Below are 72,089 nucleotides of genomic sequence, written 5' to 3'. Positions count from 1 at the left end.
AGAATGAGTAAACTAAGATAATTGGTGCAGAAATCCACTTCTGGGGCCCACTTGGTGTGTGCTGGGGCTGAGACTTAAGCTTCTCACGTGCCTGGGCTGTTTTTGGAGTTGAACGCCAGGTTGTAACATGATTTTGGCGTTGAACTCCAACTTGTAACCTGTTTCTGGCGCTGGACGCCAGACTACAACATGAAACTGGCGTTGAACGCCAGTTTATGTCATCTATCTTCACGCAAAGTATGGACTATTATATATTGCTGGAAAGCCCTGGATGTCTACTTTCCAACCCAATTGAGAGCGCGCCAATTGGACTCCTGTAGCTCCAAAAAATCCATTCCGAGTGTAGGGAGGTCAGAATCCAACAACATCAGCAGTCCTTTTTCAGCCTAAATCAGATGTTTACTCAGCTTCCTCAATTTCAGCTAGAAAATACCTGAAATCACAGAAAAATACACAAACTCATAGTAAAGTCCAGAAATATGATTTTTGCTTAAAAACTAATAAAATTCTATTAAAAACTAATAAAACATGCTAAAATCTATATGAAATTACCCCCAAAAAGCGTATAAAATATCCGCTCATCACAACACCAAACTTAAACTGTTGCTTGTCCTCAAGCAACTAGATAAATAAAAGAGGATAAAAACAAATCAAGAAGCAATAATATCTCAAAGTTTTAAGTGACGCTCAGATTCTAATTAGATGAGCGGGGCTAGTAGCTTTTTGCTTCCAAACAGTTTTGGCATCTCACTTTATCCTTTGAAATTCAGAATGATTGGCATCCATAGGAACTCAGAATTCAGATAGTATTATTGATTCTCCTAGTTTAGTATGTTGATTCTTGAGCACAGCTACTTTATGAGTCTTGGCCGTGGCCCTAAGCACTTTGTTTTCCAGTATTACCACCGGATACATAAATGCCACAGACACATAACTGGGTGAACCTTTTCAGATTGTGACTTAGCTTTGCTCAAGTCCCCAATTAGAGGTGTCCAGAGTTCTTAAGCACACTCTTTTGCTTTGGATCACGACTTTAGCCACTCAGTCTCAAGCTTTTCACTTGGACCTGCATGGCACAAGCACATGGTTAGGGACAACTTGATTTAGCCGCTTAGGCCTGGATTTATTTCCTTGGGCCCTCCTATCCATTGATGCTCAAAGCCTTGGATCCTTTTCACCCTTGCCTTTTGGTTTAAAGGGCTATTGGCTTTTTCTACCTCTTTTGCTTTTTTTTTTCGAAAATTACTGACTTTTCATTTTTTTTTCACAAGCTTGTTTTTCACTGCTTTTTCTTGCTTCAAGAATCAATTTCATGATTTTTCAGATCATCAATAACATCTCTCTTGTTCATCATTCTTTCAGGAGTCAACAATTTTAACATTCATAAAATTCAATATAAAAAATATGCACTGTTCAGGCATTCATTCAGAAGATAAAAGGTATTGCCACCACATATAAATAATTAGAATTTTCCTTATTAAGAACTCGAAAAAATATTGCCTCTTTATTCTAAAAATCTACTATTTTATTCATGTTTGATGATGATGAGAAAAATAAATTATAACTTAATTGGAGATAAAATCAAAATAGAGATACTAATTACTACTACTAATATATAACTTCTAAGGTAAATTCATAATAAGAACAGTTATCACAGAGTTAAGGCAAAGATTAGGACTCAACAACCTTTATTTTGGAAAGTGGGTATTCCTCTAGTCTGTGGGATGCTTGATCCTTCAAGAGATAATTTCTGACGCTTCAGTTCCTTCAAGTCACATCCTTGCTCTTCCTGTTCCCTTAGGTGCCATGATTGATGCATGAAAACTTGTCTCTCAACAATTTTTCCTTCGGCAAGTATACCGAATTGTTGTCAAGTAAAACTCACAATAGAGTGAGGTCGAATCCCACAGGGATTGATTGGTCAAGCAACTTTAGTTAGAAGAATATGCTAGTTGAGCTAAACAGAATTGAGATTGAGATGCTTAAATTTAAATGACTAGAAAGTAAATAACAGACTTTAAAGTATAGAATTTTAAATGGGGAGTTGGGGTAATGAGCAGGAAATTAAATGGCAGAAAGTAAATAGAATGGGTAAGATCAGAAATGGGGAGATCATTGGGTTTAGGAGATGTTGCATTCTCCGGATCAAGTTCATTCTCATCTCTTCCTCAATCAATGCATTCATTAATCTCCTTGGCAATCTTAAGTGATTGGATCCCAATTTCTTGGCAATCCAATCTCTCTAAGCTTGAACAATTGCCCAATTCCTTGATTTAATTACTCATGGGAAGAGATGAAAGTGTGATCACTGATTATACCACATGCATTTCCAAATCAAAGTGTTGGGAGGATTAAATGTCACAATATCCATCCCAACCCCAATTTGGTCCAACATGAGAAAGCATTTCTAGCATGATTTCCTCATCCCTTTTCCAAGGTTCAAAGGAGATCCAATTATGGAGAGTTTCTTTTCCAAGACAACTAACCAATTGAATTAAGATCGAAAGCTTTCTAGTAAGATCAAGAGAAAAGAAAGAAGAAGAAGAATGAAAACTATAATTGATCCATCAAATTACAACAGAGCTCCCTAACCCAATGAAAGGGGTTTAGTTGTTCATAGCTCTAGGAATGGAAAATGGCAGAAAAGAAGAATCCATGCTAGAAGTACAGAAAAGTAAATATGCAGAGAGTAGTTCCCAAAAGTGCTAAGCTTCTCTCTAGTTCAAAACTACTCCTATATATACTATTCTTCATGCTCTTCTAGTGAGTTCTTCAAGTCTTGGATGTGGGCTCTGGACCTTGAGTTGAAGCAATTCTCATCTTTAGTGGGCCCAGCTTGCAGAGAAATATGAATTAGGCTTGGGCATTTAGTGAGATTAACTTTGAATACATTTCGGGTGCGAGAACGTTAGTGGCATTCACTTTTTCCACTAACGTTCCACCTTTATATACCTACGTTAATTCCAACGTTAATAATCTTAACGTGACTACTAACGCTTCTTACTCAATCCTTGGCCAACGTTAATGGGACTCACCTTTCCCATTAACGTTGGCTTGTGCCCCTTTTCGCAAACGTTAATGGGAATCACTTTTCCCATTAACGTTGCTTGCCTCTTGCCCCAACGTTAGATCTCATGTTAGCTTGGCTAACGTAGCTCTTAACGTGGGTATCTATCACCTTCGAGAGCGTTAGTGACACTCACCTTTGTCACTAACGCTCCAATTGCCTTAAGTCCCTATGCTAGAACTCACGTTAACTAAGTTAACGTGGCTCTTAACGTAGTAATGAAGCCATCTCCCAACGTTAGTGACAAAAGTGAGTGTCACTAACGTTGGTTCTTTGAATTCAACTCCACGTTAACTTTCACGTTAACAATCTTAACGTGAGAGTTAATGTAGGCAATGCTAATGATCCAACGTTAGTGACAAAAGTGAGTGTCACTAACGTTGGCGATGTTGATCCTCTTCCACGTTAGAGTTCACGTTAACTAAGTTAACGTGACTCTTAACGTGGGGCATTGCCTAGTTTCCCAACGTTAGTGGTGTTCACTTTTACCACTAACGTTGAGGAGAAACGTTATTGGAGTTCATGTTTCTCGTTAACGTGGAGTCCTCTTTTTCTTCTAGGTTAAGTACCACGTTAACTTAGTTAACGTGGCTCTTAACGTAAGCTATGAATGGCTTCGCAGGCGTTATTGGTGATCACTTTTCTCATTAATGTTGCAAGCTTTTTGCCATCCCACATTAGTAGTCACGTTAACTAAGTTAACGTGAATGCTAACGTGGTTCTTCCATGCTTCATTTGTCCTGAAATCAAGCAATTAAAGTGCATCAAAGCTCTAGCCAAAGTCATGAGATTATGTATCATCAAATTATCATGCAATTCTGGCAAAAATCTCATGAAATCATGCAAAATTCACAATAGTTGCTTAAATGAAGGTGTAAGTGTATTTTCACCCAAAACTTGCCTTATTCACTAGGAAAATGCATGAAACTACCCTAAAATAGTAAAGAAAAGGTCAGTGAAACTGGCCTAGATGCCCTGGCATCACAATACCAAACTTAACGCTTGCTTGTCCCTAAGCAAGTACTGAAGCATAAGAAAAATGAAATGAAAGAACAAGAAGATAAAATGGAAGTAGCATTCCTGGTTCATGGAGTTTCATGCATAGCAACTTAGGTTCTTTCCTTTTAGGTTTCAAGCCTTTATCAAATCCCTAGTCACTCTCTTGATTGCATCCCTTGAGGCTTCTTTCTTATTGATCCTTCTCTTTTTTTTCAAAGTTTATTTTTCTTTTTGCTAGGAAGTCCTTTGTCACTGGGCGTTTTTCTGAATGCCCAGGACGCTGCAAATCTGGCGTTGAACGCCCAGAAGGTGCTTCTTTCTGGCATTCAATGCCCAGAAGATGCTCCTTTCTGGCGTTTAATGCCCAGATGGCTATCCTTACTGGTGTTGAACGCCCAGTAGGTGCTTCTTTTGGGCGTTCAACACCCAAAACAGCTTTTACTGGCTTTTTCGCACCAGTGAGCTTCCTTTTTTGCTGTTTTATCCTCTGATTCCTTCTGTAACTCTGTGAACTTAAGCAGTTGCTATTTTACCTTGAAGATAATTGACATATACCTGTTAAAAATTAATTAATTAACAAATAAGCTTTGTAAATGGCTGGGTTGCCTCCCAGCAAGCGCTTCTTTATTGTCTTTAGCTGGATTATTACTGAGCTTTAGTTAAGTTTCAATTTTGAGCATTCTTGCTCAAAATTGCTTTCAAGATAATGTTTGAATCTCTGTCCATTAACAATGAACTTTTTATTAGAATCATTATCCTAGAGCTCTACGTATCCATATGGTGACACACTTGTAATCACATATGGTCCTCTCCACCGGGATTTTAATTTTCTGGGGAATAATCTGAGCCTAGAATTAAATAGCAGAACTTTCTGCCCTGGCTCAAAGACTCTGGATGACAATTTCTTATCATGCCATCTTTTTGCTTTCTCTTTGTAAATTTTTGCATTCTCAAAAGCATTGAGTCTAAATTCCTCTAGCTCATTTAACTGGAGCAATCATTTTTCTCCAGCTAACTTGGCATCAAGGTTCAGGAATCTGGTTGCCCAGTAGGCCTTATATTCCAGTTCCACTGGCAAGTGACATGCCTTTCCATACACAAGCTGGTATGGAGAGGTCCCTATAGGGGTCTTGAATGCTGTTCTGTATGCCCTCAGAGCATCATCTAAGCTTCTTGCCCAATCCCTTTCTATGGTTAATTACAGTCCGTTCCAGGATTCTTTTGAGTTCTCTATTTGAGACTTCAGCTTGCCCATTTGTCTGTGGGTGATATGGAGTGGCCACCCTGTGGCTAACTCCATAACGAATCAAAGCAGAGTAAAGCTATTTATTACAGAAATGAGTGCCCCCATCACTGATTAGTACTCTAGGGGTGCCAAATCTGCTGAAGATGTGTTTCTGGAGGAATTTTAACACTGTATTAGTGTCATTAGTGGGTGTAGCAATAGCTTCCACCCATTTGGATACATAATCCACTGCCACCAGAATATAAGTGTTTGAGTATGATGGTGGGAAAGGCCCCATGAAGTCAATACCCCATACATCAAATAACTCAATCTCCAAGATCCCTTGTTGAGGCATGGCATAACTGTGAGGCAGATTACCAGATCTTTGGCAACTGTCACAATTAAGTACAAACACTCAGGAATCTTTATAGAGAGTAGGCCAGTAGAAGCCACATTGGAGGACTCTTGTGGCTGTTCGCTCACTTACAAAATGTCCTCCATATTGTGATCCATGGCAATGCCATAGGATCTTCTGCGCTTCTTCTTTAGGCACACATCTACGGATTACTCCGTCTGCACATCTCTTGAACAGATATGGTTCATCCCAAAGATAGTACTTTGCATCCGTGATCAATTTCTTTGATTGCTGCCTACTGTACTCTTTGGGTATGAACCTCACTGCCTTGTAGTTTGCAATGTCTGCAAATCATGGCACTTCCTGGATGGCAAAGAGTTGCTCATCTGGAAAGGTTTCAGAGATCTCAGTAAGAGGGAGGGATGCCTCTTCTACTGGTTCTATTCGGGACAGGTGATCTGCTACTTGGTTCTTTGTCCCTTTTCTGTCTCTTATTTCTATATCAAACTCTTACAGAAGCAACACCCATCTGATGAGTCTGGGTTTTAAATCCTGCTTTGTGAGTAGATATTTAAGAGCAGCATGATCAGTGTACACAATCACTTTTGATCCTACTAATAGGATCTAAACTTGTCAATGGCGTAAACCACTGCAAGCAACTCTTTTTCTGTGGTTGTGTAATTCTTCTGTGCACCATTTAAAACACGACTAGCATAGTAAATGATGTGCAGAAGCTTGTCATGCCTTTGTCCCAACACTGCACCAATGGCATGGTCACTGGCATCACACATTAATTCAAACGGTAATGTCCAGTCTGGTGCAGAGATGACTGGTGCTGTGACCAGCTTCGCTTTCAGAGTCTCAAACGCCTGTAGACACTCCTTATCAAAGATAAATGGCGTGTCAATAGCTAGCAGATTACTTAGAGGTTTGGTGATTTTTGAAAAATCCTTTATAAACCTCCTATAGATCCTGCATGCCCCAGAAAGCTTCTGATTGCCTTAACATTGGCTGGTGGTGGTAATTTTTCAATTACCTCTACCTTAGCTTGATCCACCTCTATTCCCCTGTTCGAGATTTTGTGCCCAAGGACAATTCCTTCAGTCACCATAAAGTGACATTTTTCCCAATTTAAAACCAGGTTAGTCTCTTGGCACCTTTTTAGAACAAGTGCTAGATGGTCAAGACAGGAGCTGAATGAGTCTCCAAATACTAAAAAGTCATCCATGAAGACTTCCAAAAATTTCTCCACCATATCAGAGAAAATTGAGAGCATGCACCTTTGAAAGGTTGCAGGTACATTGCACAAGCCAAATGGCATCCTTCTGTATGCAAATACTCCAGATGGACATGTGAATGCTGTTTTCTCTTGATCCTGGGGATCTACTGCAATTTGATTATGACCTGAATATCCATCCAGGAAGCAATAGTATTCATGACCTGCTAGTATTTCCAGCATTTGGTCTATGAATGGTAAAGGAAAATGATCCTTTCTGGTGGCTGTATTGAGCCTTCTATAATCAATATACATACGCCACCCTGTAACTGTTCTTGTAGGAACCAGTTCATTTTTTTCATTAGGAACTACTGTCATGCCACCTTTCTTAGGGACAACTTGGACAGGGCTTACCCAGGGGCTATCAGAAATAGGATAAATGATCTCAGCTTCTAGTAATTTAGTGACCTCCTTCTGCACCACTTCCTTCATGGCTGGATTCAGCCGCCTTTGTGGTTGAACCACTGGCTTGGCGTCACCTTCCAATAGAATCTTGTGCATGCATCTGGCTGGGCTAATGCCCTTAAGATCACTGATGGACAACCCAAGAGCTGTCTTGTGTGTCCTTAGCACTTGAATTAGTGCTTCCTCTTCATGTGGCTCTAAGGTAGAGCTTATGATTACATGAAAGGTATCACCTTCTCCCAGAAATGCATATTTTAGGGACGGTGGTAATGGTTTGAGATCGGGTTTAGGAGGTTTCTCCTCTTCCTGAGGGATTTTCAGAGGTTCTATCATTCTCTCTGATTCCTCTAGATCAGGCTGAACATCTTTAAAGATATCCTCTAGCTCTGATTCGAGACTCTCAGTCATATTGACCTCTTTTACCACAGAGTCAATAATATCAACACTCATGCAGTCATTTGGGGTGTCTGGATGTTGCATAGCTTTGACAACATTCAACTTGAACTCCTCCTCATTGACTCTCCGGGTTACTTCCCCTTTTTGGACATCAATAAGGGTTCGGCCAGTTGCTAGGAAAGGTCTTCCTAGAATGAGAGTTGCACTCTTGTGCTCCTCCATTTCCAGCACCACAAAGTCAGTAGGAAAGGCAAATGGCCCAACCTTGATAATCATGTCTTCAATCACGCCTGATGGGTATTTAATGGAGCCATCAGCAAGTTGGAGACATATCCGGGTTGGTTTGACTTCTTCAGTCAAACCAAGCTTTGTGATAATAGATGCAGGTATTAGGTTGATACTTGCCCCAAGATCACATAGAGCTTGCTTGGTACAAGTACCCTCTAATGTGCATGGTATCATAAAGCTTCCGGGATCTTTAAGCTTCTCAGGTAAGCTTTTCAGAATGACTGTACTGCATTCTTCAGTGAGGTAAACTTTTTCAGTTTCCCTCCAATCCTTCTTATGACTTAAGATCTCTTTCATGAACTTAGCCTAAGAGGGTATTTGCTCAAGTGCCTCTGCAAGCAGAATCTTTATTTCAAGAGTCCTGAGATAGTCTGCAAAGCAGGCATATTGCTTATCCTGTTCCGCTTGGCGGAGTTTCTGAGGATAAGGCATTTTGGCTTTGTATTCCTCAACCTTAGTTGCTGCAGGTTTATTGCCTACAGATGTAGGTTGAGAAGCCTTTTTAGAAGGGTTATTATCAGCACTTGTATTTGTCTGATCCCCCACTGGCATTTGAATGCCAGGGGTGGAAGCTAGAGTGGCGTTAGACGCCAACTTCTCACCTGTTTCTGGCGTCTAAACACCAGAACTATTCTTCCTTTGGGCATTCAATGCCAATTCCTTGCTTGTTTCTGCCGTTGAATGCCAGGACTGAACATGGTTTGGGCGTTTAGCGCCAGCTTTCCACCCATTTTTTGGCGTTTGAACGCCAGAATTATTCCTCCCTGGGATTTTAATGTCCTCAGAGGGATTTTGGGTAGTTTGCTCATTTCTTGGCTTCCTGCTATCTTGAAGTGATGTTTTTAATGTTTTCCCACTTCTTAATTGAACTGCTTGGCATTTTTCTGTTATTTGTTTTGATAACTGCTGTTCTGTTTGCTTCAACTGTGCTTCCATATTCATATTAGCCATTCTTGTTTCTTGTAGTATCTCCTTGAATTCGGCTAATTGTTTTGTTAAAAAATCTAATTGCTGATTGAATTCAGCAGCTTGATCTGCAGGACTGAGTTCAGCAGTTACTGTTTTAGCCTCTTCATTGATGGAAGATTCACTGCTTAGGTACAGATGCTGATTTCTGGCAACTGTATCAATAAGCTCTTGAGCTTCTTCTATTGTCTTTCTCATGTGTATAGATCCACCAGCTGAGTGGTCTAGAGAAATCTGAGCTCTTTCTGTAAGCCTATAGTAGAAGATGTCTAACTGCACCCTCTCTAAAAACATTTCAGAGGGGCATTTTCTTAGCATCTCTCTGTATCTCTCCCAGGCATCATAAAGGGATTCATTATCTCCTTGTTTGAAGCCTTAGATGCTTAGCCTTAGCTGTGTCATCCGTTTTGGAGGAAAATAGTGATTCAGGAATTTTTCTGACAGCTGTTTCCATGTCTTTATGCTGTCCTTAGGTTGGTTATTTAACCACCTCTTAGCTTGGTCCTTTACAGCAAATGGATACAGTAATAATCTATAGACATCCTGATCTACTTCCTTATCATGTATTGTGTCAGCAATTTGTAAAAATTGTGCCAGAAACTCTGTAGGTTCTTTTTGTGGAAGACCGGAATATTGGCAACTTTGCTGCACTATGATGATGAGCTGAGGATTCAACTCAAAACTACTGACTCCAATGGAGGATATACAGATACTACTCCCATATGAAGCAGTAGTGGGGTTAGCATATGACCCCAGAGTCCTTCTGGACTGTTCATTTCCACTTAGTTCCATGATGGAGCAAGGGAGATGATATGGATGTTGATATTATTTATTTTATTAAATATAAAAATTTATTTTCAGAATAATAAAATAAAATAAGATAAAATAAAATGAAATAAAATAAAAAAATGAAATAAAAATAAAAATAAAAATAAAAATAAAAATAAAAATTGAAAATATTTTATGGAGATTTTCGAAAAAGATGAGGAGAGAGAAATTGGTTAGGATATTTTCAAAAATTTTGAGAAAAGATAAGATAGAAGATATGATTTGTAAAAGATAAATATGATAGGAAAAAGATGTAATTGAAAATTGAAAAGATATAAAAGATATTTGAAAAAGATAAATTTATTTTGAAAAAGATATTGTAAAGATTTGAAAAAGATATTTATGAGTTGAAAAGATTTTAAGAAGGAAAAGATATATATTTGTTTTGAAAAAGATAATTTTTTTTTAATCATAAAAGGATAAGATTTGAAAAATTTTGAAATTGAAATCTGAATTTTAAAAAAAAAAATTTCGAAAAAATAGCTTAAAAATAGTTAGAAAAGATATTTTTTTTGAATTTTGAATTTTATGATGAAAGAGAAAAACACATAAAATATACAAGATTCAAAATTTTTAAATCTAATGCTCCTTGTTTTCGAAAATTTTAGAGTGAAAACACCAAGGAACACCAAACTTAAAAATTTTAAGATCAAAACACAAGAAAGACTCAAGAACACTTTGAAGATCCACAAGAACACCAAGAACAAAAGAAAGAACACCAAACTTAAAATTTTTAGAAAGCTTCAATAAAATTTTCGAAAATTATAAAAAATTAACAACAAAACACCAAACTTAAAGTTTGGCACAAGATTCAATCAAAGAAAAATTATTTTTGAAAAAGATTTTAAAAAGAAGATACCCAATTGCCAAGAACATAAGCCAACGCTCTAGCCAACTGAGCTATAAATGTAACGTGTTTTAAAGATGTATTATTTTTATAGATAAGAATAAATTTTTTGAAAACTAATGTTTTGAAAAAGTACAAGAAAATCAAGAAAAAGACACAGAACAAGACAAACCAAAGATCAAACAAGAAAAATTGACAAGAACAATTTGAAGATCAAGGAAAAACAAAGAACACTAATTCGAAAATTTAAAGGAAAATACAAGATATGCAATTGACACCAAACTTAGAACAAGACACTAAACTCACGAAAAAAATTAAAATTTGATAAAGAAAAATAATATTTTTGAAAAATTTTTGAAAAGGGAATAAAGGACTCAGAATTTAATGACTCTATAGCAGCAAAAATAAATTATTCCTAATCTAAGCAACAAAATAAACCTTTAGTTGTTCAAACTCGAACAATCCCCGGCAACGGCGCCAAAAACTTGGTGCACGAAATTGTAATCCCAATAACAAAATCAAGATTTCTTATGATTTCGTACCACTAACCAGCAAGTGCACTGGGTCGTCCAAGTAATACCTTACGTGAGTAAGGGTCGATCCCACGGAGATTATTGGTTTGAAGCAAGCTATGTTTATTTTATTATTCTTAGTCAGGATTTCAATTATAATTATCAGTTTGAATTATTAGAAAAATAAAAGAGCGTGAAATAATTACTTGTTATGCAATAATGGAGAATATGTTGGAGTTTTGGAGATGCTTTGTCCTTCTTATTTAAGCTTTCCTCTTGTATTCCTCTTCCCACACACAAGGCTCCTTCAATGGCAAGCTGTATGTAGGGTGTCACCGTTGTCAATGGCTACTTCCCATTCTCTCAGTGAAAATGGTCCAAATGCTCTATCACAGCACGGCTAATCATCTGTTGGTTCTCGATCATGCCGGAATAGAATCCGTTGATTCTTTTGCATTTGTCATCACGCCCAATAATCGCGAGTTTGAAGCTCGTCACAGCCATCCAATCCTTGAATCCTACTCGGAATACCACAGACATGGTTTAGACTTTCTGGATTCTCATGAATGCCACCATCAATTCTAGCTTATACCATGAAGATTCTGATTAAGGAATCTAAGAGATACTCATTCAATCTAATGTAGAACGGAGGTGGTTGTCAGGCACATGTTCATGGGTTAAGGAAGGTGATGAGTGTCACAGATCATCACCTTCTTCATAGTGAAGCGCGAATGAATATCTTAGATAAGAACAAGCATGTTTGAATGGAAAACAGAAGTAATTGCATTAATTCATCGAGACGCTGCAGAGCTCCTCACCCCCAACAATGGAGTTTAGAGACTCATGCCGTCAAAGAGTATAAAATTCAGATCTAAAAATGTCATGAGATACAAAATAAGTCTCTAAAAGTTGTTTAAATACTAAACTAGTAACCTAGGTTTACAGAGAATGAGTAAACTAAGATAATTGGTGCAGAAATCCACTTCTGGGGCCCACTTGGTGTGTGCTGGGGCTGAGACTTAAGCTTCTCACGTGCCTGGGCTGTTTCTGGAGTTGAACGCCAGGTTGTAACGTGTTTTTGGCGTTGAACTCCACCTTGTTACCTGTGTCTGGCGCTGGACGCCAGACTGCAACATGGAACTGGCGTTGAACGCCAGTTTAAGTCGTCTATCTTCACGCAAAGTATGGACTATTATATATTGCTGGAAAGCCCTGGATGTTTACTTTCCAACTCAATTGAGAGCGCGCCAATTGAACTCCTGTAGCTCCAAAAAATCCATTCCGAGTGCAGGGAGGTCAGAATCCAACAGCATCAGCAGTCCTTTTCAGCCTAAATCAGATGTTTGCTCAGCTTCCTCAATTTCAGCCAGAAAATACCTGAAATCCCAGAAAAATACACAAACTCATAGTAAAGTCCAGAAATATGATTTTTGCTTAAAAACTAATAAAATTCTATTAAAAACTAATAAAAACATGCTAAAATCTATATGAAATTACCCCCAAAAAGCGTATAAAATATCCGCTCATCAACAGTTTTGGCATCTCACTTTTTCTTTTGAAGTTTAGAATGATTGGCTTCTATAGAAACTTAGATTTTCAGATAGGGTTATTGATTCTCCTAGTTAAGTTTGTTGATTCTTGAACATAGCTACTTTTATGAGTCTTGGCCGTGGCCCTAAGCATTTTGTTTTCCAGTATTACCACCGGTACATAAATGCCACAGACACATGACTGGGTGAACCTTTTCATATTGTGACTCAGCTTTGCTAGAGTCCCCAGTTAGAGGTGTCCAAAGCTCTTAAGCACACTCTTTTTACTTTGGATCACGATTTTAACTACTTAGTCTCAAGCTTTTCACTTGGGCCCTCCTATCCATTGATGCTCAAAGCCTTGGATCCTTTTTACCCTTGCCTTTTGGTTTTAAGGGGCTATTGGCTCTTTCTGCTTGCTTTTTTTTCGCAAGCTTTTGCTATTCACTGCTTTTTCTTGCTTCAAGAATCAATTTTATGATTTTTCAGATCATCAATAACATTTCTCTTTTTCATCATTCTTTCAAGAGCCAACAATTTTAACATTCATAAACAACAAGATAAAAAATATGCACTGTTTAAGCATTCATTCAGAAAACAAAAAGTATTGTCACCACATCAATATAATTAAACTAAATTCAAGGACAATTTTCGAAATTTATGTACTTCTTGTTCTTTTGAATTAAAAACATTTTTCATTTAAGAGAGGTGAAGGATTTATGGAATTTATTCATAGCTTTAAGACATAGTTACTACATACTAATGATCATGAAGTAGAGACACAAAACATAGATAAAAATGGAAAACAGAAAAAATAAGAACAAGGAATGAATCCACCTTAGTGGCGTCTTCTTCTTGAAGGACCAATGATGTCCTTAAGCTCTTCTATGTCCCTTCCTTGCCTTTGTTGCTCCTCCCTCATTGCTCTTTGATCTTCTCTAATTTCATAGAGAATGATGGAGTGCTCTTGATGTTCCACCCTTAATTGATCCACATTGTAACTCAAATCTTCTAAGGAAGTGTTAAGTTGTTCCCAATAGTTGTTGGGAGGAAAGTGCATCCTTTGAGGCATCTCCGGGATTTCTTGGTGATGAGCTTCCTCATGCGTCTCTTGGGATCCATGAGTGGGCTCTCTTCCATCCTTTTCTTAGTGATGGGCTTGTCCTCCTCAATGAAGATGTCTCCTTCTATGATAACTCCAGCTGAGTAACATAGATGGCAAATAAGATGAGGAAAAGCTAGCCTTGCCAAAGTAGAGGACTTATCGGCTATTTTGTAGAATTCATGGGAGATGACTTCATGAACTTCTACTTCCTCTCCATTCATGATGCTATGAATCATGATGGCCCGATCCACAGTAACTTCAGATCAGTTGCTAGTGGGGATGAGGGAGCGTTGGCTGAACTCCAACCATCTTCTAGCCACAGGCTTGAGGTCCAGTCTTCTTAGTTGAACGGGCTTGCCTTTGGAATCTCTTTTCCATTGAGCTCCTTCCACACATATGTCCATAAGGACTTGGTCCAACCTTTGATTAAAGTTGACCCTTCTAGTGTAGGAGCGTGCATCTCCTTGCATCATGGGCAAGTTGAATGCCAACCTCACATTTTCCGGACTAAAATCTAAGTATTTCCCCCGAACCATTGTAAGATAATTCTTTGGGTTTGGGTTCTTACTTTGATCATGGTTCCTAGTGATCCATGCATTGGCATAGAACTCTTGAACCATTAAGATTCCGACTTGTTGGATGGGGTTGGTTAGAACTTCCCAACCTCTTCTTTAGACCTCATGTCAGATCTCTGGATACTCATTTTTCTTGAGCTTGAAAGGGACCTCGGAGATCAGCTTCTTCTTGGCCACAACATCATAAAAGTGGTCTTGATGGGCTTTGGAGACGAATCTTTCCATCTCACATGACTCGGAGGTGGAAGCTTTTGTCTTCCCTTTCCCTTTTCTAGAGGATTCTCTGGCCTTAGGTGCCATCAATGGTTATGGAAAAATAAAAAAGCTATGCTTTTGCCACACCAAACTTAGAATATTGCTCGCCCTCGAGCAAGAGATGAAAGAAGAGAAGAAGAAGAAGAAGAAAATATAGAGGAGAGGGGGAGAGGTGTATTCGGCCAAGAAGGAGAAAAGAGGTTTGTGTTGTGTGAAAATGAAGAAGAATGGAGGGGTTTATATAGTGAGGGTTGAGGGAGTAGGTTCGGCCATTTAGGGTGGGTTTGGGTGGGAAAGAAATTTGAATTTTGAAGGTAGGTGGGGTTTATGGGGAATAGTGGATGGGTGTGAGTGGTGAAGGGTGGTGATTGGGAAGAGAGATTAAGGTGATTGGTGAAGGGTTTTGGGGAAGAGTGTTTATTGGAAAGAGAGAATGAATGTTGAAAAGAGGGGAGAATATGGTAGGTGGGGATCCTGTGGGGTCCACAGATCCTGAGATGATCCTGTGGGGTCCATAGATCTTGAGGTGTCAAGGATTTACTTCCCTGTACCAATTAGGCATGTAAAATGCCTTTCCATGCAATTCTGGTGTTTAAACGCCGAAGTGATGCATGTTCTGGGCGTTCAACGCCCATGTGCAGCATGTTTCTGGCGTTGAATGCCAGTTCCATGCTTGTTTTTGGCGTTCAACGCCAGCTCTCCTCAGGGTGCATTCCTGGCGTTTGAATGCCGGGATGTTGCTTGTTTCTGGCATTCAGCGCCAGATCCATGCTCTGTTTTGGCATTGAACGCCAGCCAGATGCTCCTTACAGGCGTTTAAACGCCAGTAAGTCCTTCCTCCAGGGTGTATTTTTCTTATGCTGTTTTTGATTCTGTTTTTAATTTTAATATTTTTTTCGTGACTCCACATGATCATGAATCTAATAAAACATAAAAGAACAATACAAAAAAAATAAAATTAGATAAATAAAAATTAGGTTGCCTCCCAATAAGCGCTTCTTTAATGTCAATAGCTTGACAGTGGGCTCTCATGGAGCCTCATAAGTGATCAGGTCAATATTGTATAGTCCCAACACCAAACTTAGAGTTTGATTGTGGGGGCTCTGTTTGACTCTGTACTGAGAGAAGCTCTGCATGCTTACTCTCCCTTGTTACAGAAGGATAGCTGTGTGCCTTAAACACAAGGTAGTTCCCATTCAATTGAAGGACTAATTCTCCTCTATTAACATCTATCACAGCTTCTGCTGTGGCTAGGAAAGGTCTTCCAAGGATGATGCATTCATCCTCCTCCTTCCTAGTGTCTAAGATTATGAAATCAGCAGGAATGTAAAGGCCTTTAACCTTTACCAACACGTCCTCTACTAATCCATAAGCTTGTCTTACTGAGTTGTCTGCCAATTGTAATGAGAATAAGGCAGGCTGTACCTCAATGATCCCCAGCTTCTCCATTACAGAGAGTGGCATAAGATTTATGCCTGACCCTAGGTCACACAGAGCTTTTCCAAAGGTCATGGTGCCTATGGTACAGGGTATTAAGAATTTCCCAGGATCTTGTTTCTTTTGAGGTAAAATTTGCTGAACCCATGTATCAAGTTCACTAATGAGCAAGGGAGGTTCACCTTCCCAAGTCTCATTACCAAATAACTTGGCATTCAACTTGATGATGGCTCCTAGATATTGAGCAACTTGCTCTCTAGTTACATCTTCATCCTCTTCAGAGGAAGAATAACCTTCAAAGCTCATGAATGGCAGAAGGAGATTTAATGGAATTTCTATGGTCTCTATATGAGCCTCAGATTCCTTTGGATCCTCAATAGGGAACTCCTTCCTCCTTGAGAGACGTCCCATGAGATCTTCCTCATTGGGATTCGCGTCCTCTCCCTCCTCCTTGCATTCGGCCATATTGATGATATCAATGGCCTTGCACTCTCTTTTTGGATTTTCTTCAGTATTGCTTGGGAGAGTACTAGGAGGGGTTTCAATGATTTTCTTACTCAGTTGGCCCACTTGTGCCTCCAAATTTCTGATGGAGGACCTTGTTTCATTCATGAAACTTAAAGTGTCCTTAGACAGATTTGAGACTAAGTTTGCTAAGTTAGAGGTATTCTATTCATAATTCTCTGTCTGTTGCTGAGAAGATGATGGATAAGGCTTGATATTGCTGAGCCTATTTCTTCCACCATTATTAAAGCCTTGTTGAGGCTTTTGTTGATCCTTCCATGAGAAATTCAGATGATTTCTCCATGATGAATTATAGGTGTTTCCATAAGGTTCACCCATGAAATTTACCTCTGCCATTGCAGGGTTTTCAGGATCATAAGCTTCTTCTTCAGAAGATGCCTCTTTAGTACTGTTGGATGCATTTTGCCATCCATTCAGACTTTGAGAAATCATGTTGACTTGCTGAGTCAACACTTTGTTCTGAGCCAATATGGCATTCAGAGCATCAATTTCAAGAACTCCCTTCATCTGAGGCATCCCATTATTCACGGAATTCCTCTCAGAAGTATACAGGAATTGGTTATTTGCAACCATGTCAATAAGTTCCTGAGCTTCTGAGGGATTTTCTTTAGGTGAATGGATCCACCTGCAGAGTAGTCCAATGACATCTTGGAAAACTCAGATAGATGATGAGCGGATAATTTATACGCTTTTTGGCACTGTTTTTAGTATGTTTTTAGTACATTTTAGTTAGTTTTTAGTATGTTTTTATTAGTTTTTATTTAAAATTCACTTTTCTGGGCTTTACTATGAGTTTATGTGTTTTTCTGTGATTTCAGGTAATTTCTGGCTGAAATTGAGGGACCTGAGCAAAAATCTTATTCAGAGGCTGAAAAAGGACTGCTGATGCTGTTGGATTCTGACCTCCCTGCACTCGAAATGGATTTTCTGGAGCTACAGAAGCCCAATTAGCACGCTCTCAATTGCGTTGGAAAGTAGATATCCTGGGATTTCCAGCAATTTATAATAGTCCGTACTTTGCCCGAGATTTGATGGCCCAAACTGGCGTTGCAAATCAGCTTCAGAATTCCCTGCGTTTAACGCCGAAACTGGCACAAAAATTGGAGTTAAACGCCCAAACTAGCACAAAAGCTGGCGTTTAACTCCAGAAAAAGTCTCTACACATGAAAGCTTCAATGCTCAGCCCAAGCACACACCAAGTGGACCCTGGAAGTGGATTTTTACGTCATTTACTCATTTCTGTATATCCTAGGTTACTAGTTCACTATAAATAGGATATTTTGACACTGTATCTTTACCGGATGACACATTATACATTTCTTATTGTATCTTCTATAGCATGAGCCTCTAAACCCCATGGTTGGGGGTGAGGAGCTCTGCTGTGTCTTGATGGATTAATGCAATCACTACTATTTTTCATTCAATCACGCTTGCTTCTATTCTAAGATATCACTTGTTCTTCAACTTGATGAATGTGATGATCCATGACACTCATCATCATTCTCACCTATGAACGTGTGCCTGACAACCACCTCCGTTCTACTTTAGATTAAGTGAATATCTCTTGGATTCCTTAATCAGAATCTTCGTGGTATAAGCTAGAATTGATGGCGGCATATAAGAAAATCCAGAAGGTATAAACCTTGTCTGTGGTATTCTGAGTAGGATTCAAGGATTGAATGACTGTGACGAGATTCAAATTCCTGAGGGCTGGGCATTAGTGACAGATGCAAAAGACTCACTGGATTCTATTCCAACCTGATTGATAACCGACAAATGATTAGCCGTGCTGTGACAGAGCGCGTTGAACATTTTCATTGAGAGGATGGGAGGTAGCCATTGACAACGGTGAAACCCTACATACAGCTTGCCATGGAAAGAGCCTTGCGTGCATGAAGAAGAAGACAGTAGGAAAGCAGAGATTCAGAAGATAGAGCATCTCCAAAACCTCAACCTGTTCTCCATTACTGCAAAACAAGTATTTATTTCATGTTCTTTTACTCTTCACAATTAAACCTGAGAATTATTGATATCCTGATTAAGAGTTACAAGATAACCATAGCTTGCTTCAAGCCGACAATCTCCGTGGGATCGACCCTTACTCACGTAAGGTATTACTTGGACGACCCAGTGCACTTGCTGGTTAGTTGTGCGGAATTGCAAAAGTGTGATTGCAATTTCATGCACCAAGTTTTTGGCGCCGTTGCCGGGGATTGTTCGAGTTTGGACAACTGACGGTGTATCTTGTTGCTTAGATTAGGACTGTTTTATTTTTGTTGGTTTAGAGTCTTTTATTTGAGTTTAGTTTCATATTTTAAGTTTGGTGTCAATTGCATGTTTTTGTTTTCTTTTAATTTTTCAAATTTGCATGTTCTTAGTCCCTTCTTGATCTTTAAAAAATTCTAAGTTTGGTGTCTTCTTTGTGTTTTCCTTTAAATTTTTGAAAATTTGTGTTTGATTTTCTAAAAATTTTAAGTTTGGTGTCATTTTGTTGTTTTTCTCTTTCCTTATTTCAAAAATCAAATCTTTTTCAAAATAATTTTCAATCATATCTTTTTAATTGCTAATTCCAAAATCTTTTTAATTAATTAATTGATTTAGTTTTCAATTTTCTTTGATTTTATTTTCTGTTAGTTTTTGAAATTTTACTTTATTTTCTTTTCCATTTATTTTATTATTTTCGGTCAATTTTAATTAAAAACGAAAAAAATATATAATAATATCCACATCATCTCCCTTTCTCCATCATGGACCTAAGTGGAATTGAGCAGTCCAGAAGGACTATGGGGTCATATGCTAACCCCATCACAGCTGCATATGGGAGTAGCATCTGTATACCTCCCATTAAAGCAAGCAGCTTTGAGCTAAACCCTCAACTCATTATCATGGTGCAGCAAAACTGCCAGTATTCCGGTCTTCCACAGGAAGAACCTACTGAGTTTCTGGCACAGTTCTTACAAATTGCTGACACAGTACGTGATAATGAGGTGGATCAGGATGTCTACAGATTATTACTGTTCCCATTTGCTGTAAAAGATCAAGCTAAGAGGTGGTTAAATAACCAACCCACAGCAAGCATAAAAACATGGAGACAGTTATCAGACAAATTCCTGAATCAATTTTACCCTCCAAAAAGGATGACACAGCTAAGGCTGGACATCCAAGGCTTTAAACAAGAGGACAATGAATCCCTTTATAATGCCTGGGAGAGGTACAGAGGTATGCTAAGAAAATACCCCTCTGAAATGTTTTCAGAGTGGGTACAGTTAGACATCTTCTATTATGGGCTCACAGAAAAAGCTCAGATGTCTTTAGACCACTCAGCTGGTGGATCTATACACATGCGGAAGACGATTGAAGAGGCTCAAGAGCTCATAGATACAGTTGCTAGAAATCAACATTTATACTCAAGCAGTGAGTCCTCTATAAAAGAAGAAGCTATGGCAGTAACTGCTGATCCTAACCCTTAAGAACAGATGGATGAGCTTAATCAGCAATTACTCATGATGTCAAAACAGTTAGCAGAATTTAAAGAGATGCTCCAAGAAACTAAAATTGCTAACAAGAATATGGAAGCACAATTAAATCAGACAAGACAGCAACTATCTAAACAGATAATAGAAGAATGCCAAGCTGTTAAATTAAGGAGTGGGAAAACATTGAATGTATCAACTCAAATTAGCAGAAAGCTAAGAAAGGAACAACTGACAGAGGATAACCAAATCACTGTCCAAAATCCCTCTGAGGACAGTAAGAGCCCAGAGAGGAATACTTCTGGCGTTCACACGCCAGAAAAGGGGGAAAAGTTGGCGTTAAATGCTCATTCCCTGCCCAGTTCTGGTGTTCAAACGCCAGCAAGAGGGGAAAAGTTGGCGTTAAACTCCCATTCCTCACCCAATCCTGGCGTTCAAAGGCCAATGAGGAATCAGACACCTGAGAGTGCTGATAGTAACCCCTCTAAGAAGGCTTCTCCAACCACTTCTGTAGGAAATAAACCTACAGCAACTAAGGTTGAAGAGTATAAAGCCAAGATGCCTTATCCTCAGAAACTCTGCCAAGCGGAACAGGATAACCAATTTGCCCGCTTTGCAGACTATCTCAAGACTCTTGAAATAAAGATTCCGTTTGCAGAAGCACTTGAGCAAATACCTTCTTATGCTAAGTTCATGAAAGAGATCTTAAGTCATAAGAAGGATTGGAGAGAAACTGAAAAAGTGTTTCTCACTGAAGAATGCAGTGCAGTCATTCTGAAGAGCTTACCAGAGAAGCTTCAAGATCCAGGAAGCTTTATGATACCATGCACATTAGAATGTGCTTGTACCAAGACAGCCCTATGTGACCTTGGAGCAAGTATCAATCTAATACCCGCATCCACTATCAGAAAGCTTGGGCTGACTGAAGAAGTCAAACCAACCTGGATATGCCTCCAACTTGCTGATGGTCCATTAAACACCCATCAGACATAATTGAGGACATGATTGTCAAGGTTGGGCCATTCGCCTTCCCAACTGACTTTGTAGTGCTGGAAATGGAGGAGCATAAGAGTGCAACTCTCATACTAGGAAGACCCTTCCTAGCAACTGGACGAACTCTCATTAACGTACAAAAAGGGGAAGTGACCCTGAGAGTCAATGAGGATGAGTTCAAGTTAAATGCTGTCGAAGCTATGCAGCATCCAGACACATCAAATGACTGCATCAGCGCTGATATTATTGACTCTTTAGTGGAAGAGATCAATATGACTGAGAGTCTCGAATCAGAGCTAGAGGATATCTTTAAAGATGTTCAGCCTGACCTGGAGGAACCAGAGGAAATAAAAGAACCTCTGAAAATTCCTCAGGAAGAGGATAAGCCTCCTAAACCCGAGCTCAAGCCACTACCACCATCCCTGAAGTACGCATTTATGGGAGAAGGTGACACTTTTCCAGTGATTATAAGCTCTGCTTTAAACTCACAGGAAGAGGAAGCACTAATTCAAGTGCTAAGGACACATAAGACAGCTCTTGGGTGGTCCATAAGTGATCTTAAAGGCATTAGCCCAGCAAGATGCATGCACAAGATCCTATTGGAAGATAATGCCAAGCCAGTGGTTCAACCACAGAGGTGGCTAAATCCAGCCATGAAGGAGGTGGTGCAGAAAGAGGTCACTAAGTTACTAGAGGTTGGGATTATTTATCCTATTTTTGATAGCCCCTGGGTGAGCCCTGTCCAAGTTGTCCCCAAGAAGGGAGGCATGACAGTGGTTCATGAAAAAAATGAGCTGGTTCCCACAAGAACAGTTACAGGATGGCGTATGTGTATTGACTACAGAAGGCTCAATACAGCCACCAGAAAGGATCATTTTCCTTTACCATTCATAGACCAGATGCTAGAGAGACTAGCAGGTCATGAATATTATTACTTTTTGGATGGCTATTCAGGTTATAACCAAATTGCAGTAGATCCTCAGGACCGAAAGAAAACAGCATTTACATGTCCTTCTAGAGTATTTGCCTACAGAAGGATGCCTTTTGGTCTGTGCAATGCACCTGCAACCTTTCAGAGGTGCATGCTCTCTATCTTCTCAGATATGGTAGAGAAATTTCTGGAAGTCTTCATGGATGACTTTTCAGTATTTGGAGACTCATTCAACTCCTGCCTTAACCATCTAGCACTTGTTCTGAAAAGATGCCAAGAGACCAACCTAGTTTTAAACTGGGAAAAATGTCACTTCATGGTGACTGAGGGGATTGTCCTTGGGCATAAAATCTCAAGCAAAGGAATAGAGGTGGATCAAGCAAAGGTAGAGGTAATTGAAAAATTACCACCACCTGCCAATGTTAAGGAAATCAGAAGCTTTTTGGGATATGCAGGATTCTACAGAAGGTTTATAAAGGATTTTTTCAAAAATTGCAAAACCTCTGAGTAACCTGCTAGCTGCTGACACACCATTTATGTTTGACACACAGTGTCTGCAGGCATTTGAGACCCTGAAAGCCAAGCTGGTCACAGCACCAGTCATCTCTGCACCAGACTGGACATTACCATTTGAACTAATGTGTGATGCCAGTGACCATGCCATTGGTGCAGTGTTGGGACAGAGGCATAACAAGCTTCTGTACGTCATTTATTATGCTAGCCGTGTTCTAAATGATGCACAGAAGAATTACACAACCACAGAAAAAAAGTTACTTGCAGTGGTTTATGCCATTGACAAGTTTAGATCCTACTTAGTGGGGTCAAAAGTGATTGTGTACACTGACCATGCTGCTCTTAAATACTTACTCACAAAGCAGGATTCAAAACCCAGGCTCATAAGGTGGGTATTGCTTCTGCAAGAGTTTGATATAGAAATAAGAGACAGAAAAGGGACAGAGAACCAGGTAGCTGATCATCTGTCCCGAATTGAACCAGTAGCTGGGGCGTCCCTCCCTTCTACTGAGATCTTTGAAACCTTTCCAGATGAGCAACTCTTTGTCATCCAGGAAGAACCATGGTTTGCAGATATTGCAAATTATAAAGCTATGAGGTTCATACCACAGGAGTACAGCAGGGTGCAAAGAAAAAAATTAATTTCAGATGCCAAGTACTACCTATGGGATGAGCCATATCTCTTTAAGAGATTTGCAGACAGAATAATCCGCAGATGTGTACCTAGAGAGGAAGCACAAAGGATCCTATGGCATTGCTATGGATTGCAGTATGTGGGACATTTTGGAGGTAAGCGAACAGCCACTAAGGTCCTCCAATGCGGATTTTACTGGTCTACTATCTATAGGGATGCCCGGGAGTTTGTGCATAACTGTGACAGTTGCCAAAGAGCTAGTAACTTGCCTCATGGTTACGCCATGCCTCAACAAGGGATCCTAGAGATTGAATTGTTTGATGTATGGGGAATTGACTTCATGGGTCCCTTCCCACCATCATACTCAAACACTTATATTCTAGTGGCAGTAGACTATGTGTCTAAATGGGTAGAAGCAATTGCCACACCCAATAATGATACCAAGACCGTACTAAAATTCCTACAGAAACACATCTTCAGCAGGTTTGGTGTTCCCAGAGTACTAATCAGTGATGGGGGCATTCATTTCTGCAATAAACAACTATACTCTGCTATGGTCTGATATGGAATTACCCACAAAGTGGTAACTCCATATCACCCACAGACAAATGGGCAAGCTGAAGTCTCTAATAGAGAGCTAAAAAGAATCCTGGAACGGACTGTTATTGCCCGTAGAAAGGATTGGGCAAAGAGCTTGGATGATGCTCTGTGGGCATACAGAACAGCCTTCAAGACTCCTATAGGAACCTCTCCATACCAACTTGTGTATGGGAAGGCTTGTCATCTGCCTGTGGAACTGGAACATAAAGCCTACTGGGCAACCAGATTCCTAAACATGGATGCTAAGTTAGCTGGTGAAAAAAGATTGCTCCAGCTAAATGAACTAGAGGAGTTCAGACTCAATGCCTTTGAAAATGAAAAAAATTATAAGGAAAAGGCAAAGAAGTGGCATGACAAGAAGTGTCATCCAGAGTCTTTGAGCCAGGACAAAAAGTTCTACTCTTCAACTCTAGGCTCAGACTATTCCCAGAAAAACTTAAATCCCGGTGGAGGGGTCCGTATGTGATTACAGGGGTCTCACCATATGGATATGTTGAGCTTCAGGATATTGATTCTGACAAAAAGTTCATTGTTAATGGACAGAGGATCAAACATTATCTTGAAAGCAATTTTGAGCAAGAATGCTCAAAATTGAGGCTTGAATGAATCTCAGTAAAAGGTCCAGCTAAAGACAATAAAGAAGCGCTTGCTGGGAGGCAACTCAGTCATTAGCAGGTCATCTGTTCTATTTAATAAAAGTTTGATACATATTCTCAAAGGGCAATCATCAAAATTGAAGGAATTCACAGAGTTACAGAAGGATTCAGTGCAAAAAGCAGAGAAAAAAAGCTTGCTGGCGAAAAAACGCCAGTAAGGGGTACTCTAGGCGTTAAACGCCAGAATGGTATGGATACCATTCTGGGTGTTTAACGCCAGTAAAGGTACCATTTTGGGCGTTAAACGCTAGAATGGGCACCATTCTGGGCGTTTAACGCCAGGTGTGCAGCATCCTGGGTGTTTAGCAAAATGCCCAGTGATAAAGGGGTTTCTGGCGTTTAACGCCAGCCAGGGCACCTGACTGGGCGTTAAACGCCCATAATGGCCAACATTTGGGCGTTAAACGCCAGAATGGATACCATTCTGGGCGTTTAACGCCAGATAGGTGGGGGACAGAGATTTTGCTTTCCACTTCAAATTTTTTCAAACTTTCATGTTTTGATCCATAATCTTCTGCATAAACACATTTCAAACTTTCATCATTCACCTTCAATTCTTAACAATTAAAATCATTTTTCAAATCTCTTTCAAATCCTTTCCAAATCTTCTTCAAAAAACTCAAATATCTCTCAAATTCTTTCCATATCTTCTCAAATCTCCTTCAAAATTTTCGAAATCTCTCCCCCTCCCTTATAAGTATACATTCGGCCATCCCACTTTCCCCACCATTCGAATTTGCTCTCCTCCTCTCTCTCCTCTTTCTTTTCTTTTGCTTGAGGACAAGCAACCCTCTAAGTTTGGTGTGTTTTTCCGTGATCACTAAGCTAAGGCTCATCAAGATCATGGCTCCCAAAGGAAAGCAAACTAATTCTAGAGGTAAGAAAGAGAATGATCCAAAGGATCTTTGGAGTCAAGAGAGGTTCTTAACCAAAGAACATGCAGACCATTACCACAAAATAATGGGTCTAAGGTCAGTGATCCCGGAAGTTAAATTCGATCTGAAAGAAGATGAATATCCGGAGATCCAAGAGCAAATTCGAAACAGAGGATGGGAAGTTCTAACCAACCCTGAAACAAAGGTCGGAAGAAACATGGTTCAGGAATTCTACTCAATTCTGTGGCTGACAGATAAGCAGAGAATGACTGGAACTGCTTTTCATACCTACAGAACCATGGTCAGAGGGAGAATTATTTACTTCCATCTGGACAAAATAAGAGAGGTCTTCAAATTGCCTCAACGGCAAGATGATCCTGAATCCTTTAATAGGAGAATGGTGAGAGCAGATAAGGGGTTGGATCAAGTTCTAAAGGACATATGCCTCCCTGGAACTAAGTGGATAACCAATTCAAAAGGTGTCCCAAACCAACTCAAGAGGGGATATCTCAAACCAATTGCAAGAGGTTGGCTAGACTTCATTGGGCGTTCCATATTGCCCACTAGCAACCGTTCTGAGGTCACTATCAAGAGAGCAGTGATGATTCATTGCATTATGCTGGGAAAAGAAGTGGAGGTTCATCATCTGATTGCTTGTGAGATTTACACAATTGCAAACAAGAATTCCACTGAAGCCAAACTGGCTTACCCAAGCTTAATCTCCTTGCTATGTAAAGATGCTGGGGTGAGGATGGGAGTAGATGAATTCATCCCAATTGAACATCCAATCACCAAGAAGTCAATGGAAGGACAAATACAAGATAATTCTATCAAAAGGAGGGCGCAGGAGTTCCTCCCTAAACTCCCTGAAATTGACTACTGGACCCGCCTAGAAGCATCTGTTGCCAAGCTGCAAGAAGCTATGGAACAAATTAAGGAAGAACAGCAGAATCAAAACTGCATGCTCTGCAAATTGTTGAAGGAACAAGAGAAGCAGGGCCGTGAGCTACAGGAGCTGAAACGCCAGAAGCTCTCCCTTGAAGGGTCAAATACCCCACAAGTTGAGGGAGCATCCACTTCTCAAGATCAAGGTTGTTGAGTCCTAACTCTATGATAACCTCTATCTTTAGGAGTCTATTTTAGAGTCATTTAAATTTTTGTTTTCTATTACTATTAGTCTTATCTTATGTTTATCTTTGAGTCTTGTTTTTAATTCTTGATTAATAAAATTTAATGTCTATGCCTTAAAGCTATGAATGTTCTATGAATCCATCACCTCTCTTAAATGAAAAATGCTTTAATCACAAAAGAACAAGAAGTGCAGGATTTCGAATTCATCTCTGAAACTAGTTGAATTAGCTTGATATGGTGACAATACTTTTTGTTTTCTGAATGAATGCTTGAACAGTGCATATGTCTTTTTAATTTGTTGATTAAAGAATGTTAAACTTGTTGGCTATTGAAAGAATGATGAAAAGGAGAAATGTTATTGAGGATCTGAAAAATCATCAAATTGATTCTTGAAGCAAGAAAAAAAGCAGTGAATTCAAAAAAAAAAAGAAAAAAAGAAAAAAGAGAGAGATAAAAAGTGATCCAAGGCAAAAAGAGTGTGCTTAAGAACCCTGGACACCTCTAATTGGGGACTCTAGCAAAGCTGAGTCACAATCTGAAAAGGTTTACCCAGTTATGTGTCTGTGGCATGTATGTATCCGGTGGTAATACTGGAAGACAGAGTGCTTTGGGCCACAGCCAAGACTCATAAAGTAACTGTGTTCAAGAATCATCATACTTAACTAGGAGAATCAATAACACTATCTGAATTCTGAGTTCCTATAGATGCCAATCATTCTAAACTTCAAAGGATAAAGTGAGATGCCAAAACTATTCAGAGGCAAAAAGCTACTAGTCCCGCTCATCTAATTGGAGCTAAGTTTCATTGATATTTTGGAGTCTATAGTATATTCTCTTCTTTTTATCCTATTTGATTTTCAGTTGCTTGGGGACAAGCAACAATTTAAGTTTGGTATTGTGATGAGCGGATAATTTATACGCTTTTTGGCACTGTTTTTAGTATGTTTTTAGTACATTTTAGTTAGTTTTTAGTATGTTTTTATTAGTTTTTATTTAAAATTCACTTTTCTGGGCTTTACTATGAGTTTGTGTGTTTTTCTGTGATTTCAGGTAATTTCTGGCTGAAATTGAGGGACCTGAGCAAAAATCTGATTCAGAGGCTGAAAAAGGACTGTAGATGCTGTTGGATTCTGACCTCCCTGCACTCAAAGTGGATTTTCTGGAGCTAAAGAAGCCCAACCAGCTCGCTCTCAATTGCGTTGGAAAGTAGACATCTTGGGCTTTCCAGCAATGTATAATAGTTCATACTTTGCCCGAGATTTGATGGCCCAAACTGGCGTTGCAAATCAGCTTCAGAATTCCCCGCGTTTAACACCGGAACTGGCACAAAAATTGGAGTTAAACGCCCAAACTGGCACAAAAGCTGACGTTTAACTCCAGAAAAAGTCTCTACACATGAAAGCTTTAATGCTTAGCCCAAGCACACACCAAGTGGACCCCGGAAGTGGATTTTTATGTCATTTACTCATTTTTGTATATCCTAGGTTACTAGTTCACTATAAATAGGATATTTTGACACTGTATCTTTACCGGATGACACATTATACATTTCTTATTGTATCTTCTACAGCACGAGCCTCTAAACCCCATGGTTGGGGGTGAGGAGCTCTGCTGTGTCTTGATGGATTAATGCAATCACTACTGTTTTTCATTCAATCACGCTTGCTTCTATTCTAAGATATCACTTGCTCTTCAACTTGATGAATGTGATGATCCGTGACACTCATCATCATTCTCACCTATGAACGTGTGCCTGACAACCACCTCCGTTCTACTTTAGATTGAGTGAATATCTCTTGGATTCCTTAATTGGAATCTTCGTGGTATAAGCTAGAATTGATGGCGGCATTTAAGAGAATCCAGAAGGTCTAAACCTTGTCTGTGGTATTTTGAGTAGGATTCAAGGATTGAATGACTGTGATGAGCTTCAAACTCCTGAGGGCTGGGCGTTAGTGACAGACGCAAAAGACTCACTGGATTCTATTCCAATCTGATTGAGAACTGACAGATGATTAGCTGTGCTGTGACAGAGCGCGTTGAACATTCTCATTGAGAGGATGGGAGGTAGCCATTGACAACGGTGAAACCCTACATACAGCTTGCCATGGAAGGAGCCTTGCGTGCATGAAGAAGAAGACAGTAGGAAAGCAGAGATTCAGAAGATAGAGCATCTCCAAAACCTCAACCTGTTCTCCATTACTGCAAAACAAGTATTTATTTCATGTTCTTTTACTCTTCACAATTAAACCTGAGAATTATTGATATCCTGACTAAGAGTTACAAGATAACTATAGCTTGCTTCAAGCCGACAATCTCCGTGGGATCGACCCTTGCCCACGTAAGGTATTACTTGGACGACCCAGTGCACTTGCTGGTTAGTTGTGCTGAATTGCAAAAGTGTGATTGTAATTTCATGCACCAATAGACCATAATAGAATATATCTAATATGGTCCATTCTGAAAACATGTCAGAAGGACACTTTTTGGTCATCTGCTTGTATCTTTCCCAAGCTTCATATAGGGATTTACCATCTTTTTGGTTGAAGGTCTGAACATCCACTCTAAGCTTGCTCAGCTTTTGAGGAGGAAAGAATTTATCCAAGTAGGCCGTGACCAGCTTATCCCAAGAGTCCAGGCTATCTTTAGGGTATGAGTCCAACCATGTTCTAGCTTTGTCTCTTACAGCAAAAGGGAAAAGCATGAGCCTGTAGACTTCAGGATCTACTCTATTCGTCTTAAAAACTGGTTAGGATCTTCAGATGGAAGTCCATGAAACTTGCAGTTCTGTTGCATTAGAGCAACTAATTGAGGTTTCAACTCAAAATTGTTTGCTCCAATGGCAGGAATTGAGATGCTTCTTCCATCAAACTTTGACGTGGATTTAGTAAAATCACCAAGCATCCTCTTTGCATTATTGTTGTTGGGTTCGGCTGCCATCTCCTTCTCTTGTTCAAAAATTTTAGAAAGGTTGCCTCTGGATTGTTATAATTTAGCTTCTCTTAGTTTCCTCTTCAGAGTCCTTTCAGGTTCTGGATCAGCTTCAACAAGAATGCCTTTTTCCTTGTTCCTGCTCATATGAAAGAGAAGAGAACAAGAAAAGAAGAGAAGAGGAGTCCTCTATGTCACTGTAAAGAGGTTCCTTATTGTTAGTAGAAGAAGAAAGGGAATAAAGAAAAGAGAATCCAAACAGAAGGGTAAGGATAGAGGTAGTGATTTGAGATGAAGAGAAGTGTTAGTGAATAAATAAATAAATAGAGGAAGATGAGAGAGAGAATTCGAAAATAAATTTTGAAAAAGTAGTTAGTGATTTTCGAAAATTAAAGGTGAGATAGAATTAAAATTAAATTTTAAAATAATTAGTTAATTTAAAAAGAATTTTGAAAAAGGGATGAGATATTTTTGAAAATTAGAGAGGGAAAAGTTGTTAAGTTGTTTTGAAAAAGATAAGAAACAAACAAAAAGTCAAATAGTTAGTTGAAAAGGATTTGAAAATCAAATTTGAAAAGATAAGAAGATAAGAAGATAAGATAAGATATTTTGAAATCAAATTTTTTGAAAAAGATAAAATTTTTTTGAAAAAGATATAAAAGATATGATAAAAAGATATGATAAAAAGATATGGTTGAAAAAGATTTAATTTTTAAAATTAAAATTAATTACTTAATTAACAAGAAACTAAAAGATATGATTCTAGAATTTAAAGATTGAGCTTTTCTTAACAAGAAAGTAACAAACTTCAAATTTTTGAATCAATCACATTAATTGTTAGTGTAATTTCGAAAATTATGAAAAAAAGATTTTGAAAATCAATTTAAAAGAAATTTTCGAAAATATATTAAAAAATGAAAAAGATTTGAGTTTTGAAAAAGTTTTGAAAAGATAAGATTTTTAATGATGAGAGAGAAAAACACAAAAATGACCCAAAACATGAAAATTTTGGATCAAAACACATGATGCATGCAAGAACACTATGAATGTCAAGATGAACACCAAGAACTCTTTGAAGACCATGATGAACATCAAGAACATATTTTCGAAAAATTTTTGATGCAAAGAAAACATGCAAGACACCAAACTTAGAAATCTTTAATGCTTGGACTCTAACAAACGAAAAATGCATATGATAAACAACAAAAAATACAAAACAAGAAAACATCAAGATCAAACAAGAAGACTTACCAAGAACAACTTGAAGATCATGAAGAACACCATAAATGCATGAATTTTCAAAAAATGCAAGAAAAAAATTTTTAAAGCATGCAATTGACACCAAACTTAAAATTTGACTCAAGACTCAAACAAGAAACACAAAATATTTTTGATTTTTTATGATTTTATGATTTTTTTTGGATTTTCTTGTAATTTTTTTCGAAAAACATATAGAAAAAAAAAAGAAAATAAGAAATCCAAAATTTTTAATAAGAATTCCAAGAATCTTTCAATATTAGCCTAAAGCTCCAATCCAAGGGTTGGGCATGGCTTAATAGCCAGCCAGCTTTAGAAGATATAAATCAGGCATGTAACAACTGATATTCCAATTAACTTGCCTCTATGCTGATGGTTTTGAAGCCTCAATCCAATTGAGTTAGACATGGCTTTACAGCCAGCCAAGCTTCAACATACTTTATGAAACACTAGAATTCATTCTAAAAAATTTTGAAAATTTTTTTTTGAAAATTTTTTGAAAAGAAAAATAAAAAGAAAATTACCTAATCTGAGCAACAAGATGAATCGTCAGTTGTCCAAACTCGAACAATCTCCGGCAACGGCGCCAAAAACTTGGTGCACGAAATTGTGATCATCAACAATGGCGCCAAAAACTTGGTAGCGCTCTCAAACGTGAATCACACTTAGTCACAACTCCGCACAACTAACCAGCAAGTGCATTGGGTCATCCAAGTAATACCTTACGTGAGTAAGGGTCGATCCCACGGAGATTGTTGGTATGAAGCAAGCTATGGTCATCTTGTAGATCTCAGTCAGGCGGATTCAACTCTATTAAGAAATTATTGGATTTTCGAATAATAATAATAAATTTAAAAAGAAAATAAAGATAGAGTTACTCATGTAATTCAAAGGTGGGAATTTCAGATAAGTGTATGGAGGTGCTGTGTTCCTTCTGAATCTCTACTTTCCTATTGCTTTTATCCAATCTTTGTCACTCCTTTCTATGGCAAGCTGTATGTAGGGCATCACTGTTGTCAATGGCTACATCCCATCCTCTCAGTGAAAATGGTCCAAATGTTCTGTCATAGCATGGCTAATCATCTGTAGGTTCTCGATCATGTTGGAATAGAATCCCTTGATTCTTTTGCGTTTGTCATCACACCCAACAATCGCGAGTTTGAAGCTCGTCACAGTCATTCAATCCCGGAATCCTACTCAGAATACCACAGACAAGGTTTAGACTTTTCGAATTCTTATGAATGCCGCCATTAATCTAGCTTATACCACGAAGATTCTGATTAAGGAATCCAAGAGATATGCGCCCGGTCTAAGGTAGAATAGAAGTGGTTGTCAGTCACGCGTTCATAGGTGAGAATGATGATGAGTGTCACGGATCATCACATTCATCATGTTGAAGTGCAACGAATATCTTAGAATAAGAACAAGCGGAATTGAATAGAAAATAGTAGTAATTGCATTGAAACTTGAGGTACAACAGAGCTCCACACCCTTAATCTATGGTGTGTAGAAACTCCACCGTTGAAAATACATAATCTGATGAAGGTTCAGGCATGGCCGAATGGCCAGCCCCCAAAACGTGATCAATAGTCTCCTAAGATGAATAATAAAATAAAACTAAGACCAAAGATATCTAATACAATAGTAAAAAGTCCTATTTATACTAGACTAGCTACTAGGGTTTACAAAAGTAAGTAATTGATGCAGAAATCCACTTTCGGGGCCCACTTGGTGTGTGCTTGGGCTGAGCTTGATCTTTACATGAGTTATGGCTTATCTTAGAGTTGAACGCCAAGTTGTAACGTGTTTTTGGCGTTCAACTCTGGTTCGTGACGTGTTTCTGGCGTTTGACTCCAGAATGCAGCATGAAACTGGCGTTGAGCGCCAGTTTACATCGTCAAATCTCGAATAAAGTATGGACTATTATATATTTCTGGAAAGCTCTGGATGTCTACTTTCCAACACCGTTAAGAGCGCACCATTTGGAGTTCTGTAGCTCCAAAAAATCCATTTTGAGTGTAGGGAGGTCAGATTCTAACAGTATCAGCAGTCCTTTGTCAGCCTCTTATCAGAGTTTTGCTCACAATTTCAGCCAGAAAATACCTAAAATCATAGAAAAACACACAAAATCATAGTAAAGTCTTAAAATGTGAATTTAGCATAAAAACTAATGAAAACATCCCTAAAAGTAACTAGATCATACTAAAAACTACCTAAAAACAATGCCAAAAAGCGTATAAATTATCCGCTCATCAATTCTCTTTAGTATTGCTTGGGAGAGTACTAGGAGGAGTTTCAGTGACTTTCTTACTCAGCTGGCCCACTTGTGCCTCCAAATTTCTGATGGAGGATCTTGTTTCACTCATGAAACTTAAAGTGGCCTTAGACAGATTAGAGACTATGTTTGCTAAGTTAGAGGAGCTCTGCTCAGAATTCTCTGTCTGTTGCTGAGAAGATGATGGATAAGGCTTGCTATTGCTGAGCCTATTTCTTCCACCATTATTAAAGGCTTGTTGAGGCTTTTTTTGATCCTTCCATGAGAAATTTGGATGATTTCTCCATGATGAATTATAGGTGTTTCCATAAGGTTCGCCCAAATAATTTACCTCTGCTATTGCAGGGTTCTCAGGATCATAAGCTTCTTCTTCAGAAGATGCCTCTTTAGTACTGTTGGATGCATTTTGCCATCTATTCAGACTTTGAGAAATCATGTTGACTTGCTGAGTCAACATTGTGTTCTGAGCCAATATGGCATTCAGAGCATCAATTTCAAGAACTCCCTTCCTCAGAGGCGTCCCATTATTCACAGAATTCCTCTCAAAAGTGTACATGAATTGGTTATTTGCAACCATGTCAATAAGTTCTTGAGCTTCTGTAGGCATTTTCTTTAGGTGAATGGATCCACCTACAGAATAGTCCAGTGACATCTTAGAGAACTCAGATAGACCATAATAAAATATATCCAGAGTGGTCCACTTTGAAAGCATGTTAGAAGGACACCTTTTGGTCATCTACTTTTATCTTTCCCAAGCTTCATAGAGGGATTCACCATCTTTTTGTTTGAAGGTCTGAACATCCACTCTAAGCTTGCTCAGCTTTTGAGGAGGAAAGAATTTAGCCAAGAAGGCCGTGACCAGCTTATCCCAGGAGTCTAGGCTATCTTTAGGTTGTGAGTCCAACCATGTTCTAGCTCTGTCTCTTACAGCAAAAGGGAAAAGCATGAGCCTGTAGACTTTAGGATCTACTCCATTAGTCTTAACAGTCTCACAGATCTACAAGAACTCAGTTAAAAACTGGTAGGGATCTTCTGATGGAAGTCCATGGAATTTGCAGTTCTGTTGCATTAGAGCAACTAGTTGAGGTTTCAGCTCAAAATTGTTTGCTCCAATGGTAGGGGTTGAAATGCTTCTTCCATCAAACTTGGAAGTAGGTGTAGTATAATCACCAAGCATTCTCCTTGCATTATTATTTTCGGCTGCCATCTCCTCTTCCTTTTCGAAAATTTCTGTAAGGTTGTCTCTGGATTATTGTAATTTAACTTCTCTTAGTTTCCCCTTCAGAGTCCTTTCAGGTTCAGGATCTACTTCAACAAGAATATTCTTGTCCTTGCTCCTGCTCATATGAAAAAGAAGGGAACAAAAAATAATAATAGGGATCCTCTTTACCACAGTAGAGAGATTCCTTTATGTTAGTAGAAGAAGAAAGGAATAGAAGAAGAAAAAGGTAAGAATCCAAACACAAGGGTGAAGATAGGTTCAGATTATTGAGATGAAGAGAAGTGTTAGTAAATAAATAAATAAATAGAAGAAGATTAGAGGGAGAGAATTCGAAAATTAATTTTGAAAAAGGGTTAGTGATTTTCGAAAATTAAAAGAAGAATTAAAATTAAAATTAAAATTTAAAACAATTAGTTAATTAAAAGAATTTTGAAAAAGAGGGAGGTAATTTTCGAAAATTAGAGAGAGGAAAGTAGTTAGGTGGTTTTGAAAAAGATAAGAAACAAACAAAAAGTCAATTAGTTAGTTGAAAAAGATTTGAAAATCAATTTTGAAAAGATAAGAAGTTAGAAAAGATTTTTGAAATCAAATTTTTGAAAAAGATATGATTTGATAAAGATATTTTAAAAAGATATGATTGAAAAAGATATTTTGAAAAAGATTTGATTTTTTAAAATTAAAATTGATTAGTTGACTAACAAGAAACTAAAAGATATGATCCTAGAATTTAAATATTGAACCTTTCTTAACAAGAAAGTAACAAACTTCAAATTTTTGAATCAATCACATTAATTGTTAGTAAAGTTTTCGAAATTTTGAAATAAAGATGAGAAAAAGATTTTGAGAATAAATTTTAAAAATTTTTGAAAAATAATAGAAAAAAAGAAGAAGATTTGATTTTTGAAAAAGATTTTGAAAAGATAAGATTTTTAAAATTGAAAATTTGATTTGACTTATAAGAAATAGCTAAGTTTTAAAAATTTTTGACTAAGTCAACTCAAATTTTCAAAATTTTGAAAAAAATAAGGAAAAGATATTTTTTTGATCTTTTTGAATTTTTAATGAGAGAGAAAAACACCAATATGACCCAAAACATGAAAATTTTGGATCAAAACCAATGATGCATGCAAGAACACTAAGAATGTCAATATGAACACCAAGAACACTTTGAATGTCAGGATGAACATCAAGACTTATTTTTGAAAAATTTTCAAGAAAAGAAATACATGCAAGACACCAAACTAGAAATTTTCAATTCTTAGACACTATGAATGCAAAAATGCATATGAAAAACAACAAAAAACACAAAATAAGAAAATATCAACATCAAACAAGAAGACTTACCAATAACAACGTGATGATCATGAAGAACACATGCATGAATTTTCGAAAATTGCAAGAAAAAAATGAACATGCAATTGACACCAAACTTAAAACATGACACAAGACTCAAACAAGAAACACAAAATATTTTTGATTTTTTTTCGATTTTATAAATTTTTTTGGATTTTATTTTATATTTTTCGAAAACATATTTTGGAAAAAGGAAGTAATGAATCCAAAGTCCTCAATCAGAATTTCAGGAATCATGTAATGTTAGTCTAAAGCTCCGGTCCAGGAATTAGACATGGCTTTACAGCCAACCAGGCTTCAACATGTTACATGAAACTCTAGAATTCACTCTTAAAAACTCTGAAAATTTTCGAAAACAGGTGATAAATTTTTGAAATATTTTTGAAAATTTTTTGAAAATAAAACAAAAAAAAAGAAAATTACCTAATCTGAGCAACAAGATGAATCGTCAGTTGTCCAAACTCGAACAATCCTCGGCAACGGAGCCAAAAACTTGGTGTTGTTGCCGGAATCTTGAATAATCGCTGGCTTCAAACTCGAGCAATCCCCGGCAACGGCGCCAAAAACTTGATGCACGAAATTGTAATCTCTAATAATGGCATTTAACTTGGTATGCGCATCTACTAACTCAGCACTTTGTTCACAACTTCGCACAACTAACCAGCAAGTGCACTGGGTCGTCCAAGTAATAAACCTTACGTGAGTAAGGGTCGATCCCACGAAGATTGTTGGTATGAAGCAAGTTATGGTCATCTTGTAAATCTCAGTTAGGCGGATTTAAATGATTATAATGGTTTTCAAAATTAATAATAAATAAAACATAAAAATAAGGATAGAAATACTTATGTAAATCATTGGTGAGAATTTTAGACAAGTGTATGGAGATGCTTTGTCCCTGTTGGATCTCTGCTCTCCTACTGTCTTCCTTCAATCCTTCTTACTCCTTTCCATGGAAAGCTGTATGTAGGGCATCACCGTTGTCAATGGCTACATCCCATCCTCTCAGTGAAAAAGGTCCAAATGCTCTTGTCACAGCACGGCTAATCATCTGTCGGTTCTTGATCATGTCGGAATAGAATCCATGGATTCTTTTGCGTTTGTCATCACGCCCAGCAATCGCAAGTTTGAAGCTCGTCACAGCCATCCAATCCCTAAATCCTACTCAGAATACCACAGACAAGGTTTAGACTTTTCGGATTCTCATTCATGGATCTCAAGAGACACATGAGGAAGCTCATCATCAAGAAATCATTGAGATGCCTCAAGGGATGCACTTTCCTCCCAACAACTTTTGGAAACAACTCAACACTTCTCTAGAAGACTTGAGTTATAACATAGACCAACTAAGAGTGGAACACCAAGAGCACTCCATCATTCTCCATGAGATTAGAGAAGATCAAAGAGCAATGAGGGAGGAGCAACAAAGGCAAGGAAGAGACATAAAAGAGCTCAAGGACATCATTGGTCCTTCAAGGAGAAGGCGCCACCATCACTAAGGTGGACTCATTCCTTGTTCTTATTTCTCTGTTTTTCGGTTTTTAAGCTTCATGTTTATCTATGTTTGTGTCTTCATTACATGATCAATAGTCTTTAGTAACTATGTCTTAAGGCTATGAATAATTCCATGAATCCTTCAACTCTCTTAAATGAAAAATGTTTTTAATACAAAAGAACAAGAAGTACAAGAGTTTCGAATTCATCCTTGAAATCAGTTTAATTATATTGATGTGGTGACAATACTTTTTGTTTTCTGAATGAATGCTTGAACAGTGCATATTTTTGATCTTGTTGTTTATGAATGTTAGAATTGTTGGCTCTTGAAAGAATGATGAACAAGAGAAATGTTATTGATGATCTGAAAAATCATAAAATTGATTCTTGAAGCAAGAAAAAGCAGTGAAGAACAAAAGCTTGCGAAAAAAAAGTGGCGAAAAAAATTATATATAAAAGAAAAGGAAAAAAAAGCAAGAAGAAAAAGCCAATAGCCCTAGGAAATAAAATCCAGGCCTAAGCGGCTAAATCAAGCTGTCCCTAACTATGTGCTTGTGGCATGCAGGTCCAAGTAAAAAGCTTGAGACTGAATGGTTAAAGTCGTGATCCAAAGCAAAAGAGTGTGCTTAAGAGCTCTGGACACCTCTAACTGGGGACTTTAGCAAAGCAGAGTCACAATCTGAAAAGGTTTACCCAGTCATCTGTCTGTGGCATTTATGTATCCGGTGGTAATACTGGAAAACAAAGTGCTTAGGGCCACGGCCAAGACTCATAAAGGTAGCTGTGTTCAAGAATCAACATACTTAACTAGGAGAATTAATAACACTATCCAAAATTCTGAGTTCCTATAGAAGCCAATCATTCTAAACTTCGAAGGATAATGTGAGATGCCAAAACTGTTCAGAAGCAAAAAGCTACAAGTCCCGCTCATCTAATTAGAACTAATATTCATTGATATTTTGGGATTTATAGTATATTCACTTCTTTTTATCCTATTTGATTTTTAGTTGCTTGGGGACAAGCAACAATTTAAGATTGGTGTTGTGATGAGCGGATAATTTATACGCTTTTTGGCATTGTTTTTAGGTAGTTTTTAGTAGGATCTAGCTACTTTTAGGGATGTTTTCATTGGTTTTTATGCTAAATTCATATTTCTAGACTTTACTATGATTTTATGTGTTTTTCTATGATTTCAGATATTTTCTGGCTGAAATTGAGGGACCTGAGCAAAACTCTGATAGAAGGCTGACAAAGGACTGCTGATGCTATTGGATTCTGACCTCCCTGCACTCGATATGAATTTTCTGGAGCTACAGAATTCCAAATGGCGCGCTTTTAATGGCTTTGGAAAGTAGACATCCAGAGCTTTCCAGAAATATATAATAGTTCATACTTTATTCGAGATTAGATGATGCACACTGGCATTCAACGCCAGTTCCATGCTGCATTCTGGAGTCAAACGCCAGAAACACGTAACAAACCAGAGTTAAACGCCAAAAACACGTTACAACTTGGCGTTTAACTCCAAAAGAAGCATCTGCACGTGTAAAGCTCAAGCTCAGCCTAAGCACACACCAAGTGGGCCCCGGAAGTGGATTTCTGCATCAATTACTTATTTCGGTAAACCCTAGTAGCTAGTCTGATATAAATAGGACATTTTACTATTGTATTAGTGATGAGCGGATAATTTGTACGCTTTTTGGCATTGTTTTTAGTATGTTTTTGGTATGATATAGTTAGTTTTTAGTATATTTTTGTTAGTTTTTAGTTAAAATTCACTTTTCTAGACTTTACTATGAGTTTGTGTGTTTTTCTGTGATTTCAGGTATTTTCTGGCTGAAATTGAGGGACCTGAGCAAAAATCTGATTCAGAGACTAAAAAAGACTGCAGATGCTGTTAGATTCTGACCTCCCTGCACTCGAAGTGGATTTTCTGGAGCTACAGAAGCCCAATTGGCGCGCTCTCAAAGGCGTTGGAAAGTAGACATCCTGGGCTTTCCAGCAATATATGATAGTCCATACTTTGCCCAAGATTTAATGGCCCAAACCGGTGTTCAAATTCACCCTCAGAAATCCCAGCGTTAAACGCTGGAACTGGCACCCAAATGGGAGTTAAACGCCCAAACTGGCACTAAAGCTGGCGTTTAACTCCAAGAAGAGTCTCTACACGAAAATGCTTCATTGCTCAGCCCAAGCACACACCAAGTGGGCCCGGAAGTGGATTTTTATGTCATTTACTCATCTCTGTACACCCTAGGCTACTAGTTTTCTATAAGTAGGACCTTTTACTATTGTATTTTCATCTTTTGATCACTCTAGATCTCTAGATCATCTTTGGACACCTAGTTCTTAGATCATTGGGAGGCTGGCCTCACGGCCATGCCTAGACCTTATACTTATGTATTTTCAACGGTGGAGTTTCTACACACCATAGATTAAGGTGTGGAGCTCTGCTGTACCTCGAGTATTAATGCAATTACTATTGTTCTTCCATTCAATTCCGCTTGTTCTTGTTCTAAGATATCACTTGTTCTTCAACTTGATGAATGTGATGATCCGTGACACTCATCATCATTCTCACCTATGAACGTGTGACTGACAACCACCTCCGTTCTACCTTCGATTGGGTGAATATCTCGTGGATTCCTGATTGCACGATGCATGGTTGATCGCCTGACAACCGAGTGCTCGCCTGACAACCGAGCCAACCATTCCGTGAGATCAGAGTCTTCGTGGTATAGGCTAGAACTGATGGCGGCATTCAAGAGAATCCGGAAGGTCTAACCTTGTCTGTGGTATTCTGAGTAGGATTCAATGATTGAATGACTGTGACGTGCTTCAAACTCCTAGCAGGCGGGGCGTTAGTGACAGACGCAAAAGAATCGCTGGATTCTATTCCGGCCTGACCGAGAACTGACAGATGATTAGCCATGCTGTGACAGAGCATAGGAACGTTTTCACTGAGAGGATGGGATGTAGCCACTGACAACGGTGAAACCCTACATAAGCTTGCCATGGAAAGGAGTAAGAAGGATTGGATGAAGACAGTAGGAAAGCAGAGAGACGGAAGGGAAGGCATCTTCATACGCTTGTCTGAAGTTCCTACCAATGAATTACATAAGTATCTCTATCTCTATCTTTATGTTTTTATGCGTTCATCACCATATCCATTTGAGTTTGCCTGACTAAGATTTAAAAGATGACCATAGCTTGCTTCATACTAACAATCTCCGTGGGATCGACCCTTACTCGCGTAAGGTTTATTACTTGGACGACCCAGTGCACTTGCTGGTTAGTTGTGCGAAGTTGTGTAATGCCATGGTATTGAACACCAAGTTTTTGGGGTTCATGACCGGGGATTATGAGAGTTGTAAAAAGTATTGTTCACAATTTCGCGCTACCAAGTTTTTGGCGCCGTTGCCGGGGATTGTTCAGTTTGGACAACTGAAGGTTCATCTTGTTGCTTAGATTAGGTATTTATTTTTTTTCGAAATTCTTGAAGAGGAATTCTAGAGTTTCATGATGATTTGTTGAAGTCTGGCTGGCTGTGAAGCCATGTCTAATTTCATTGGACTGAGGTTTCAACTTATCATCACAAGAGCTTGTTGATTTCTATCAATCTTGCTTTTGGAGCAGTGATCTGCTAAGGCTTGGCTGGCCTTTGGCCATGTCTAGTGTTTTGGACCGAAGCTTTCTTTGAAAGCTTGGCTGGCTGTGAAGCCATGTCTAATTCCTGGACCGGAGTCTTAGACTAGCATTGCACTGATTCCTGGAATTCTCATTAAGAATTTTGATACCTTTTTCCATTTAATTTTCGAAAAACACAAAAAAATTTACAAAATCATAAAATCCAAAAATTTCTTGTTTGAGTCTAGTGTCTCATCTTAAGTTTGGTGTCAATTGCATGCATCCATTCATGTGTCCTTAAGGATCTTCAAGTAATTCTTGATGATTTCTTGCTCTGATCTTTGAATTCCATTGACTTGAGTGTTTTGTGTGTCTCATATGCATTCTCATTTTGTTAGTGTCAGTAGTATACAAACTGCTAAGTTTGGTGTCTTGCATGCATTGTTGTTTGATTCTTGTTGCATTTTGATTTGTTCTTATTATTAAAAATCCAAAAATATTTTTAATTTGTGTCTTCTCAAGTCAATCATACAGAGAATTGAAGATTCAGAACATACAGCAAAGGAATTGCACAGAAAAAGCTGGGCGTTTAAAACGCCCAGTAAGGAAGACAGACTGGCGTTTAAACGCCAGCCAGGGTACCTGGTTGGGCGTTTAACACCCAAAAGGGTATAGTTTTGGGCGTTAAACGCCAGAATGTGCACCATTCTGGGCGTTTAACGCCAGGATGGCTAAAAGGGAAGATTTTGTTTTCAAATCAAATTTTTTTTAAGTTTTCAAAATCTTTTTAAAATCAAATCTTTTTCAAATCAATTTTTCAATCAAATCTTTTTCAAAATCAATTTCTTTCCATTTTCAAAGATACTTGCTACCAATTAATGATTTGATTCAACATTTCAAGTATGTTGCCTTTTCTGTTGAGAGAGGTTTAATGTTTGAATCATATCTTTTCTTGTTAGCCAAGTTTTTAATTTTCAAAATCAAATCTTTTTAAAATGTTTTTCAAATCATATCTTCTCAATCACATCTTTTTTTTAAAACTAATCAAATCTTCTTAACCACATCTTTTTCAAAATAGTTTTCAATCAAATCTTTTTGATTTCTAATTTCAAAATCTTTTTCAAAAATCACTTTATTTCTTTCCCACTTTCATTTTCAAAAATTAAGTAATGTTTTTTTTCAAAAATGTTTTCAAAATCTTTTACTTAATTTTCGAAAATTACTTCCCTTCTTCTCACATCTTTCTATTTATGGACTAACACTATCCCTTAATGCAAAATTCGAACTCCATCTTCTTTGATAAGTTCGAATTTTCTACTTCTGTCTTCTACTTTCTTTTCCTCTGACACTTCAAGGAATCTCTATACTGTGATATAGAGGATTCCACCTTTTCTTGTTCTCTTCTCTTTCTTATGAGCAGGAGCAAAGACAAAAGCATTCTTGTTGAGGCAGACCCTGAACCTGAAAGGACCTTGAAGAGAAAGCTAAGAGAAGCCAAAGCACAACTCTCTTTAGAGGACCTGACCGAATTCTTCAAAGAAGAAGAACCTATGGCAGCCGAAAACAACAACAATGCCAACAATGCAAGGAAGGTGCTGGGTGACTTTACTGCACCTACTCCCGATTTCTATGGGAGAAGCATCTCTATCCCTGCCATTGGAGCAAACAACTTTGAGCTTAAGCCTCAATTAGTTTCTCTAATGCAACAGAATTGCAAGTTCCATGGACTTCCATTGGAAGATCCTCATCAGTTTTTAGCTGAATTCTTGCAAATCTGTGACACTGTCAAGACTAATGGGGTGACCCTGAGGTCTACAGACTTATGCTATTCCCTTTTGCTGTAAGAGACAGAGCTAGGACATGGTTGGACTCACAACCTAAAGAAAGCCTGGACTCTTGGGAAAAGCTAGTCAATGCCTTCTTGGCAAAGTTCTTTCCACCTCAAAAATTGAGTAAGCTTAGAGTGGAAGTCCAAACCTTCAGACAGAAGGAAGGAGAATCCCTCTATGAAGCTTGGGAAAGATACAAACAATTAATCAGAAAGTGTCCTTCTGATATGCTTTCTGAATGGAGCATCATAGGTATTTTCTATGATGGTCTCTCTGAACTGTCCAAGATGTCTTTGGATAGCTCTGCAGGAAGATCTCTTCATCTGAAGAAGATGCCTACTGAAGCTCAAGAACTGATTAAAATGGTTGCAAATAACCAATTCATGTACACTTCTGAAAGAAATCCTGTGAACAATGGGACTAGTCAGAAGAAAGGAGTTCTTGAGATTGACACTCTGAATGCCATATTGGCTCAGAATAAAATATTGACTCAACAAGTCAATATGATTTCTCAAAGTCTGTCTGGAATGCAAAATGCACCAAGCAGTACTAAGGAGGCTTCATCTGAGGAAGAAGCCTATGATCCTGAGAACCCTTCAATGGAAGAGGTGAACTACATGGGAGAACCCTATGGAAACACCTATAATCCTTCATGGAGAAATCATCCAAATTTCTCATGGAAGGATCAACAGAGACCTCAACAAGGTTTCAACAACAATAATGGTGGAAGAAACAGGTTTAGCAATAGCAAACCTTTTCCATCATCTTCTCAGCAACAGACAGAGAGTTCTAAGCAGAATAACTCTGACTTAGCAACCATGGTCTCTGATCTGATCAAAACCACTCAAAGTTTCATGACTGAAACAAGGTCCTCCATTAGAAATTTGGAGGGACAAGTGGGTCAGCTGAGCAAGAAAATTACTGAACTCCCTCCTAGTACTCTTCCAAGCAATACAGAAGAAAATCCAAAAGGAGAGTGCAAGGCCATCAACATGGCCGAATTTTGGGAGCAAGAAGAGGCAGTGAACGCCCCTAAGGAAGGCCTCACTGGGCATCCACTGGCCTCCAATGAGTTCCCCAATGAGGAACCATGGGAATCTGAGGCTCAAACTGAGACCATAGAGATTCCATTGGACTTACTTCTGCCGTTCATGAGCTCTGATGAGTATTCTTCCTCTGAAGAGGATGAGTATGTCACTGAGGAGCAAGTTGCTAAATACCTTGGAGCAATCATGAAGTTGAATGACAAGTTATTTGGAAATGAGACTTGGGAGGATGAACCCCCTTTGCTCACCAAAGAACTGGATGACTTGTCTAGGCAGAAACTGCCCCAAAAGAGGCAGGATCCTGGGAAGTTTTCAATACCTTGTACCATAGGCACCGTGACCTTCAAGAAGGCCCTGTGTGACTTAGGGTCAAGTGTAAACCTCATGCCTCTCTCTGTAATGGAGAAGTTAGGGATCTCTGAGGTGTATGCTGCAAAAATCTCACTAGAGATGGCAGACAACTCAAGAAAACAAGCCCATGGACTTGTAGAGGATGTTCTGGTTAAAGTTGAAAACCATTACATCCCTACTGATTTCATAGTCCTAGAAACTGGGAAGTGCATGGATGAATCCATCATCCTTGGCAGACCCTTCCTAGCCACAGCAAAGGCTGTGATTAATGTTGATAGAGGAGAGTTGATCATTCAAGTGAATGAAGAATCTTTGGTGTTTAAGGCCCAAGGATATCCCTCTGTCATCATGGAGAGGAAGCATGAAGAGCTTCCCTCAAAACAGAGCCAAACAGAGCCCCCACAGTCAAACTCTAAGTTTGGTGTTGGGAGGCCACAACCAAACTCTAAGTTTGGTGTTGAACCCCCACATTCAAACTCTAAGTTTGGTGTTGGGAGGTTCCAACATGGCTCTGAGTATCTGTGAGGCTCCATGAGAGTCCTCTGTCAAGCTACTGACATTAAAGAAGCGCTTGTTGGGAGGCAACCCAATGTTTTATGATTAACTATTTTTCTTTTGTTATTTTATCTTTTTTCTAGGTTGATGATCATGAGAAGTCACAAAATTAATGAAAAAAGCAAAAACAGAATGAAAAACAGGAAGAAAAATAGCACACCCTGGAGGACGCACCCACTGGCGTTTAAACGCCAGTGAGGTTAGCTGTTGGGCGTTTAACGCCCAGTCTGGCACCATTCTGGGCGTTTAACGCCAGAAAGGGGCACCAGACTGGCGTTAAACGCCAGAAATGGGCAAGAAGCTGGCGTTAAACGCCAGAATTGGCACAAAACGAGATTTTGCTTGCCATTTGGTGCAGGGATGACTTTTCCTTGACACCTCAGGATCTGTGGACCCCACAGGATCCCCACCTACCCTACCACTCTCTCTCTCTTCTTCACCCATTCACCAATCACCTCAATACCTCTTCCCCAAAAACCCTTCACCTATCAAATCCCATCTTTCTCTTCACCACTCACATCCATCCTTCATAAAACCCCACCTACCTCACCATTCAAATTCAAACCACTTTCCCACCCAAACCCACCCTCAAATAGCCGAACCCTCACCACCCCCCACTCCTAAATAAACCCCTCTTCACTCCTCCATTTTCACACAACCTAAACACCGCTTCTCCCCCCTTTGGCCGAACACAAAGCCATTCCCTTCTTCCTCATTTCTACTTCTTCTACTCTCTTCTTTCTTCTTTTACTCGAGGACGAGCAAACATTTTAAGTTTGGTGTGGTAAAAGCATTGCTTTTTGTTTTTCCATAACCATTTATGGCATCCAAGGCCGGAGAAACCTCTAGAAAGAGGAAAGGGAAGGCAAAGGCTTCCACCTCCGAGTCATGGGAGATGGAAAGATTCATCTCAAGGGTGCATCAAGACCACTTCTATGAAGTTGTGGCCTTGAAGAAGGTGATCCCCGAGATCCCTTTCAAACTCAAAAAGGGTCAACTTTGATCAAAGGTTGGACCAAGTCCTCATAAACATTTGTGAAGAGGGCGCTCAATGGAAGAGAAACTCAAGAGGGAAGCCGGTTCAACTGAGAAGGCATGACCTCAAGCCCATCACTAAGAAAAGGATGGAGCAAGCATGAGGAAATTCCTCCTCATAAAATCCCTGAGATGCCTCAAGGGATGCACTTTCCTCCACAAAACTATTGGGAGCAACTAAACACCTCCCTAGGAGAATTGAGTTCCAACATGGGACAACTAAGGATGGAGCACCAAGAACACTCCATCATCCTCCATGAAATTAGAGAAGATCAAAGAATCATGAGAGAGAAGCAACAAAGACAAGGAAGAGACATTGAGGAGCTCAAGCACTCCATAGGATCTTCAAGAGGAAGAAAGAGCCGCCATCACTAAGGTGGACCCGTTCCTTAATTTCCTTGTTCTTTATTTTTCTTTTTTTTTCGAATTTTATATGCTTATGTTTGTCCATGTTTGTGTCTTGTGATCATTAGTGTCTTAGTGTCTATGCCTTAAAGTTATGAATGTCCTATGAATCCATCACCTTTCTTAAATAAAAAAATTTTGTGCTTAATTGAAAAAAGAAAAGAATTGCATGAATTTTGAATTTTATAATAGTTTGATTATTTTGATGTCGTGGCAATACTCTTGTTTTCTGAATGTATGCTTAAACAGTGCATATGTCTTTTGAATTTGTGGTTCATGAATGTTGGCTCTTGAAAGAATGATGAAAAAGGAAACATGTTACTGAGGATCTGAAAAATCATAAAAATGATTCTTGAAGCAAGAAAAAGCAATGAAAAAAAAAAAGAAGAAGAGAAGAAAAACGAAAAAAAAGAGAGAGAAAAATTTCGAAAAAAAAAAGAAAGAAAAAGAAAGAAATAAAGTTGTGATCCAAGGCAAAAAGAGTGTGCTTAAGAACCCTGGACACCTCTAGTTGGGGACTCTAGCAAAGCTGAGTCACAATCTAAAAAGGTTCACCCAATTATGTGTCTGTGGCATGTATGTATCCGGTGGTAATACTGGAAGACAGAGTGCTTTGGGCCACGGCCAAGACTCAATAAGTAGCTATGTTCAAGAATCATCATACTTAACTAGGAGAATCAATAACACTATCTGGATTCTGAGTTCCTAAAGAAGCCAATCATTCTGAATTTCAAAGGATAGAGTGAAATGCCAAAACTATTCAGAGGCAAAAAGCTAAAAGCCCCGCTCATCTAATTAATACTGATCTTCATAGATGTTTTTGGAATTCATTGCATATTCTCTTCTTTTTATCTTATTTGATTTTCAGTTGCTTGAGGACAAGCAACAATTTAAGTTTGGTGTTGTGATGAGCGGATAATTTGTACGCTTTTTGGCATTGTTTTTAGTATGTTTTTGGTATGATATAGTTAGTTTTTAGTATATTTTTATTAGTTTTTAGTTAAAATTCACTTTTATGGACTTTACTATGAGTTTGTGTGTTTTTCTGTGATTTCAGGTATTTTCTGGCTGAAATTGAGGGACCTGAGCAAAAATCTGATTCAGAGACTAAAAAGGACTGCAGATGCTGTTAGATTCTGACCTCCCTGCACTCGAAGTGGATTTTCTGGAGCTACAGAAGCCCAATTGGCGCGCTCTCAACGGCGTTGGAAAGTAGACATCCTGGGCTTTCCAGCAATATATGATAGTCCATACTTTTCCCAAGATTTGATGGCCCAAACCGGCGTTCAAAGTCACCCTCAGAAATCCCAGCGTTAAACGCTGGAACTGGCACCCAAATGGGAGTTAAACGCCCAAACTGGCACTAAAGCTGGCGTTTAACTCCAAGAAGAGTCTCTACACGAAAATGCTTCATTGCTCAGCCCAAGCACACACCAAGTGGGCCCGGAAGTGGATTTTTATGTCATTTACTCATCTCTGTACACCCTAGGCTACTAGTTTTCTATAAGTAGGACCTTTTACTATTGTATTTTCATCTTTTGATCACTCTAGATCTCTAGATCATCTTTGGACACCTAGTTCTTAGATCATTGGGAGGCTGGCCTCACGGCCATGCCTAGACCTTATACTTATGTATTTTCAACGGTGGAGTTTCTACACACCATAGATTAAGGTGTGGAGCTCTGCTGTACCTCGAGTATTAATGCAATTACTATTGTTCTTCCATTCAATTCCGCTTGTTCTTGTTCTAGGATATCACTTGTTCTTCAACTTGATGAATGTGATGATCCGTGACACTCATCATCATTCTCACCTATGAACGTGTGACTGACAACCACCTCCGTTCTACCTTCGATTGGGTGAATATCTCGTGGATTCCTGATTGCACGATGCATGGTTGATCGCCTGACAACCGAGTGCTCGCCTGACAACCGAGCCAACCATTCCGTGAGATCAGAGTCTTCGTGGTATAGGCTAGAACTGATGGTGGCATTCAAGAGAATCCGGAAGGTCTAACCTTGTCTGTGGTATTCTGAGTAGGATTCAATGATTGAATGACTGTGACGTGCTTCAAACTCCTAGCAGGCGGGGCGTTAGTGACAGACGCAAAAGAATCGCTGGATTCTATTCCGGCCTGACCGAGAACCGACAGATGATTAGCCATGCTGTGACAGAGCATAGGAACGTTTTCACTGAGAGGATGGGAGGTAGCCACTGACAACGGTGAAACCCTACATAAGCTTGCCATGGAAAGGAGTAAGAAGGATTGGATGAAGACAGTAGGAAAGCAGAGAGACGGAAGGGAAGGCATCTTCATACGCTTGTCTGAAGTTCCTACCAATGAATTACATAAGTATCTCTATCTCTATCTTTATGTTTTTATGCGTTCATCACCATATCCATTTGAGTTTGCCTGACTAAGATTTACAAGATGACCATAGCTTGCTTCATACTAACAATCTCCGTGGGATCGACCCTTACTCGCGTAAGGTTTATTACTTGGACGACCCAGTGCACTTGCTGGTTAGTTGTGCGAAGTTGTGTAATGCCATGGTATTGAATACCAAGTTTTTGGGGTTCATGACCGGGGATTATGAGAGTTGTGAAAAGTATTGTTCACAATTTCGCGCACCAATTAGACATCTTGGTTTTTCATCTTTTATCTTAGCATCCATCTTTGGATGTTTAGTTCTTAGACTTTGGGGCCTGGCCATTCGGCCATGCCTGAACCTTGATCACTTATGTATTTTCAACGGTGGAATTTCTACACACCATAGATTAAGGTGTGGAGCTCTGTTGTACCTCGAGTTTTAATGCAATTACTACTATTTTCTATTCAATTCAGCTTATTCCTGTTCTAAGATATTCGTTGCACTTCAACAGGATGAATGTGATGATCCGTGACACTCATCATTATTCTCACCTATGAACGCGTGATTGACAACCACTTCCGTTCTACTTTAGACCGAGCGTGTAGCTCTTGGATTCCTTAATCAGAATCTTTGTGGTATAAGCTAGAACCCTTTGGCGGCCATTCTTGAGAATCCGGAAAGTCTAAACCTTGTCTGTGGTATTCCGAGTAGGATTCAGGGATTGAATGACTGTGACGAGCTTCAAACTCGCGATTGTTGGGCGTGATGACAAACGCAAAAGAATCAATGGATTTTATTCCGACATGATCGAGAACCGACAGATGATTAGCCGTGCTATGACAGAGCATTTGGACCATTTTCACTGAGAGGATGGGATGTAGCCATTGACAATGGTGATGCCCTACATACAGCTTGCCATGGAAAGGAGTATGAAGGATTGAAAGTAAGAAAGCAGTATGTTGCAGAGATTCAACAGGGACAAAGCATCTCCATACACTTATCTGAAATTCTTACCAATGATTTACATAAGTATCTCTATCTTATTTTATGCTTTATTTATTATTAAATTTGAACCCTTTATAACCATTTAAAATCCGCCTAACTGAGATTTACAAGATGACCATAGCTTGCTTCATACCAACAATCTCCGTGGGATCGACCGTTACTCACGTAAGGTTTATTACTTGGACGACCCATTGCACTTGCTGGTTAGTTGTGCGGAGTTGTGACAAAGTGTGATTCACGTTTGAGAATGCTACCAAGTCATTGGAGCCATTGTTGATGATCACAATTTCGTGCACCAGTGATTAGTCTTAATATCTAAAGTTTAGTGCTTCGAATCTCCAAAGGTAATACTCATGAACATTCATGCTATATATATCAAGCAGATACCCAAAAAAGCATGTACACACAGCCAGAGTATGCTCAAAAGCATAGTCAGTCCATTCCCTAAGCTCTATGAGAACAAACTGCTCTGATACCATAATGTAATTCCCTACCACACAGAGCCTTATGCTTAAGTCATAAGACAGAGGTGGTGAAGTATTATGACCTCTAAAAGTAAAATTATATATATAATAATAGTGAAAAAGAATTTTAACTAGGAGCCTTTAAAGAAAAGGGTAAAGCAAAATAGTTAAATTGAAAAGCGCAACACTCTCGAATGCGGTAACATAAGCGAAGCAAGATAAAAGATAAGCTAACATGGATAAAATTAGTGGAAAAATTCTTATTTTAATTAGTTCTACCTCATTAAACTATAAAATTTTATTTTCTAATTTCTTATATTAATAATTAATTTTTAACTAATTATTTACTAATTTCTCGAATTTTACAAAAGCTCTTACGGCACTTCAATATGCAATACTGTAAGCTAATCTCTACCATACGTCCTATCAATTTTAAATTATCCTCGAATTATGTGCCCTAGCAATGAAGCAGAGAGGATGGAAATACCTCAAGTACCGTATGCATAAGCAGTAGGAAGCTTTACGTATGCCATGATCTATAGTAGACCAGATGTCGCTCAGTCAGTCGGGATAGATTTATGGCCAATCCAGGAAAAGAGAACTGAAGTGTTGTTAAAAGGATCCTATGATACATCAAGGGAATCTCATATATTGATTATGGTTTGGAGGATCTAAGTTTACTGTCGAAGTTTACATTGATTCGAATTTCACAGGGGATTTTAAGAAAAGAAAAATCCACTACAAGCTTTTTGTTCAGACTTGTAGGAGGATCAATAAATTGGTTATCCAAGCTAAAATATATTATAGCATTATCTACTATAGAAGCTGAATATATAGTAGCTACACATTCTTGTAATGAAGTAATTTGGTTACAAAAGTTATTGGAGAAACTTGGGCACAAATAGTGTATGAACCAAAAACTTATTAGCCGTTTAATTAGAATAAAATAATAACTTAATTGTCCATAATATATTAGAAAATTTAGATATATTAATTTGAAAATTTAAAGGTGAGATTTAGATTCAGCGAATTTTTTTGAGTGGAAAAATATAATTTTCTACAGAAAAATGTGTAAAAAGCGTATCGATAATTTAGTCAGTAGTACCAGCTTAAGTCTGTCCAGTACTGCGCATGAGAAAATAAAAATTGTAGAAATATTTAGAATAGAAAATTGGACACTTATTTTAAAAGTTTTGGCCCGAGGTTGGGCCAAGCAAAACAAAAACGCAAACCGGTTAGACTGGAGTAAAGTTGTGCCCAAGCCCAACATATATAAATTCATTAATGAGGCCATTTCAGCCTCATTCACCACTAAAAGAGGGAGAGAGCAACTCAGATATTGAAGGAGAGAAGAGAAGGGTTTACTATTCACCTTCATCTTCTTTTGATCATATCTTGTGATCCGGAGCTCCGATTGGCATGTCGTTTGTAGCCACATGAAGCTTTCACCAAGCTTTTCAATTTTATCTGAACAAAGTGGTAAGAAACTTCTAATTTTATGCTCTGTTCTTTCTCCCATAAAATTTTGTATTTTGGCTATGGGTTTTGAAATTTTTTTGTATTTTTGGTTGTTTAGATGCAAATTAGCATTGGGTAATTGTTGGGTTTAACTTTAATCCTCAGTAGATAAAGTAAGAAAACTTTGTACCCTTGTGGTTTGTCATATATGTGAATCCTAGTGTTAATTTTTGGATATATTGTATGAACTAGATTGAATGTGAGTTGAATTGGTGAATTGGATTACTTGGTGTTAAGCTTTTGGTGGTTGAGTCTTGGAAGCTTGTTTGGTGGTGATTTTGTGCTTGGAGGAAATCGGCCAAGGTGTGGTTTCAGTTTTCTTTAGTTAATATGTAATGTTACGTGAGTCTTAGGCTAGTTGCCTTAAGATAGGTTAAATTAGTATGAATGGTTGAATTGTTGTTGAGAATTGTAAATGTGTGTGATATGAGAATGTTAAAATGGAAATTGAATAAGTTTGCATGATGTTATAGATTGGTGACAAAAATTGATGAGCATGTGAATGAAATAGGTATATAATGAATATGATGATGATTATTGATGTTGATCAGACTTGATGGAAATTAATGAGTATTGGTGAGATTTAGGTTGGATTAGAAATTGTTGAATGAGTTGATAAGGTAGGAGTTGAACGATTTAAGTGTTTGAATGCTTGAGAAATGATTGAGGAGTGTTTTGGGTATGGTTGGTTTGGCTTTGGATTGTGTAACACCCTATCACCCTAAGCCTTACCTCTATCCATTTCTGTTTTGAGTGCTCGCATACGCAGATGGTTTTTGCATACATAACAATGCCTTTTTAACACCCATGCGTATGCGGAAACAGTCATACGTACGCATGACCTCTTGTTTTTCTGTAATTGAGATTTTTAAGTTTTCAAGCATTCCTCTAGCATTCTAAAACTCTGTAACTACTTTTTTAGGATTTTTTAGCTAGTATTTAGGCTTTGAGACAAGGGAGAATATTATGAGAGGACTTAAATAGATATTTCTATGATGAGATTAGAGATGGTGACTTGCGCTTGGAAAGTTCCATGGATAAAATAACTAGAGCGAATTGCCAGAGTGTTGTATTGATAATGAATTAAGAAAAATGAATGATTGAGGTTGCTGAAAATGACGAGAATGATTGTGATCACTGAGATTGAGTAACATATTACTGACATGCTATGATTGGTAAGTCGCTATGTGCTTGGCAAGGACGGTGGTTAATTTCGCCTGTCGAGGTTGCGGTGCTCGTATAAGGATAGTGGTTAGTCCTATTTATGTTGAGATATGGGGTCTGAGGCAGTCTCCTATCCGCATCTTTTCTGGTCACAAGAGTGTGCTCGGGTACTATATCCCGTAAGAGTGTGCTAGGGTAGTATATCCCACGGAACAATTTATATACATGACAGAAAGGCAACATCCCAAGGGGATGTGTCGGGTTGGCAGTTGAACCGACAAGTGATATCACGGCTGCTAGGACAGACATTCATTATATGCATTTTTATGTGTTTGTTTGCTTTGTTTACTTACATTGTGTCAACTTGTATAACATGTTTACTTACTAATTGAATTACTTGCGGTATATGCTATTCACTTGTGTTTTTACTTGCTTGCATCTATTTGTATTTTCTGCTGGGAATGAGGAGGTTTGGTAGGCTGTGGAGATGGGATCGCATGGAAGATAGGTTGGCGAAGGATATGGGACAAAAGTGTTCTGTAGAATAGAAAATCCTTTAAGTTAGATGACCCTTTTTGGTTAAAGATTTTGTTATAAGTTGAATTTTATATCAATTTGAAGTTCTAGGATTGCCTTTGACTTCCCGAAACCTTATATCTTATTTATTAGGCACTGTTACCATACTGAAAACCCCCGGTTGTCATACCATATGTTATTTTTCAGATGCAGGCCTCAACCCACCTCTGTGAGTTTGATGACGGTGACAGAGCAGAGGATGGTTCGACTGTTATATTTTGTTTATTTTGTTATAGTACTTCTCACTTTTTGTTTACTGTACTTTGATGTGTTAGAGGCTTAAAGTTTGAGAGATAGGATGTATCTGGTTTTATCAAAAACTCTATTGTATCTTGTTTATCTAGTCGGCCTAAACTTCGTGGGTTGCACCTAGTTACCTTTTGAATATTGTATACACACACACACACTCACACATACACACACACACCACTTATTTATCTTATATTAACTACCTTGTGTATCCTAGAGCTAATTTCAAGGTTTTATATATTACGTTCTGTTCCTTTTGTGCTAATATACTTTAGTTATTGTGTGTGAACATTTCGTGCTTTGTATATCTGCTTTATACATCTTTGGTCTTCTTTTCCATCATCGAACTTCTAGTCTTAATATTTCTTGATTATATGCTATTGTATGGAGCACTAAAATTGTCGTGACATGTTATCGTCCTTTGCTTTGCGACAAGAGGTAAGGCTTAGGGTGGTAGGGTGTTACATTTAGTGGTATTAGAGTGGTTTGTCCTCGTGAGCTTGAGGGATGAATTGATTGTGCTTTATTGCATACTCTGGGACATTTTTCTTTCATTCTATTTATGATATCTGCTTGATATGCATAGCATGCTTGTTTGTGAGTACCTTTTGGGATAATTGAAGCATTGAGCTTTAGGTATTGAGATTGATCACGTTCATATCGATTGTTTAGTGTGGACAGGACCCTGAATGGCAACTCGTAGACAAGGTCGATCATGTACTCGAAGAAAGAATGAGGATAATTCACTGGCTGACAACCATGCCGAATTCATGGCGGTGATGACTAACCTAGCTAACTCAATGCAAGTGACTGCTGCTGCGACGACTCAAGCTATAGAAAGGATAGGGCAACCAGCCAAAAATAGAAACAGAAACAGAGAAGGGGATGGGAATAACTTAGGTGGTATTCCAATGACCTTAGTTTCTTTCCTGAAAGTTAACTGGTGCAGAATTTATAACCCACAAACTAACCGGCAAGTGCACCGGGTCGTACCAAGTAATATCTCAGGTGAGTGAGGGTCAATTCCATGATGATTGATGGATTAAGCAACAATAATTGATTAATTTACTTAGTCAGGCAAACAAAAAAGATGTTTTATGGTTTGTAATTGCATTAAGCAAAAAGCAAGAAATTAAGAAGTGACAGTAAATTGGGTGTGAAGAATATGAGAAAACAGTTAAAGTTTCAGAGTTGTTTATCTTCCGGATCTCTATTTCTTACCAACTATTTTAATAATGCAAGATTAAATTCATGGCAAACTATATTTGACTAAACCCTAATTCCTTGGTAATTTAGTCTCTTCTAACCTAGTTAACCGACAATTCCTTGGTCACTTAATGTCAATTAGAGGTTTAAGTCTAATTCTAGTTTATTAGCCACAAAACCTTAATCACCCAAATATAAGAGGATTATATGTCACGTATCCTGTTAAGTCCAGATAATTAGTGGTTTAGGAGAAATTATTTTCAAGCTGTTATTCAAGTAAATTGCTTTCCAAGATTTATAAGAGCTCAAATAGAATAAGGGTTATTCTTTCGATTTACCCAAATCCTTAAGATGAAGAACGAAAACAAATTCTTAAAAGTGAAATCAATGTATTAATTAAAATAGAAGAGTAATAGTATCAATCCATACAATAAACAGAGCACCTAACCTTAATAGTAGAGGTTTAGTTGCTCATGGCTCAGAGAGAAAACAAGGGTTCTCTAAAATTGTAAAGTGCAGAATGAGGTGCGTCCAAGAGAAGAGAGCCCGAAGGGTTGAATCTTTTCCCATGTATATCTAAACTAATTAATGTAAAATATATTTTCTAAAACTAAATAATATCTTTTCCTATTTGCAAATAAAATAAAATTTTAATCAAAATAAAAATAAAATCTCAATAGCACACTTGGAGGACGAATGGGACGATTGATTCTTCATGGTTGGTGCCTAACTTGGACTGAGCCAAGTTAGGCACCACTATGGCCGTGTGTTTTTGATATCTTTTGCTTCATCTGGTGCCTAACTTGGAGAATCCCAAGTTAGGCGCCACCAAGGCCACATGAGTTGGAGGCTTTTTCTTTATCTGGCGCCTAACTTGGAGAATCCCAAGTTAGGCACCACCAAGGCCGTATAGTTTGGAAGAAAAGTGTATACTATTATATATTATTGAAAAGTTTTAAAAGTTGGCTTTCAAATGCCATTAAAATCATATCAATTGGACCTCTGTAGCTCAGGTTATGCCCGTTAGAGGGCATGGAGGTCAGGGTTGACAGCATCATTCACTTTCTTCCTTTTCTTCTATACGAACTTTGTCAAATCCATCCAAATGCTACCTAAAATAAACCAAATTGCACACGACTCAAAGTAGCATTCATAGTGGCTCAAAAATACTTAAAAATTGATTAAACTTAACAAATTCAAATGCAAATTCACTAAGAAAAGATAGGAAAGATGCTCACGCATCACAACACCAAACTTGAATTGTTGCTTGTCCTCAAGCAAACAAAACTAATACAAACTTAGGATGTGAATTTGTATGAGAAGTGAATACTCAATTAAGCTCCTGTCTATCTCAAAGTGGGGTTTATAACACTGAAACTCTGAATAATTTTGGCATCTCACTATCCTTTGAATCTGAGGAATGTCACTGTCATTCGAAATTAGAATCCGGATAGTATTATGAATTCCTAAGCCTTTTTACTTCGGATTAATCCTTGAACACAACAACTTCTTTTTCATTTTCTTTTCTTTGGAACTTTGCACCTTGAGCCTAGCCATGACTTTAAATTCTTTGTCTCAAGCTTTACTTGACAGAAAAATACCCCAAACACTTAACTGGGGAACTCTCTTTGAGTTCTAATTTTTTCTTTTAATTACTCCCAGATAGTGGTGCTCAAAGCCTTTGGCATACTCTATTAGTTGCACTTGATCTCGACTCTTAGTGTTCTATCTCAAGGGTTACTTGACACATTCACACCGCAAGCATATAGCTAGGAAAATAACTCTTTGAGCTTTTAATCATACTTGACCTTCCTAGCTATCGATGATTAGAGCCTTGGACTTTATTTTTCTTTATTTTCTTTTTACTGTTTCTTTTGCTTCAAGGATTAAAATTCGGTTTAATTTAGAGATTTCATAATAGCTCTCTAAATTCCTGTTCCTCATGCATTAACATCCCTTGATTCAAATTCAAATTCAAATATGCACTATTCATATCATGCATTCAAAATCACAGATAATACCACCATATTTAAGTAAATAAGACTACTCTTAAGTATAACTTAATTTCTCATGCAATACATCACTTTGTTTTCTTTCTCTTTTTAGATTCAAGCCCGGTGAGCGGTACATGAGACATATTTCCAAATAAAGAAAAATAAAAAGGCAACTAAATGAAACTAAACCTAAGAACTGAAAATACTAAAGATCATGTAGGCAATCAAAGCAACAGAAACCAGGGATATAACATAATAGTAACAGAAGGAAATAGGAAGTGAAAAAGGGACTAAACCACCTCAGTCGCCACGGTGGCCATCTCATTCCTCAGGCTGTGGTCCATATGATCCTCTTAGGCGCCCAAAGTCATGTCTCAGCTGAAAAAGCTCATGGAGCTGCGTCTCTTGCTCATAGGAGCCAGTGGATGGTTCTTTGCTGTTCTTCTTTCTTGAGAACTCAATGGTTTTTGGTGCCATGAAGATAAAGATAAAAAGAAAAAAAACAAACCAAGCGACAATACCAAACTTGAACCTTTACTCATCTCCGAGCAAAATAGAATATAGCAAAGAGGAAGAAAGAGGGAAAGAATGGGGATAATATGGAGGAGTTACTGGGAGGAAGAAGGCCAAGGAAATAGAATGGAAATAATAAAAGGAGAAATAATTAAAAATATTATACGTTGAGAATTTGAAAGAAAAAGAAGGAGATTTAGGTAAGGGGAGGGGTTGAATATAGGATTGTATTATGTGTGGTTTTGTGGTGCACGAAATTGTGATCATCAATGGCGCCATCAATATGGTACGCTCAATTGCAATCTCAACTCTTTATCACAACTTCGCACAACTAACCAGCAAGTGCACTGGGTCATCCAAGTAATAAACCTTACGCGAGTAAGGGTCGATCCCACGAAGATTGTTGGTATGAAGCAAGCTATGGTCATCTTGTAAATCTCAGTCAGGCAAATTCAAATGGTTATGGATGATTTATGAATAAAGCATAAAATAAAGATAGAGATACTTATGTAATTCATTGGTGAGAATTTCAGATAAGCGTATGGAGATGCTATGTCCCTTCCGTCTCTCTGCTTTCCTACTGTCTTCATCCAATCCTTCTTATTCCTTTGCATGGCAAGCTGTATGTTGGGCATCACCATTGTCAATGGCTACAATCCCGTCCTCTCAGTGAAAATGTTCAATGCACTCTGTCATAGCACGGCTATTCAGTTGTCTGTTCTCGATCATGTCGGAATAGAATCCAGTGATTCTTTTGCTTCTGTCACTAACGCCCCACAATCGCGAGTTTGAAGCTCGTCACAGTCATTCAATCCTCGAATCCTACTCAGAATACCACAGACAAGGTTTAGACTTTTCAGATTCTCTTGAATGCCGCGATCAATTCTAGCTTATACCATGAAGATTCCGATTAAGAAATCCAAGAGATAAACATTCAAGCCTTGTTTGCTTGCAGAACGGAAGTGGTTGTCAGGCACGCGTTCATAAGTGAGAATGATGATGAGCGTCACATAATCATCACATTCATCATGTTCTTGGGTGCGAATGAATATCTTAGAACAAGAATAAGCTGAATTGAATAGAAGAACAATAGTAATTGCATTAATACTCTAGGTACAACAGAGCTCTACACCTTAATCTATGGTGTGTAGAAACTCCACCGTTGAAAATACATAAGAACAAGGTCTAGGCATGGCCGAGAGGCCAGCCCCCAATAATCTAAGAACTAGACATCCAAAGATGATCTAGAGATCTAAAGTGATCAAAAGATGAAAATACAATAGCAAAAGGTCCTACTTATAGAGAACTAGTAGCTCAGGGTTTAAAAATATGAGTAAATGACATAAAAATCCACTTCCGGGCCCACTTGGTGTGTACTTGGGCTGAGCATTGAAGCATTTTCGTGTAGAGACTCTTCTTGGAGTTAAACGCCAGCTTTTGTGCCAGTTTGGGCGTTTAACTCCCATTCTTGTGCCAGTTCCGGCGTTTTACGCCAGAATTCTTGAGCTGACTTGGAACGCCTGTTTGGGCCATCAAATCTCAGGAAAAGTATGGACTATTATACATTGAGAGCGCTAGGATTCTTGAGTTGACTTGGAAAGCCCAGGATGTCTACCTTCCAAAGCAATTGAGAGCGCACCAATTGGGCTTCTGTAGCTCCAGAAAATCCACTTCAAGTGCAGGGAGGTCAGAATCCAACAGCATCTGCAGTCCTTTTCAGCCTCTAAATCAGATTTTTGCTCAGGTCCCTCAATTTCAGCCAGAAAATACCTGAAATCACAGAGAAACACACAAACTCACAGTAAAGTCCAGAAAAGTGAATTTTAACTAAAAACTAATAAAAATATAATAAAAACTAACTAAAACATACTAAAAACATACTAAAAACAATGCCAAAAAGCGTATAAATTATCCGCTCATCACAACACCAAACTTAAATTGTTGCTTGTCCCCAAGCAACTGAAGATCAAATAAGATAAAAAGAAGAGAATATGCACTGAATTCCAAAAACATCTATGAAGATCAGTATTAATTAGATGAGCGGGGCTTTAAGCTTTTTGCCTCTGAACAGTTTTGGCATCTCACTTTATCCTTTGAAATTCAGAATGATGGGCTTCTATAGGAACTCAGAATCCAGATAGTGTTATTGATTCTCCTAGTTAAGTATGATGATTCTTGAACATAGCTACTTTATGAGTCTTGGCCGTGGCCCAAAGCACTATGTCTTCCAGTATTACCACCGGATACATACATGCCACAGACACATAACTGGGTGAACCTTTTCAGATTGTGACTCAACTTTGCTAGAGTCTCCAATTAGAGGTGTCCATGGTTCTTAAGCACACTCTTTTTGCCTTGGATTACAACTTTATTTTTTTCTTTTTCTTTTCCTTTTTTTCGTTTTTTTTAATTCAATGCTTTTTCTTGTTTCAAGAATCATTTTTATGATTTTTCAGATCCTTTGTAACATGTCTCCTTTTTCATCATTCTTTCAAAAGCCCACATTCATGAACAACAAATTCAAAAGACATATGCACTGTTCAAGCATACATTCAGAAGTCAAAGTATTGCCACCACATCAAAATGATTAATCTGCTATAAAATTCAAAATTCATGCAATCCATCTCCTTTTCAATTAAGAACATTTTTTTTATTTAAGAAAGGTGATGAATTCATAGGACATTCATAACTTTAAGGCATAGACACTAAGACACTAATGATCATAAGACACAAACATAGATAAACATAAGCATGAAAATTCGAAAAACAGGAAAATAAAGAACAAGGAGATTAAAGAACGGGTCCACCTTAGTGATGGCGGCTTGTTCTTCCTCTTGAAGATCCTATGGAGTGCTTGAGCTCCTCAATGTCTTTTCCTTGTCTTTGTTGCTCCTCTCTCATGATTCTTTGATCTTCTCTAATTTCATGGAGGAGAATGGAATGTTCTTGGTGCTCCACCCTTAGTTGTTCCATGTTGGAACTCAATTCTCCTAGGGAGGTGTTGATTTGCTCCCAATAGTTTTGTGGAGGAAAGTGCATCCCTTGAGGTATCTCAGGGATTTCATGGTGAGTGGGATCTCTTGTTTGCTCAATCCTCTTCTTAGTGATGGGCTTGTCTTCATCAATGAGGATGTCTCCCTCTATTTCAATTCCAACTGAATAACAGAGGTGACAAATGAGATGAGGAAAAGCTAACCTTGCCAAGGTAGAGGACTTGTCTGCCACCTTATAAAGTTCTTGGGATATAACCTCATGAACTTCTACTTCCTCTCCAATCATGATGCTATGAATCATGATAGCCCGGTCTATAGTAACTTCGGACCGGTTGCTAGTGGGAATGATTGAGCGTTGGATAAACTCCAACCATCCTCTAGCTACAGGCTTGACGTCATGCGTTCTCAGTTGAACCGGCTTCCCTCTTGAATCTCTCTTCCATTGAGCGCCCTCTTCACAAATGTCTATGAGGACTTGGTCCAACCTTTGATCAAAGTTGACCCTTCTAGTGTAAGGGTGTTCATCTCCTTGCATCATGAGCAAGTTGAATGCCAACCTTACATTTTCCAGACTAAAATCCAAGCATTTCCCCCGAACCATTGTAAGCCAATTCTTTGGGTCCAGGTTCACACTTTGATCATGGTTCTTGGTGATCCATGCATTGGCATAGAACTCTTGAACTATTAAGATTCCGACTTGTTGAATGGGGTTGGTAAGAACTTCCCAACCTCTTCTTCGGATCTCATGTCGGATCTCTGGATATTCACTCTTTTTGAGTTTAAAAGGGACCTCGGGAATCACCTTCTTCATGGCCACAACTTCATAGAAGTGGTCTTGATGCACCCTTTGAGATGAATCTCTCCATCTCCCATGACTCGGAGGTGGAAGCTTTTGCCTTCCCTTTCCTCTTTCTAGAGGTTTCTCCGGCCTTAGATGCCATAAATGGTAATGGAAAAACAAAAAGCAATGCTTTTACCACACCAAACTTAGAAGGTTTGCTCATCCTCGAGCAAAAGAAGAAAGAAGAGAGTAGAAGAAGAAGAAATAGAGGAGATGGAGGTGGCTTTGTGGTTCGGCCAAGGGGGAGAAGTAGTGTTTTGGTTGTGTGAAAATGAAGGAGTGAAGATGGGTTTATATAGGGGTAGAGAGGGGGGTAGGGTTTAGTCATGTGAGGGTGGGTTGGGAGGGAAAGTGGTTTGAATTTGAATGGTGAGGTAGGTGAGGTTTTATGAAGGATGGATGTGAGTGGTGAGGAGAATAGTGGGATTTGATAGGTGAGGGGTTTTTGGGGAAGAGGTGTTGAGGTGATTGGTGAATGGGTGAAGAAGAGAGAGAGTGGTGGGGTAGGTGGGGATCTTGTGTGGTCCACAGATCCTGAGGTGTCAAGGAAAATTCATCCCTGCACCAAGTGGCGAGCAAAATTGCTCTTTATGCCAATTCTGGCGTTAAACGCCGGGCTGGTGCCTATTTCTGGCGTTTTACGCCAGCTTCTTGCCCTTTCCTGGCGTTTAACGCCAGTCTGGTGCCCCTTTCTGGCATTAAACGCCCAGAATGGTGCCAGACTGGGCGTTAAACGCCCATTTGCTGCCCTTACTGGCATTTAAATGCCAGCAAGTTTTCCTCCAGGGTGTGCTATTTTTCTTTCTGTTTTTCATGCTGTTTTTGCTTTTTCAATTGATTTTGTGACTTCCCATGATCATCAACCTGTAGAAAACATAAAATAACAAAGGAAAAATAGATAAATATAACATTGGGTTGCCTCCCAACAAGCGCTTCTTTAATGTCAGTAGCTTGACAGTGGGCTCTCATAGAGCCTCACAGATACTCAGAGCAATGTTGGAACCTCCCAACACCAAACTTAGAGTTTGAATGTGGGGGTTCAACACCAAACTTAGAAGTTGGTTGTGGCCTCCCAACTCCAAACTTAGAGTTTGACTGTGGAGGCTCTGTTTGACTTTGTTTTGAGAGGGATATCCTTGAGCCTTAAACACAAGGGATTCTTCATTCACTTGAATGATCAATTCTCCTCTGTCAACATCAATCACAGCCTTTGCTGTGGCTAGGAAGGGTCTGCCAAGGATGATGGATTCATCCATGCACTTCCCAATCTCTAGGACTATGAAATCAGTAGGGATGTAATGGTCTTCAACTTTTGCCAGAACATCCTCTACAAGTCCATAAGCTTGTTTTCTTGAATTGTCTGCCATCTCTAGTGAGATTCTTGCAGCTTGTACCTCAAAGATCCCTAGCTTCTCCATTACAGAGAGAGGCATAAGGTTTATGCTTGACCCTAGGTCACACAGAGCCTTCTTGAAGGTCATGGTGCCTACTGTACAAGGTATTGAGAACTTCCCAGGGTCCTATCTCTTTTGAGGTAACCTCTGCCTAGTCAAGTCATCCAGTTCTTTGGTGAGCAAAAGGGGTTCATCCTCCCAAGTCTCATTTCCAAATAACTTGTCATTTAACTTCATGATTGCTCTAAGGTATTTAGCAACTTGCTCTTCAGTGACATCTTCATCCTCTTCAGAGGAAGAATACTCATCAAAGCTCATGAATGGCAGAAGTAAATCCAATGGAATCTCTATGGTCTCAGTGTGAGCCTCAGATTCCCATGGTTCCTCATTAGGGAACTCATTGGAGGCCAGTGGATGTCCATTGAGGTCTTCCTCATTGGCGATCACTGCCTCTTCCTCCTCTCCAAATTCGGCCATGTTGATGGCCTTACACTCTCCTTTTGGATTTTCTTCTGTATTGCTTGGAAGAGTACTAGGAGGGAGTTCAGTAACTTTCTTACTCAGCTGACCCACTTGTGCCTCCAAGTTTCTAATGGAGGACCTTGTTTCAGTCATGAAACTTTGAATGGTTTTGATTAGATCAGAGACCATGGTTGCTAAGTCAGAGTGGCTCTACTTAGAATTCTCTGTCTGTTGCTGAGAAGATGATGGAAAAGGCTTGCCATTGCTAAACCTGTTTCTTCCACCATTATTGTTGTTGAAACCTTGTTGAGGTCTCTGTTGATCCTTCCATGAGAGATTTGGATGATTTCTCCATGAAGGATTATAGGTGTTTCCATAGGGTTCTCCCATGTAATTCACCTCTTCCATTGAAGGGTTCTCAGGATCATAAGCATTTTCTTCAGATGAAGCGTCCTTAGTACTGCCTGGTGCAGCTTGTATTCCAGACAGACTTTGAGAAATCATTTTGACTTGCTGAGTCAATATTTTGTTTTGAGCCAATATAGCATTCAGAGTATCAATCTCAAGAACTCCTTTCTTCTGATTCGTCCCATTGTTCACAGGATTCCTTTCAGAAGTGTACATGAATTGGTTATTTGCAACCATTTCAGTGAGTTCTTGAGCTTCTGCAGGTGTCTTCTTCAGATGAAGAGATCCTTCAGCAGAGCTATCCAATGACATCTTGGACAGTTCAGACAGACCATCATAGAAGATACCTATGATGCTCCATTCAGAAAGCATGTCAGAAGGAAACTTTTTGATCAATTGTTTGTATCTTTCCCAAGCTTCATAGAGGGATTCACCTTCCTTCTATTTGAAGGTTTGGACTTCCACTCTAACCTTACTCAATTTTTGAGGTGGAAAGAACTTTGCCAAGAAGGCATTGACTAGCTTTTCCCAAGAGTTCAGGCTTTCTTTAGGTTGTAAGTCCTACCATATCCTAGCTCTGTCTCTTACAGCAAAAGGGAATAGCATAAGTCTGTAGACCTCAGGGTCAACCCCATTGGTCTTGACAGTGTCACAGATTTGCAAGAATTCAGATAAAAACTGATGAGGATCTTCCAATGGAAGTCCATGGAACTTGCAATTCTGTTGCATTAGAGAAACTAATTGAGGCTTAAGCTCAAAGTTGTTTGCTGCAATGGCAGGGATAGAGATGCTTCTCCCATAGAAGTCGGAAGTAGATGCAGTAAAGTCACCCAGCACCTTCCTTGCATTGTTGGCATTGTTGTTGTTTTTGGCTGCCATGTCTTCTTCTTTGAAGAATTCTGTTAGGTCCTCTACAGAGAGTTGTGCTTTAGCTTCTCTTAGCTTTCGCTTCAAGGTCCTTTCAGGTTCAGGGTCAGCCTCAACAAGAATGCTTTTGTCTTTGCTCCTGCTCATATGAAAGAGAAGATAAGAGAACAAGAAAATATGAAATCCTCTATCTCACAGTATAGAGATTCCTTGAGGTGTCAGAGGAAAAAGAAAAATAGAAGGAAGAGGTAGAAGAATTCGAACTTAGAAAGATAGAGTTTGAATTGTACATGTTAGTCCATAAATAGAAGGATGTGAGAAGAGGGGAAGAAGTTTTCGAAAATAAATTTAAAAAGATTTTAAAAACATTTTGAAAAATTGAAGAATGATTTTCGAAAAATATGATTGGGAAAGAGATTTTGAAAATATATGATTGAAAAGATATGATTTGAAAAAGATTTGATTTTGAAAAATTATGAAAACTTAAAAAAAATTGAATTAAAAATAAAATCTTCCCTCTTGTGCCATCCTGGTGTTAAACGCCCAGAATGGTATACATTTTGGCGTTTAACGCCCAAAATGCTACCCTTTTGGGTGTTAAACGCCCAAAATGCTACCCTTTTGGGCGTTAAACGCCCAGCCAGGTGCCCTGGCTGGCGTTTAAACGCCAGTTTTCCTTCTTCACTGGGCGTTTTGAATGCCCAGCTTTTTCTGTGTAATTCCTCTGCTGTATGTTCTGAATCTTCAATTCTCTGCATTATTGACTTGAAAAGACACAAATTAAAAATTTTTTAGATTTTTAATGACGAGGAAAAATCAAAATGCAACTAAAATCAAATAAACAATGCATGCAAGACACCAAACTTAGAAGTTTGTATACTACTGACACTAACAAATTGAGAATGCATATGAGAAACAATAAAACACTCAAGACAAGAGAATTTAAAGATCAGAGCAAGTAAATCATCAAGAACAACTTGAAGATCAATGAAGACACATGATAAATGCAAGAAGAACAGAAACATGCAATTGACACCAAACTTAAAGTGAGACACTAGACTCAAACAAGAAATATTTTTGATTTTTATGATTTTGTAATTTTTTTGGTTTTTTTTTTCGAAAATTATACGGAGAAGAAAATAAAGAAATTAAAAATTTTTAATAAGAATTTCAGGAATCATGCAATGTTAGTCTAAAGCTTTAGTCTAAAGGAATTAGACATGGCTTCCCAAGCATCAGCAGGACATTGCATTCAAGAGCTAAATTGATGAAGATCAATCAGCTTTGGTGATGATAAGAACATCACCTTGAAACACTAGAATTCATTCTTAAAAATTCTGAAAAATACCTAATCTAGGCAACAAGATGAACCGTCAGTTGTCCAAACTCAAACAATCCCTGGCAACGGCACCAAAAACTTGGTGCACAAAATTGTGATCATCAATGGCGCCATCAACATGGTACGCTCAATTGCAATCTCAACTCTTTATCACAACTTCGCACAACTAACCAGCAAGTGCACTGGGTCGTCCAAGTAATAAACCTTACGCGAGTAAGGGTCGATCCCACGGAGATTGTTGGTATGAAGCAAGCTATGGTCATCTTGTAAATCTCAGTCAGGCATATTCAAATGGTTATGGAAGATTAATGATTAAAAGATAAATAAAACATAAAGTAAAGATAGAGATACTTATGTAATTCATTGGTGAGAATTTCAGATAAGCGTATGGAGATGCTATGTCCCTTCCGTCTCTCTGCTTTCCTACTGTCTTCATCCAATCCTTCCTACTCCTTTCCATGGCAAGGTGTATGTTGGGCATCACCGTTGTCAATGGCTACAATCCCGTCCTCTTAGTGAAAATGTTCAACGTGCTCTGTCACAGCACGGCTATTCAGCTGTCGATTTTCGATCATGTCGGAATAGAATCCAGTGATTCTTTTGCGTCTGTCACTAACGCCCCACAATCGCGAGTTTGAAGCTCGTCATAGTCATTCAATCCTTGAATCCTACTCAGAATACCACAGACAAGGTTTAGACCTTCCAGTTTCTCTTGAATGCCGCCATCAATTCTAGCTTATACCACAAAGATTCCGATTAACAAATCCAAGAGATAAGCATTCAAGCTTTGTTTGCTTGTAGAACGGAAGTGGTTGTCAGGCACGCGTTCATAAGTGAGAATGATGATGAGCGTCACATAATCATCACATTCATCATGTTCTTGGGTGCGAATGAATATCTTAAAACAAGAATAAGCTGAATTGAATAGAAGAACAATAGTAATTGCATTAATACTCGAGGTACAGCAGAGCTCTGCACCTTAATCTATGGTGTGTAGAAACTCCACCGTTGAAAATACATAAGAACAAGGTCTAGGCATGGCTGAGAGGCCAGCCCCAATAATCTAAGAACTAGACGTCCAAATATGATCTAGAGATCTAAAGTGATCAAAAGATTCAAGTGATCAAAAAATGAAAATACAATAGCAAAAGGTCCTACTTATAGAGAACTAGTAGCTTAGGGATTACAAATATGAGTAAATGACATAAAAATCCACTTCCGGGCCCACTTGGTGTGTACTTGGGCTGAGCATTGAAACATTTTCGTGTAGAGACTTTTCTTGGAGTTAAACGCCAGCTTTTGTGCCAGTTTGGGCGTTTAACTCCCATTCTTGTGCCAGTTCTGGCGTTTTACGCCAGAATTCTTGAGCTGATTTGGAACGCCTGTTTGGGCCATCAAATCTCGGGTAAAGTATGGACTATTATACATTGCGGGAAAGCCCAGGATGTCTGCTTTCCAACGCAATTGAGAGAGCGCCAATTGGGCTTCTGTAGCTCCAGAAAATCCACTTCTAGTGCAGGGAGGTCAGAATCCAACAGCATCTGCAGTCCTTTTCAGCCTCTGAATCAGATTTTTGCTCAGGTCCCTCAATTTCAGTCAGAAAATACCTGAAATCACAGAAAAACATACAAACTCATAGTAAAGTCCAGAAAAGTGAATTTTAACTAAAAACTAATAAAAATATAATAAAAACTAACTAAAACATACTAAAAACATACTAAAAATAATGCCAAAAAGCGTATAAATTATCCGCTCATCATTTTGGTTTAAAGCAAGGTGGCTTATATAGGGAATGATGGGGGGTGAGGGATGTTGGTTTTAGTGGGTTGGTGGGGAGTAGTCTTTAGTCAAAAGGGTTTTAGGAGGGAATCTATGGGGAAGGGAAAAAAAGATGGATGGATTGGAAAATCAAATTTTTTGGGAAAGGAATATGGGCATGAGGTGGGGACCGAATCCAAAGGATTTGGTTCAGGAATTGTATGATGTTTATCTTGAATGGGGACAAAACAACAAAGCTGGTGCCTAACTTGGTGGGACTTGAGTTGGGCGCCGTATGCTCAGCAACGCATGTCTTCAGCTGACGCCTAACTTGGTGTAGCCCAAGTTAGGCGCCACTCACATCTTCTTTTTTTTTTTTTGAGTGGCGCCTAACTTCAAAAATGTCAAGTTAGTCACCACCCACCCAGCAACAATTCCCAAATTGTACGCGTCATGTGGTGCCACCCCTCCAGGGTGTTTTCTCAAAAATTGCATTTGATGTGGTGCCTAACATCATGGAGCCAAGTTAGGCGCCACCCAATCCGAGTCTAGCTCCTCCAGGGTGTCCAAAATTCTGTCTAATCGCATTTGTTCCTATTCTAATCACTCTGCATGAACAAAAGGCACATAAAATAAAGGAAAAATTACAGAATTATCATTAAAAGACACACATAAATAAAAAGTAAAGTAACTGAGCACAAAATCAAAAGGATACTATGGTTGGGTTGCCTTGCAACTAGCGCTTCTTTACCATCACTAGTTTGACAGTTATTTGTTGCTAAGGTGGAGGTTGATCATAGTACTTCAACTCCTCCCATCTCACTGTGAATTGTCTCCTTGTGTTTTCATGGATTAACTCAATATGCTCAAGAGAGAGGATTCCGTTTACTGTATAAATAAACATTGGATTACTAGTCAGCACCACCTTCATTCCTGGGGAGAAACCTTCAGTGAGGATCTTTTTGTTTCTCCATCCTCTAGGTACTTTTTTCTTGGGAACCTCCTCCTTGGTGGATGATGCATTCCCAACACCAAAATTAGGTTTGATGTTAGGGGAAATTTTGTTGCTTGTCACCAAAGGAGGCTTGAGTTGCAGATCCTGTTGTACATCATCAGAGGGTTCTTGAAGCTTTGGTTCAATAAGCTCAGTCTGTATGCACCTCTCCTCTTTACCTGATTAATGCATTTTTTTGAAGATATGAAAGACCATTTGCTCATCATGCACTCTAAGTACTAATTCACCCACTTCTACATCAATTAGAGCTCTCCTAGTAGTTAATAATGGTCTTCCTAGGATTATATATGGAGGTGTTTTCATCCTCTCCCATATCAAGAATTACAAAATCTATTGGGAGGAAAAACTTACCCTCTTTGACCAAGATATTCTCCACTAATCCATATGCAGGCTTCAGAGATTTGTCTGCCATTTGTAATGCTATCCTTGTGGGTTGTGCCCCTTGGATTTGCAACTTCATCATAGACAAAGGTATTAAATTTATGCTTGCACCTAAATCACATAGGGCTTTCTCAAAGGTAGTGCTCCCAATGGCACATGAAATTTGAAAGCTCCCTGCATCTGGCATCTTCCTTGGCAAGTTATTCTGAATTATGGCACTACATTCCTTAGTCAGGACCATTGTCTCATCTCCCTTTAAAGACTTTTTCTTTGGCAACAACTCCTTCATGAATTTAACATAGAGAGGCATTTGCTCCAAAACTTTAACAAAAGGAATATTAATTTGTAACTTTCTGAAAATTTCCAAGAACTTTAAAAACTGCTTCTCCTTGGTCTCCTTTTGAAGTCTCTGAGGATATGGCATCTTAGGCTTGTACTCAGAAGCCTTACGTAATGCCGAATGTGTGTCAAGAGTGACTGAAAAAGGATTGTCTGCACGCCTAGGTGGGGCGTGTTTGACCTCCTCCTTTTTCTCTTCCAAAGCTTCTTTTTCAACCGACTCCTCAGTAACTTGTGCTTTCGTACTTGTCACTTGTCCACTTATCAAGGTGATAGTCTTGCACTCCTCTCTTGGATTTGGAATTGTGTTACTTGGAAGGGAATTGGTGGCCTGATGAGAGATGAGCGGATAATTTATACGCTTTTTGGCACTGTTTTTAGTATATTTTTAGTATATTTTAGTTAGTTTTTATTATATTTTTATTCGTTTTTAATTAAAATTCACTTTTGTGGACTTTACTATGAGTTTGTGTGTTTTTCTATGATTTCAGGTATTTTCTGGCTGAAATTGAAGGACCTGAGCAAAAATCTGATTCAGAGGCTGAAAAAGGACTGCAGATGCTGTTGGATTCTGACCTCCCTATACTCGAAGTGGATTTCCTGGAGCTACAGAAGCCCAATTGGAGTGCTCTCAATTGCGTTGGAAAGTAGACATCCTGGGCTTTTCAGCAATATATAATAGTCCATACTCCACCCGAGAATTGATGGCCCAAACCGGCGTTTCAATTTAGCTTCAAAATTGCCGGTGTTTAACGCCGGAACTGGCACAAAAGTTGGAGTTAAACGCCCAAACTGGCACAAAAGCTGGCGTTTAACTCCAGAAAAAGTCTCTACACATGAAAGCTTCAATGTTCAGCCTAAACACACACCAAGTGGATCCCGGAAGTGGATTTTTACGTCATTTACTCATTCGTGAAAACCATAGGTCACTAGTTCACTATAAATAGGACTTTTTGCTATTGTATCTTCATCTCATGACACATTACACGTTTCTTATTGTACCTTCTACGGCATGAGTCTCTAAACCCCATGGTTGGGGGTGAGAAGCTCTGCTATGTCTTGATGGATTAATGCAATTACTACTGTTTTTCATTCAATCACGCTTGCTTCTATTCTAAGATATCACTTGTTCCTCAACTTGATGAATGTGATGATCCGTGACACTCATCATCATTCTCACCTATGAACGTGTGCCTGACAACCAGCTCTGTTCTACTTTAGATTGAGTGAATATCTCTTGGATTCCTTAATCAGAATCTTCGTGGTATAAGCTAGAATTGATGGCGGCATTCAAGAGAATCCGGGAGGTCGAAACCTTGTCTGTGCTATTCTGAGTAGGATTCAAGGATTGAATGATTGTGACGAGCTTCAAACTCCTGAGGGCTGGGCGTTAGTGACAGACGCAAAAGAATCACTGGATTCTATTCCAACCTGATTGAGAACCGACAGATGATTAGCCGTGCTGTGATAGAGCGCGTTGAACATTTTCACTGAGAGGATGGGAGGTAGCCATTGACAACAGTGAAACCCTACATACAGCTTGCCATGGAAGGAGCCTTGCGTGCATGAAGAAGAAGACAGTAGGAAAGCAGAGATTCAGAAGATAGAGCATCTCTAAAACCTTAACCTGTTCCCCGTTACTGCAAAACAAGTATTTATTTCATGTTCTTTTACTTTTCACAATTAAACCTGAGAATTATTGATATCCTGACTAAGAGTTACAAGATAACCATAGCTTGCTTCAAGCCAACAATCTCCGTGGGATCGACCTTTACTCACGTAAGGTATTACTTGGACGACCCAGTGCACTTGCTGGTTAGTTGTGTGGAATTGCAAAAGTGTGATTGCAATTTCGTGCACCAAGTTTTTGGCGCCGTTGCCGGGGATTGTTCGAGTTTGGACAACTGATGGTTTATCTTGTTGCTTAGATTAGGAATATTTTATTTTTGTTGGTTTAGAGTCTTTTATTTGAGTTTAGTTTCATATTCTAAGTTTGGTGTCTTCCTTGTGTTTTCCTTTAAGTTTTCGAAAATTTGTGTTTGATTTTCTAAAAATTTTAAGTTTGATGTATTTTGTGCTTTTATTCACTTAAAAATTTTTCAAAAATTTGTTCTTGGTATTCATCTTGATCTTCAAAGTGTTCTTGGTGTTCATCTTGACATTCAAAGTTTTCTTGTTTGTTCTCTTTGTTTTGATCTAAAATTTCTAAGTTTAGTGTCGATTTGTTGTTTTTCTCTTCCCTCATTAAATTTAAAAAAAATCAAAAAAATATCTTTCCCTTATTTTACTCATAATTTTCAAAATTTTGCATTAATTTACTCAAATATTTTCAAAATCATATCTTTTTAAATTGCAATCATATCTTCTTAATCATATCTTCTTCAAAATAATTTTCAATCATATCTTTTTAATTGCTAATTCCAAAATCTTTTTAATTAATTAATTAATTTAGTTTTCAATTTGCTTTGATTTTATTCTCTTTTGGTTTTCGAATTTTTATTTTATTTTCCATTTATTTTATTTTTTTATTTTCGGTTATTCTTAATTAAAAAATAATAAAAATAATTTACTTGCAACCCATATCATCTCCCTTTCTCCATCATGGACCTAAGTGGAATTGAGCAGTCCAGAAGGACTCTGGGGTCATATGCTAACCCCATTACAGTTGCATATGGAAGTAGCATCTGTATACCTCCCATTAAAGCAAGAAGCTTTGAGCTAAATCCTCAGCTCATTATCATGGTGCAGCAAAATTGCCAGTATTCCAGTCTTCCACAGGAAGAACCTACTGAGTTTCTGGCACAGTTCTTGCAAATTGCTGACACAGTACGTGATAAAGAAGTGGATCAGGATGTCTACAGATTGTTACTGTTTCCATTTGCTGTAAAAGATCAAGCTAAGAGGTGGTTGAATAACCAACCCACAGCAAGCATAAAAACATGGAGACAGTTATCAGACAAATTCCTGAATCAATTTTACCCTCCAAAAAGGATGACACAGCTAAGGCTGGACATCCAAGGCTTTAAACAAGAGGATAATGGATCCCTTTATAATGCCTGGGAGAGGTATAGAGGTATGCTAAGGAAGTGCCCGTCTGAAATGTTTTCAGAGTGGGTACAGTTGGACATCTTCTACTATGGGCTTACAGAAAAAGCTCAGATGTCTTTAGACCACTCAGCTGGTGGATCTATACACATGAGGAAGACGATTGAAGAGGCTCAAGAGCTCATAGATACGGTTGCTAGAAATCAACATCTATACTCAAGCAGTGAGTTCTCTATAAAAGAAGAAGCTATGGCAGTAACTACTAATCCAAATCCTCAAGAACAGATTGTTGAACTTAATCAATAATTACTCCTGATGACAAAACAATTAGCAGAGTTTAAAGAGATGCTCCAAGAAACTAAAAATGCTAACCAGAATATGGAAGCACAATTGAATCAGACAAGACAGTAGTTATC

At 38.5% G+C, this 72,089-nt stretch overlaps 2 non-coding genes across 2 annotated transcripts; one reads left to right on the top strand and one right to left on the bottom strand.

Moving 5' to 3' along the window:
• The first annotated feature begins 33,562 nt into the window (after positions 1–33,562).
• On the top strand, positions 33,563–33,670 carry LOC112717134 (small nucleolar RNA R71). Its single transcript, XR_003160582.1, has one exon. It is a non-coding gene; the product is annotated as a small nucleolar RNA R71 (small nucleolar RNA).
• An 8,833-nt stretch (positions 33,671–42,503) lies between these two features.
• Positions 42,504–42,611, bottom strand: LOC112716325 (small nucleolar RNA R71). The gene has a single exon (XR_003160295.1). It is a non-coding gene; the product is annotated as a small nucleolar RNA R71 (small nucleolar RNA).
• Positions 42,612–72,089: the final 29,478 nt, after the last annotated feature.

Source organism: Arachis hypogaea, chromosome 1 (genome assembly GCF_003086295.3).
Source record: "Arachis hypogaea cultivar Tifrunner chromosome 1, arahy.Tifrunner.gnm2.J5K5, whole genome shotgun sequence".
Taxonomy (NCBI): Eukaryota; Viridiplantae; Streptophyta; class Magnoliopsida; order Fabales; family Fabaceae; genus Arachis; species Arachis hypogaea.
This window is presented reverse-complemented; position numbering and strand designations above follow the sequence as displayed.